Below are 72089 nucleotides of genomic sequence, written 5' to 3' on the forward strand. Positions count from 1 at the left end.
AGAGGTGATGACTACATGTCTTTTTTATTTTGAAATTGAGAGTCTAAATTGTATGCTTTCCATTATAGGGATTTATAGGGATATATATATATATATATATATATATATATATAAATTCATTTCATCATTTCATTTCATATTCATTTCATCATTCATCAACGATAATGGTTTTATATTATCGGATAAAACCAGGAACTGGGAATCATTCAAGCCATTCATTCATCGCGAATTGAAGATCCAACAACTACTACCCAAGATGTATCGCACTGTTTTTCTGCTCGTTGTCACTTGCATGTTGTTTGCGCATTCCAGCGGCTGTACTTTGACGGCTTGTCCATCAAAATGGACTGGCCTCAATGGAAAGTGTTACAGGTAATCATGTTTATTTATTTATGATCTATTCGTGTCTTTCTGCAAACTTGATTATGTGAATATGTTACTGCAATCTGGCAACACGTCGTACTACCAAAATGAGATATATTTGTAACTCTAGCATTTCATATATAGGCCTCAGTTGAGATGTAATCTGTTTATGATGCGTTGTCGTGTTGAGAAGCAGCAGTGAGAGTTGCCAGTCTGCCAAGAATAAATACCACCAATAATATTTTGTTGATGATGATCCAAATCTGCTAAGAAACTGCACATTCAATTCCTTTCTGACTCATGAAAATTGGCTTTAAATAACGAGAAGGCCTATTGTTAGATAATCTGTCACAACGCTGCCAATGATTATGTCATCTTAATTAACTAACCACGATACTGCTCATGTGTGGGGAAGCTACTCACTGAATGCTTTAACTGTAGGCTATGACGAAGATAAAACATTTCAAGATAGGCGATGGATATTTACTACAGTATTATGATAACTTTGGTGGTAAAATCCACTGCAAATCTCATTATCCGATTAAAGGTTTTCGAACCTTTGAGTCTGCAACATTTTCTGCTCCAGCACATGTTTCTGCGTTAGGCTGTGGTCAACTTTTCATGTTTAACTTGAGATGAAAACAACATGGTTGATTTTATAGTAACCTCTGAAATACGGTTGATGTACTTCAACTACGTCAATAAATTGAAATTACCCATTAAAGGGGATATATATTAGTTGGCTTTTCAATACCGTAATTTTTTGAATTGTTCCAACCCCCGCCCCCCCCCCCACCCTCCCACCCTCCCACTAAGGTCCAAAACTGTAATGTACTGCTACTCTGCTACTCTTCAATCCTTTCAAATCACTCGGCGATCCAAATGGAACATTATAATTACAAACATATCTACATTCCATCTCGTATACAGATTGTTTTCTGCTGAACCCAAAAGCTTTGATGCCGCGGAGACAGCCTGTCAAAGTGCGAAACTCGTTGACTGCCAAGGTAATGTTCTTGTCAGTGGTCATCTGGCATCTGTTCACAGCCAAGAAGAACAAAACTTTCTCTTCGATATGGTTCGGGCAGCTTTACCTGTGAGTATTGACAACATTTAACGTAGAAGCAATAGTAACTGATATTGAACTATATCTGAAAACAAAGCGTGATATACGCAACCCCGCGTCTAACGGGTATGGTTCTTACGGCGGTCATATAACTGAACCGTCCATCGGCACAGTGGTGTGTACAAAGAGGTGGGGAAGGAGTGTCATTGCTCATACCTCCACGTCAGTTGGTGGGAGGGGGGTTTTCAGTTGGGGATCTCTTTTACAATTCAAGATTATTTGTAAGCACAAGCTTGCGTTTATACCGAATTATATAGATCTAACTTATAGTCTACTATACCTCAAAATGCACCACTTTACGTATACCCTTTCATATTTTTTTCTTGCGGACGATCCCCAGATTCCCTTCAATGGGAACCCAATTCACCTACTCCAGGGTCGCACTCTCTCTCTCTTGTCCTCCCATTAAGGCCCGTATACTTCTACCTAAATCAGTAGGAAAATCTGCCGCCCCATGCACCTCTGAACTCAATGCGCGCGTCACTGGTTCGGGGTAAACACAGTCACTCAAACCATTGACGATGCTGCTTGATATACTTAAATACCACTACAATGGTAGCTTGACTTGCGTTATTTCAAAATAACATTTCGAAAAAAATGTTTTGTAAAAAAAAAAATGTTTGAAATCTCTTTTTATGCTTATAGGGATGTGTTTAGTACTAATATGAAAACGAACTGGAGGAACAAATGTCGAGAATTGAACAAATTCATAAAATGCTCGCACGGTTTTCTTATACCGTGCCTAAAAAGATGTATCAATATTTTTAAAAGGTGTCTTAGCAACCATCGTTATCTCATTTTGAATTATACTCGATGGGTTGGAAAGAGAAAATGCAGTCCATAACAAAAGTCCCCTTAAAACTAAGTTTTAACTCAACAAGTTTGCCTTACATGAATATACTTTCTACATATATACTATAAGCTAATGGTGATGTGCTATTCTATTGGAGACGGGTGGCCCCTAAGCCCTATAGGACTCTAGGAACCCGGTAGCTAGAGTGATTGTGAGCTTAACAGCACAGTCACCGGGTGGGGTGTAAATGCTTCTCTCTCCTTAAAAGGTATTGCCAGGGTAGGGGTATTGTCTTCCTCCCCCTCCCTCTCCCCCTCCCCATTAGTCTCTTTATTCGCATTACTCTCTTGAAAGCAAAAACAGCGAAATATAAGGTGATCGTCTTGCCCACATTCCCTCACTACTTTCCTGTAGATCTAGATTCTAGATTCTAGTCGATCAGTCCACACACTTATTATTCAGACGATGTGCTATTCTATGCTAGAATTTCTTGAGGTAAAAGTTGGAATGGAATGGAATCTAAGTAACTGAATAAATAAACACTTGTTCATATTGTGAAGATAACGTGCATAGACCAATGGCCAGGTGCACCGACTTGTACACGGTCAAACGCTGAAAATCTTTAAATTATGAAAAGATTCTGAAGCAAGTATACCTTATCCAACGTATTTTTTGTGTGTATGTAGGATATGGACGCTGAGTGTATGTCCAGAGGTTCAATACCGGCAAGGAAGGTCGTAATTCCACTGTAGGCGCTTGTCACTTGACGCTTGACCTCTAGAGTAGAGCAAATATGTCACCAAAAACAGAACTAGTATCGTTCAATACAGGTGACTAACGCCTATAAATATATATATATATATATATATATATATATATATATATATATTTATATATATATATATATATATATATATATTTATATATATATATATATATATATATATATATATATATATATATATATATATATATATATATATATATATATATATATATATATACATATATAAATGAAATAGTAATGAGTTGGAATCAAGAACAGTGAAAAAAACTTCCAGCCTTCGAACCCGGGCCTCCCGCTCTGTACGCGGACACCCTAACCACTAGGCTATGGGAGCTGATTGTTTGTCCAGAGGTTCATATATATATTGTGTATCTATTTTGTATAAAGATTGTGTATAAATATTGTGTATATATATAGTGTATATATAGTGTATAAATAGGATATATAGTGTAAATATAGTGTATATTTACAGTGTATATATACAGTGTATATATAGTGTATATATAGTGTATATATAGTGTATATATAGTGTATATATAGTGTATATATAGTGTATATATATATAAATGTATATGTGTATATATATATATATTTATTTATTTATTTATTTAATTACACTTATTTATTTATGTACACTTATTTATTTATTACATTCTGATTTTATCATTAAACAGCATACAGGCGGTTGGGATCCACAGGTGTACATCGGAATGGAAGTTGGATCCCAAAACAACTTGCAAAGTTGGACCGATGGATCAAACGTTGATTTCACAGGCTGGTTCCCTGGAGAGCCGAACAATGGGCCTAACAGTCGCGCGGCCATAGCATCGGGCTTGCATTCGGCTGGTAAATGGGCAGATGTATTCAGCTACAACAACTTCGCCTATATTTGTCAGCTACCTTGCACTGATTATCAATTTTAATTGATATGTGGAGAAGGAAAAGAAACATGGAATAACAACAATTTGAAGTAGACAAAGTATACTTTGGTAGTGAAACTCGTTACTGTTACAATTAACTTTCTTTTTCTTTTTTCTTCTAATCCTCTTCCCGAAGTCATTTTACTCGGCATACACATTCTTTCCTGCAGGCATAGTAATCTCCATATTTGTGCGTAGTTATTGCTTTTAGACGAAATCTACGGGATTTCATAATTGATGCACATTGACACTTGAACAAAAGCATTTATGTTTTGTTTGTTATGTCATGTTTGTGTTAATTCCTTTAAGCTTTAAAAGCAGTGACTTTGTGGTGGGACGTATGATATGTGAATTAATGCAGTCTGTTAGATGTTCCTTCAGCTGATATTAATAACAGAGACACCCTGTAGCAATAGCCAATTAAAAAAATACAATTGACATTTAACTCGAATGTATTCCATTTCTTAATGAAATATTCTTTTGCGAAGTGGCGACAGATATAATGATCGGTGGTCAGACACAATCATTTCTAACGCCCACCCCTCCCCCACTCTCACATGAACACACCTTAAAATCAAAATCCAATTTTGCAAGGGAAATCAACAGCTAGGTGAATGTCGATATAATTGTCTTAAACGTATATCTGGAATAAATGCATGGTCAAGTGAAGACCTGTAGTGACGGATCACTTTCACAGTAAACGGCGTGGCCTTTCCAACATACTAGCTGAGGGAAGGGGGACGGGGGGGGGTCTTCCCGCCTCTCCCAGTCGCATGGGCCACACAGTAGGACAGTTTACTCCCAGTCTTGTAAAAACGATTACTTTTCCATATGATTAATTCTGATTTATTAAAAATAAAATAAACCTGGTCAACATATCTCATTTTATCATATATAAAACTATATAAATGACTATGGAAAAATCTGGAAATCTTTGACCTTCACCCACATAAAAAAAATAAGTCCTCATATTGCTCCCGAATTCTCTATCCATTTATACAAACAAAGAGTCAGATCAGTGGCTGACAAAAGGAGGAAGGATTGGCTGGGGTCATGGTCACCCTCTATCGTATCTCGGGGAAACCCCCCCCCCCCTCCTACAACCCTCACCACTCTTGAAATCCTATGCACGCCACTGAGCAGCTGTCAAATAAACTGATAAATTACCCTCAATGAGAAACGGTCAACTAAATGATTGTCTACATTTACGTATTAATTGTCTCTTGGTCTTTGTAACTCCCTTAATGAAATTAGGTAAAAACGTTACAACAATGTCGTAAGACAGTGAGGGGGCAGAACTCCGGCGGAATTTTTTTTGAGGCGGGAGGGGGGTTGGGAGTTTAAGTTTTGTAGTGTTACGGTGGCCTAAATGGAACGTTGGAGATTTTAACTTTTCATCTCCAAATTTGGACTTATCTTATCTCCGAAATAGTTTCTCGAAAGTTCAACAATTTTCTCAATATTGCGCTTAATTTTCGGAAAACTGACTTGTTCTTTCGAAATTTCAACTGTTTATCTCAAATTTCTTCTTGAATATTTGGACTTCTTTATCAAAGTTCGATTATTTACTCAAGATTTGGACATCATAATGTCAACTGTTTGTGTTAAAGTGTGACCGTTTTCTTATTTTAAAAGATTATGTGTTGGGACGCACGAAATACTACTAAAAGTGCCAAAGTTTACAAACCAACCGAAGAGCATTCAACCCTCTCACTCTTTCCCTCCACCCACCTCTCTCTCCAGCCTCTCCCTCCACACAATTCTCCCACCCCTCTCTCTCGTTCTCCTATTTTATATTTACTTATATTCTGTCTTGTGCATGATAGGTTTGTGACAACGTTCCAGTTCACAAAAGGTCGCATCGTGTGATATTAATCGAGAAAGAGAAATAAATGTCATGCTGATTATTATCATTTGCAATCTCATCCAAAATGCAGATTATATATATATATATATATATATATATATATATATATATATATATATATATATATATATATATATATATATATAAATATATATATATGTAGGGTGTCCGCATATAAGGCGGGAGGCCCGGGTTCGAATCCAGGTGGAGGCTGGAAGTTTTTTCACTGTTCTGTATTTGGTCATGAAACTCTTAATTGCCACCCAAGAAACATTTGATGTGTTTTAGTAGAGTTGGTGAGACCTTAAATTGTATATTACTTTCTTTTTTTTTCTTCCTAGGAATATAAAATATTCTGTCCTAGTCTGCTTCTTTTCTTGCCACGGATACGTGATTTCAAAGCAGTCAAATGAGACACTTAAGTATTTATTTTTATTTGATTGATTTGACACTGGCAATTTTAAGTCAGGCAGTAAAAGGCATTCCAAAACATTATCTGACGTGACAAAATGCAACAAGTGCACTTGAAAATCAGCAAAAGCCTTGGTATTGCAGCCTTCCTCATAAACAGTGGTGAACTTAAAGGGAAGAGGAATGCAATCCCTACCCCAATATTTGTCTGCCCCACCCCCTCCAAAAAATATTCACGAAATGTCCTTAAACAGAAAATAGCTTTGAGTAGTACTCCCCTTCCCCCCCCCCCCTCCTTCCATACCCCGGCCTAGTAAAGTATTCACCCCTTCCCTTAAAAAATAGAAGACTCTGGTTACGCCCTTGTCCGTAAAAAAAAGGAAAAAATAACGAATAACATTGATTTAATTACTTTTTTTTTATTTTAACCCAATAACAAAATGCCTCATACATAATATCTCACAAAACGACATATTAGTTATGAAAATGTTTGAATTTTTTTACATGACAAAGTATATAGTTACAGAGAGGTTCATAAAAATGATTTCTTCTAAGATAGAGAGTATTTTCGAAGACTAATTTTGTTCTTCTCTTCTTTTTTGTAGCAAATATATACTGAATTTACTTTGTACCAAATATAGAAAACGAGGTTTTCACACTATTTCAGAACAAGCTGAGTCAATTCTAGATAAGGCTCCTTGCTACAGGAAATGTTAAAAAGCTTACAAAAGTATTCATAAATTTTTTTCCAAATTTATCAAGTTGATGTATGAAAGTAACAGAAGTTCAACCTAGAAGAGAACATGTTATACTACTCTGTGTTATTTTTTTCTTTTAGGTTAAACCTCGACTTCATATATCACAAAGAATGAAAAGCTAACAATATGAGAGATACATGGGAGGAGAAATGGTTCTACGGAAACATTTAATAATAGAGTCATTGTTCTATGGAAACATTTAATAATAGAGTCATCGTTCATTAATTTTCACTGATTGGAGCTATGTAAACATACTTATGAATATGAATGACATAAAAATGGAATATATTACAGATAAATGTAATTGATGGCACCTTCTAGTTATTGAAAGAAAACAAATCAGTAGTTTACTTTTTCCTCCTGCCACCCCCCCCCCCTCACTTTTTTTTTGGACAAAAATAGACCTAAATGTCACAGACAAAACTGAAGATCAGAATACTTACTAAAGCACTCTTAACCACCAAAGAAACTTGACACATTTAACCATATATCATACTAATTTGAAATATTTCAATGTACCACCAACTCACACTCCTTTGATACTGTCCACATGAAAAGAAAAGCAAAATAGTAGATTAAGTGAATGGAATCGGGAGGGGAGGAACAGGCAGGGGGAATAACAATTATCTTTGGCATTGGGCACAATATATGATACAAGTCCTAAAAGCAATGCCTATTTGTTTCAATGGATTTCGGAAGAGGGCATGGGAGGGGGGACCTCTATTGACCCCTGGTTTTACATAATACGTTAACCAAATTAATAGAATAATGCAAGATACATGTTTCAATCAATTTATCTCTCAACAATTTTTACTATAATGAACCACAATCACAGCCATTATTCTTTGAAGATCCCAAATAATCAATGTGGGAGGATTAAATATATATAACATTTTGGCATCTTCAAATTTAAAACAAATCTATTAAAATAAGACGATATTGAAAAAAGTCAAATCACTTGAGCTTCATATTTAAAACCCATATACAAAATACAACTGTCAAAAATATGTGAAGAGAATTGACATATCTTAAACATGGTTTCCATACTTCTTTAAATGATTGGTTCAGGTGTTTGACATGTCTATTTTGTATGAAAGAGCAAAAAAAAACAAAAAGAACAGTGAAGAAACTACCATGATAGCATGCTCTGTTAAGGAGATATGACACTTTGAAGATATCAACATTTCTTGAAAATGACTGGTGTAGAAAGACTAACTGTGAGGGTGTGATGTCACATCCTCATTTCCTTAACATGTGTGAATATATTTCTTTAAAAATTATTTACATTTTTTAATACATTTGAAAATAGTATAATCAAAAATTCTTCAGATGTTTAATCTCAAATACTTCCTTTGACAAATATGAGATCTCCTGACATATCTTTTGGTAAAAAGTCATGAAATCTCACAAAATATTTAGGAATAAAAAACAAAGACTTTTCAGGAATGTGAGGATGTGACATCATAGCTAGTCAGATTTCAGCAGTTTCTACACAATGTGATAAAACTTTACACTTGAATATCTCCATAACCGAAAAAGATATTTGAACAGTTTTTTCACCATTGTGTTTCTTTTATTGTCTTCTTTTCTGTGAGGGTATTGTCTTCTTTTCTGTGAGGGTATGACACCTGAACCAATCCTTTAAATGGTGCAAATATACATAGAGGAAACATTATCATTTGAAAAAATATAATGAAAGATTAAGAAAGATAGATAGGAAGCAACTCATCAAAGTCCAAAATGTATTTTTGAAAATTATTTGATGACAGAACATTAAATCTTGCAAATAATTTATCATATTTGAGCTACAGTAGAAAATTAAAATTAAAAGAAAGCTTCATATCCCTCACATGTGCAAGCTACTGATGAAAAAAAAATTAGAAAAAGACAAAAAAAAAAGGGAATTTGGAAAATAAACTGCATAAGATGCAAAGTTACCCTGACAATAATATGAGCTTTTGGAATGAATAATACTATTTTGTATTTATTATAATTATTATTATTATTTTTTACTATACTTTTTCTCTATGATTCGTTGTTTCAGTGTTTAAGCATACTGCAAATATTCACATTAATTCTAATTTCAAGAATAATTGTTATTTTTATCACAATATGCAATCTGACTTCCCTGTGCATCTAAAATCCACATTTAACCTTTGGTTTCCATCCATGCTATCAATAACATTCCTACCAAATACCTCAACTGAAGAAACCACCCTTTATTAGTTGAATACATTTCATACTGCGGTAAATTTCCAGAAGAGTCAAAGCAGAATTACTTTACATCATATTTGTACTAAGACAAAATTTAGAATAAAATTTTAAAAAATATTGAGGTTTAACGATGAATCATAGCAGACGGAATTTCAATTGTGCTACAACCTAACAAGGAATGATGATGCAAAAAAAAAAACAAACAATTTGCAGATTCCATAATTAACAAACATAAAACTTTAACCAACAATCAATATTGAATGCCTATAAAAAAAAACAGGTCTACACATTTCATAGGTTACTGATCGACTTTGCAAAGACTCAAATCGACAAAATTAGCAGAAACACAAACAATTAGAGAAGTTATGATACATGTGTCACCATAAAGGAATTTGGAAGAAAACCTTGAAAAGTTACCAATAGATGCCATTTATTGGACACAATATCACAGGTGGATATTGCCACTACATAATATTGCATGATACAGCAATTCCAACCGGCCCACCCATTAAGTGATCATTTGCAGGCGCGTAGCCAGGAATTTGCCAAGGGAGGGGCGAAACTGTAGATTCGGCATTGCAAACCATCTAACCACCATGGTTGGCGCGAAGCGTACAAGAAAATTTTGGCTAAAACTGCCTCCCAGATCGCTGGAAATGGCACTTCCCAGGCCTTGTAAGTTGCATCTTAGCATTTTCTCTTTTGAAAATACTAGCACTATCATAAAAAATATGCTCAAGGGGGGGGGGGCGGCTGCCCCCTTTACCCCCCTTGGCTACGCGCCTGATCATTTGGCTGTGTTCTACAAGTTTCATTTCTATGGCAGTAATATTTTTCAAGGGACCCGGGTAACCTGATCGTACAAGTCTTCCACTTGTATCATGGCTGATTCAGACAATGATTCGGAGATGTTTCCACCTTGCATATAATGTGTTGTTTGCTGTTATGTTAGAGACCAATAAATGGGACAGATTTATAGCCCAATATCCAAAATCCAATATTCAAAATGACAAAATATATGCTGTACTCTTCTACCTGGCTATATCCATTCATTATAGGTAGACAAGTTTTCACTCAAAATAGTTTTATAAATTAAGTTTACATGTGATGATACTTATGAAATAAAATGTGCTTGTGAAAAATGTACCACAAAATTGATACATTCCTGTAAAATTTCTCTTTGAAAGATTTGACATGTAAAAGGCCCAACGTGCTGTGTACATTAAAGGTACATTAAAAAAAGTCCATAATTCTCAGTATGATATTCACATATTGAAACAAAATTATTCTTTTCTAAATTCCCCACTCCCCACCCACTTTTGTCTATACAAAACATAAACCAGGTTTATGTATAAAATGTAAAATATCAGGTCGGTAGTATATTAGCAAACTGTGGATAGAAATGTTTGAAAATCACTCTTTGTATTAACAAATCCATCATATCAACAAATAAAAAAAAATAACAATCTATACATCAACAGGCTTTATTCCCCCTTTTGTGTTTAAGTATATAAACGATAAGTTTATCCTTACAACGACAAATTTACAAAATGGAATTTTTCACGTTTACTGTTTACTGTGGCTATGACACTTTGTAGAAGAGGTATTTATGTGTAGGAAAAGGCTGTATATCATAAAAAAACAGTATACTCAAGGAATGAATATCTTCTTGTTGTTGTTGTTGTGGCTTTAATTAATCAAGGCACAATCATGTCTTTCTCATTTTGTCTTTTAAATTTTAATCTCCACTAAATGACAACTTTTTTGAATATTATTTGTCTAACAACATTTTCTGATCACATTTGGGACAGATCAATTCAGTTTTAACAATTTCAGAAAGCCTCTTGAGGTTTTCTTAACTATTCAGATCATGTTATAAAACAAATTACTGTCCTTGTTTGTATCGTTAATGCTAAAACTTTAAAAGATGAATTTCAAGGCACAAAAATTAATCTTGATATGTTGTAGACTGGAAAAAGACCACTCCTTTCAGCACATGCTAATATTTCTATAAACCATTTCGAGAAACAATGATCCTTTAAGCAGCTGACATGCATCAGTCAAAGTGACTGGACTATGTAGTCTGATATACAAACCAATAGTCAAAGTGACTGGACTATGTAGTCTAATATACAGACCATCAGTCAAAGTGACTGGACTATGTAGTCTAATATACAGACCATCAGTCAAAGTGACTGGACTATGTAGTCTAATATACAGACCATCAGTCAAAGTGACTGGACTATGTAGTCTAATATACAGACCAATAGTTCAGTTCCTTAGATGCAACACAAGATTCTTTCATGGTGTCGAACGATGCGCGTATAATACGTTATAAATTTGTCAATGACGATCGATGTTGAAGTATCATCCAAGGATGCTCTGTTGCTTATATGAAGATAAAAATATATAAAACAAGTATTTTAGTCTGATTTACTAGAATTAATCAAACAAAATGGATTCACATTAACACCTGCACTGCATGCGGAGCTGACATCATCACAATTTCAGCCTTGAAATTAAAGGAGCGTTCTAGAGATTTAGCATATTTTAAAAAGTGAATGTCTTGAAAACTGGAATAGCTAGAGAAACATTGCTAGCGGTCAAATGTTTCACTTTTCACTGAAATATGAAGAACTAAAATTCTGCCAAAAGTCATACATTAATTCATAATAGTTTAATTCCTGATATCTATAACTTGTAAAAGTTTCACCTATCATGACCTACACAGTCCCCTTTTTTTTTCGCAGTAGATAAGCAGGTTTTTCTTCAATTAGAAGTAATAGGCCCATTCATATATACTACATACAGTTTACCTATCTATATTTAGCCTGATATGATAACATTATTAGTACAAAACTAAATAATTTCACACTTTTTTGGCAATGTAATCCAATATGTTACTTGCGATGTTAGTGTCAGAATCTATCAATTTCTTCTCACTTTCAGTGAAGTCACTATATAAGTGATACTGCCTGAAGATTACTCTCTCTGTTAAAGTTCCCATTTTGAAGAGATCGGTATAAGGTGAAAAACGTACCTTATATACATATATTTTTTTAAATGGAAAAAATATGATGAAAGCCCAGATCATGATTGAAACACTAGAGTTGAGAAGACCACGTCGTTGAGTTTATTCTAATTAAATACTACTTTTTTCCCGTCACTGAAACCACATAGCAGAGATGTATACCGGAAAGAGACCATCACAAACGTACTGGCAGACTCGGTTTTCAATAAATGTCCACTCGTCAGGGTGGATTAAAGCCTTCCGTCCGACGGTGAGAGTTACAAAGAATATCACAGCTGAAACTCATTGCTTCATTGCCTGTGATGGGAAGACAAACAAAATAACGCGAATATACGTAAATGTACGATGGAACATTGACCGGGAAATTTGAGGCAATCGACAAGAGCAAAGAAAGGTATTGGTACGGTAGAAGTGAGATTTGAACTAGTGACAGGCTCAGAGGTTATAAGTCAAGCACTCTAACAGCTGAGCTATTCAGCCCTTTAGTTAATGGCAATCCCTATATAGCCACTTCTTGACTGGGGATGCCAGTGTCATGTCGTGCTATAGTTTATACGATACAACCCAGAAAGCAGCAGGCAGGGAGGGGACCTATTTGCATATCTAAGCACCCTCCAATTTACCAAAGTTTCTTGACAGGTAGGGTACACCCCTCCCCTACATGGGATAACATCTAAACTCCCCCCCCCCCTTGCCCCAAAGTTCCAAAAAGGGTGGTTCGGCCCCCTGTCCACTGCTACACAGTTTCATCACCACTCTGCTCAGAGATTTTGATTTGTTAGGAAGATGGAAAGAGAGGTATAGGCTAGAGTACATGATAACAGTTACATCTGCCAAGTTGTTTTTTGATCAAACAGCTGTAGACGACCTCCACTCAAATGGCCAGTACATCGTCAGGTCTCTGTAACATTACGACTATTGACAATCGTAGCAGCGCGCTGAATTAATTTTAATTAATTTACAAAGCTTGTATGCTAACACTTGGAAGGATGTCAAAGAACACGTTTGAATTTTCATAACAAGCTAGCAATATACCTTCATGCGTAGTTAATGATGTTGAAAATTTGTAAACCGCAGACATATCCACCAATAAGGGTGCTCAAGGCGCATCACAAAATTACCCCGGTCAACGATAACATTTCAAACATAGAGACAACCCCTCTACATGGCAGCAGCTAAACAGTGCCCAACTGACCATTTATTATCACAGGTCCCCATATATACACCTGGATTAAGTGAGAGGCAATGGAGATAAAGTGCCTTGCTCAATCCTGCAATCCTTAGATCACAAGTCCACTGCCTTAACCTCTTGACCGCAGCGCTCTCAGTTAAACAGTTTCTTGAAAGACTGTCGACAGAAATGGAGAGGTGTACTTACGTCTTGAGCTTTTCTGTATGCTTCGACTCTAAGATAACCTAGTCTTGCAGATAACCTGCAAAATGAATATAAATATTCCACTCAGTACGTCCCAAATTTGTACACCTCATATGGTGAATATCTAGCATGTGATATAGGAAAACGCTGGAATTCCCTGAATAGCCAGCTAAACCTCTTTACACAACATTTTATGTTGACACAATAGCCTTTCTTGGACACCCAAATATTTCTATCACTTTGAGTGAGATGATGTTAATGATGGAATTGAAACATATCTAAACCATTAAACTTTAACCTATATAACTTGAAGTGCATGCAAATATCAATTCCAGCAATATACAGTACACAGGTCTGGTTTATTCATTACAAGCTAAAGCTAAAGGCTACAACAAGTGTGTGATATGTTGATGGTACAGTAACATATGCCTTACCCACCCCCCCCATACCCCCATCACCCCCATCCCCCCATCTTCCCCGGACTCACAACCTATAATCACTTTTAACAGATGGCCCTCAGATCAAGGATGGTCCACTCCTCATATAAAGTAAGCAACATAAGTGCGGAGGATACAGGTGAATGACACATTGATGTTAAGTCAATCTATAAACTATCCCCCATCCCCAAGCCCCCACCCCCCCCAACCCGTCAAACAACTCTAGAGGCAGGATGTTTGCCTACAGTACCTACTTTTGTAAACTTATAACAAAGTCTAAACCTGTTACAATGTGTTTCAACAGCTGAGAAGAAAATGGTCTGTTTGAATAAAAATAAATAAAAACTGGAAAGAACACCAAAATTATACTTTAAATGCTGAAGGTGTTAGTGTCTTGTGGACAAATGTTGAGAATCCAGACAAATTCATGAATAAGTGTTACTCTCTCATTTACCTTCTCTCGATATACAAATCTTCAGAGACATATTTAGTTCAACCAATTTCTCTTTATTTTTCTTTATATTGAACAAAACTAGGTGGGTTTGGTAAAATTCTAGACTAAACCAAAAACAGACAGTTGCGTTAAATGTGTTATACAATATAGGCCGATGCCTGCAGAAATGAAATACCATGAAAAAACTGCCCAACCAACTTCATATTCTGAGAATAAAACTGATATAAATATTTAAATTAATATCATGTAAAAAAATTGAAGACAAGTTGCATTTTCTTACATTCTGAAGGTTGTTGGTGCATACTGAGAAATGTAAAACTGGATCAACATTGGAGATTTGGCTATCCAAACTTCAGACAATTGGTTGGCTATTGCAACAAAAGTGAGGTCCACACACCTCTCTGGTGTCTGTAACACTTTCCAGGTGCGTTCCCCCAAGCCATCATAATTTTTGCATGGATCCTGTTGAAAAAAAAATGGGGTCAGAATATGATTACAATAAAGCTTTTACAAACATGGCTAGCAATCGGGTTTTATGTTTTGTGTAAAAAACTTACTAGCCTGGTTAAATACATCTTACCTTGTCTCTTTTACAGGACTGACTTAATTAATCAATTTATATGCAAAAATTGTGAATATTCCTTTTTTTGTTTCATATATTCCTTTTTGCAGAGTGAATATACAATAGTAAGGTTTCTCTTGTGTGTGCGTGCGTGCGTGTGGGTGCATGCATGTATGTTTTGTAAATACCTGTTATTGCACACTGAAGACCTTTCTATTGTCTTACCTTCGTTATACGTTTAAAATCGAGTCTATGAATCCGGCCTATCCTGCACTATATACCAAAAAAGAAAACCCATGGCGTTTTGAATGAGAATGAGTGACTTTGAGGCACAGTTTTGCCACTTTTCATTCATTGTCACAGGTAGTCATAGGTTTTTCATGGGAAAAATTTTGTGGAAATCCCAAAACACAGATTTGACACAAGAATCTGTGACAAGCTATGGCAAGAAATCCATTGTGTGAAAGTTTGTGAACTGACCCTTGGAAAAACACACCGGATGTTTTTAAAAAAAATATTAATATCTTTTCTCTAAGTTGGAATGTCACAGGTTTGCCACAGGTTAGAAACACACACTTTCACACTTAGTTACAGGGTGTCAGAGTTAAGAGGTATTCACAGGGAATATGCTAAAGACAATCACATGAGATTCTTTTAAGCTGACATTGACTCAGACTTTGAATCGTATATAGTCTTTGAAAGAAATACAGTGTTACCTCTTACAGATTTGATTTTGAATAAATGTGGTTCGTAATCATGAAACAACAAGGCTTTGTCGCTAACAGTTTTTGTTTTTTGGTTAATCTCTGTGAAAATGGAGTGATTCTCCACATATAACACAGTGTTAAATATCAAGATATAATAATAAATAGATAAAAAAAAACACCCAACCTGATGAAAGTCCTTTTGCACCGCATTTTCAATAATTCTGGTGGCTACTGGACCAGGGCACACGTTTGTGATTGCAATGTTGTGGTAATATACCTCTGTTCTGAGGGTGTCAAAGTAGCCCTGAGAAGAGAAAGACAACCAAACCATATAATGTGCACAATGTAAAGAATCCATTCACAAGTTACCAATATGACAATCAGGTGCAGATCCATGGCTGAGAGGATGTACAACCCCTCCCCCCCCCACACCCCTGCCCTTTTTTCAAAAAAACTTTTTTTAAAACTAGTTATAGCACAATCTTACGTGTTGACCTACTTAAAGCCCTAATTTATAGCCTAAATATGCCTCAGAATGAACCACTTCATGTCTAAAATGTTCATTTTTGTTTTTGGGGGGTGGGGTGGGGGTGGTGTGAGGGTGGGGGTGGTGTGGGAGTGGGGGTGGGGGAAGACCCACACACCACTGTGGTTGAAGTCGGCTTCAACTAACCCAGAGTCACAACCCCTCCTTTCTAAAATCCTGTATCTGCCCCTGACTATCTTACAAGTTGGGCCAAAGTGAGTATCGTACACTGTCCAGCATTTACCTATCACGGCATAAAACAACAATGCATGAATCTTCAACTACAAAAATATGAAACTTAAAAATGAATTCCAAAGAGTCATCAGTGCTGGCAGCAATTACATACCATTAATTACATGATCCATTAAAAATATTGGTTTGGCAAATTATTATTAATTCCTCATTTTGTCAGCCGCAATTGTATCACACATCTGGTTCAAAATTGCATTAAAATTAATGTGGCTAGAATGAAAACAAATAAATAGAGTGAAGTTAAGAGAAACATCTGTGTATGACATATAGTCACATTTGCCACATGAACAGTAATGTCATTTTGTGGCTTTGTTCATTGTGCAAGTGATGAGCTATGCTTTCTCATCAGTACACACACTAAAAAATTGGAATCCAATCCTGTTGCACTTGAGGAACACTGTGCACCAAATTTACGATCAAAAGGGTTGGACATACAATTTGACCGACAGCAAAAGAATATTACTACTGTATAGTGTCTAGTCTTCCCTGCATAATGAGGTGTAAGCACCCATTTATATCCCCTCATGTTTTCTTTGAGGCGTAAATGCTGAGGTGTCTTGGTACTTTAATAGCACATATATCCAGTTCTTTTTGTCTTTTATGGAAGCTAATACCATTAGTTATTGGTTTTAGAATATCACACTGCTTTGCAATGTACCGGATCATTAAATACATGTACATACTGGTATAATTATCTTTTTGTTTTTTTAATTCCAATTTACTCGAATCGCATTTCTCTGCCGTGATGTGACCTCAGTTCATGAATACAGACTTGTCTACTTTCCCATGAATTGCCTCGCATGACTGACTTTTGACGGTCCCATGTCCTGCATGATCTGGTTTTAGTGGTCATTAAGCATCGAATAATAACAGCTTCCATTTTCTTTCATTGCATCTCAGGTAGTGTCACTATTTTTAGGGGAAGACCCGTTAAGAAATCACATCCTTCATTTGTTTTCATTGCTAATAGACAGAAAGTACATTCTTTATTGCTGCACATCAAGTTTCTCTTTGCATGGTGCTCAATAATATTAGCACTGAAATACTATGCAGACAGTGCCCTTAACATGTTACAGTTACAGAGTTGTTGACAATTGACAGTTCATAATCATGGACGTTAAATATGAATGTAAGAGACTGACTTAGTTCAGCTTGCGGCTTTGATAAGCCAAAGAGGCTTCTTCGCGAGTTCCTGCTCTAAAATATATACAAATACATATAGTCTGTGCATGTACATCACGCCGAGCCGAGCAGTTTCTGTATCAGCTGACATATCACATGACACACAATAACGATTTTGATTAGCTCTTTACATACATACAACATGTAGGCATTCAGACAAATGCTCTGAACATGAAGGTACACAGACAGAGCCCCTAACATGATGGCATACCAACAGTGTGCCCTTAATATACTGGGGCTTGCAGACCACACCCTCTAATAGGGTATGTAGATGGTACCCACTTTATCAAGTCGCAAACTACAGGTAGTGGACTGTCGCATAAAACCCGACTCCGCGAAATATGGAGCTGCAGGTATAATCAGAGGTAACTGCTAAGGTTGGTTTAATAGATCACTTACATTCATCCCAAATTTGGAGGCACTATACGAGGTTGAACAAGGGGCGCAGAGTTTACCGGCCACGCTGCTGATGTTAACGATGTGGCCCTGCTTGTTCTCGATCATGTGAGGTAGGATACATTTAGTGATTGAGATGGAGCCCAGCAGATTAAGGTGAAGAATGAACTGGTCCGTAGAGAGTTCAGCTTCTATGGCTTCCGACCTCTGAGACCTTCCACTGTTATTCACTAAGATATCGATCTGCAACGAAAGACACGATCAAGCCATGTAAACGCTGCAGTTTGACTTGGGCTTATGTCGACCCAGTGTCACTAATAACAAAGCTGTGTAATGAATCTTTGCAAGGATAATCAAGTCATGTAAACGCTGCAGTTTGAATTGGGCTTATGTTGACCCAGTGTCACTAATAACAAAGCAGTGTAATCAATCTTAGCACAGCATTAGATGCCAATTGTCAAGCTATGCGATGTACGTTTATTACAATCATGTCGCAGCTCCTCATTAGCCGGGTATTAACCACATAGTCAGTTGTGTCCCACACATTTAATGTACAACTGCAAATATTTGTACTTTTTTTTTTTTTTTTTTCATTAATCCAGATGGCACGATTCTGGTAGAATGATATAAAACATTATGTTTTATGGCACCTTTGGCTGCCCTTTGAAAGAACTCAAATTTAGTTCCATTGAGAATGATTCCATTAACATAATGACGTTTTCTTTTCATATTTATCAGTTGTGCAATACTTTCTGCAATTTTGACCATGTTTTAAAAAGTTTCATAGTAAAATATTGTCTGTCTTGTCAGTAAACACTGTCAAGCTTTACCACTTGCAAAAATTACAAAAGTCAACTCTCTGAGAGTATGATTGAAATAATATTTCCTCAAAACAAAAAAGCATCCTTAACTTTGAAAAAAAAAAACTTCTACTGTTTCCAAATATGCAATATCCAATATGTTTTGAAAATAAACTTAAAATTTGATAGGTTGTAACAATTCTGGTACATTTTCACTTCACATATGTCGCATGATTATAAGATTACCCTTTTATGTCACTAACCTGGTAAAAAAAACTTATGTCATACTTTATCCATGCAACTCTCATATGCTTTCTAAGTGTTCTTAGGTTAGCTATAAAAGTAAAAAGAAAAATTGCAATTAGAATGACTAAACCAACCCAGCACTGCTAAGACGTGATTTGCAATTTACCACTTCACGAACATTAGTTAAAACAGCTCTGGATGGGCTAAACATTCAACTTTTGACAAAATCTTCTCAACTTTCAGTTTTACCGAAAAAGTCATTTAGGAGGCATAATAATCAAAACACTTCTTTACTTTCTTGAAATGTGCTAAAGCTTTGTCGACGCAGCCTTGATGGGAATCAAAATCAGTCCCGTCCATCGGCATCGTGAAGATATCCTCCGATCGGAGATGGCTTTCTTTCAGACATCTGGTTTTTACTCTCTCCAATTCGCTCTCCCGTCGGGCGGTCAGAATCAGCTTGGCGCCCTGTCGAGGAGAAAGCAAACATGGGTTTATAAATATGTCAAAGGAACAATTTTTCATTGAAAGAATTGTCAAGAGTACTGTCATTTCTCTGCAAATAACCCAAGAAAACACTCTTTAGCAACTTAAGCATAAATTTGCTTATCTGATTTGTGATCTGAAAAGCCTTGTTTATCCTTCACGAAATTTGGGAGGTTTTTGCTCATCAGATAAAGCAACTGTTTGATGGTGCCTTCTTGAGTATGTATACAAAGGTTCTTGTGAAGTGTATCTATGGATGGACAAGGAAACATGTAATTGTGTGGTAATTTTTTTTATTAAAGTTAAATAGGGCCATAGTGGTAGAGAAAACGTTACAAATTAGAAAACAGAATGAAAAATTAAAAGAGTAGATATCTAAAATAGTAATAAATTATATCACTGGAAAGTTGGTTTCAGTATAATGATGAAGAGCATTCATTAGTGGTAAAACCTAGAAAACCTCAAATCAACCTACAGTATAGCAACTGGTAGGACTCAAAACAACAAAGAACATCATATGTGTCCAAGAGTCGAGAATGTACATTCCATCTTCTTTTGCATGAAAATTGTGTTTTTTATGAAGTTTGATATTGACATGGTGTTTCTATTACACCTGAGGGGAGAGACAAAACCTTATCACCCTATTCCTTATCTGGCTGAAAGCTTTTCCAGTGAATCTAAAGAGCTTACAAATAGGTACATCCACAAAAACATAACTACACTGGTTTAGTTGTAACTCTACAGACTGGAATAGTAGGCTTCATATAAAGTGATATAAGTTCTAAATATACAGTACAAGCTCATGTGCCCATAGAGACCACAGACATTTCACATATTTTATTATTAGTTATTGGAACTTGCAGTATAACATGGAAACTGTAGGAAATGTTACAGATTTGCTTTACTGATTATAAATCACATTAATGAGCTCAGGAATATTTTGGCGCATAATATCCTCACCAGTTTTTGTTATGCATTGTTCCATAGTGAACAAGATATATATGCATAATGTGTAGGAGTGTTTGTAGTATGTATATTGTATGACATGGCCTGGGAAGGATAAAGACACACAATACATGATTTGTTCCCACAGATTAACTCATTGTTTGAAAAACATTTTGCAATGGAAAAAGAAACCTTCACTCAGTGTGTAATTTGATTCATAGTCATTTTGGCAATTAGGAAACTGATCATATTTAATTTCAACTTTCACTTCATTGAAATAAATTGTTGAACACGGAAGCTAGGTCTAATAAGTCTGTAATTCTAGCCCGTTGGAAACTAAAGACGTCGCAAACCTTCTTGGCCAGCACCACGGCTAACCCTTCTCCAAGGCCACCAGAGCCTCCCGTTATCCAGACCACTTTATCTTTCAGATGGTCTGCAAATGAATTGATGATGAAATGATATAAACCTTTGAAATCAGTTCTAACATGTATCCTATCAGGTTAGGTTATTATGTTGTATATAAAACACCTTATACTTTATTCACTTTTAAGAATACAAACCAATTCTGTAGTGAGTACTCTAAGTCTACCAGTTCAAGTCTGCAGTGTGAGTACTTTCAGTCCACCAATTCAAGTCTGCAGTGAATACTCTCAGTCTAACAATTCCAGTCTGCAGTGAATGCTCTCAGTCTACCAATTCAAGTCTGTAGTGAGTACTCCCAGTTTACCAATTCAAGTCTGCAGTGAATACTCTCAGTCTACCAAGTCCAGTCTGCAGTGAATGCTCCCAGTTTACCAATTCCAGTCTGCAGTGTGAGTACTCTCAGTCCACCAATTCAAGTCTGCAGTGAATACTCTCAGTCCACCAATTCCAGTCTGCAGTGAATGCTCTCAGTCTACCAGTTCAAGTCTGCAATGTGAGTACTCTCAGTCTACCAATTCAAGTCTGTAGTGAGTACTCTCAGTTTACTAATTCAAGTCTGCAGTGTGAGTACTCTCAGTCCACCAATTCAAGTCTGTAGTGAATACTCTCAGTCTACCATTTCAAGTCTGCAGTGAATACTCTCAGTCCACCAATTCCAGTCTGCAGTGAATGCTCTCAGTCTACCAGTTCAAGTCTGCAATGTGAGTACTCTCAGTCTACCAATTCAAGTCTGTAGTGAGTACTCTCAGTTTACTAATTCAAGTCTGCAGTGTGAGTACTCTCAGTCCACCAATTCAAGTCTGTAGTGAATACTCTCAGTCTACCATTTCAAGTCTGTAGTGAGTACTCTCAGTTTACCAATTCAAGTCTGTAGTGAGTACTCTCAGTTTACTAATTCAAGTCTGCAGTGTGAGTACTCTCAGTCCACCAATTCAAGTCTGCAGTGAATACTCTCAGTCTACCATTTCAAGTCTGTAGTGAGTACTCTCAGTCCACCAATTCAAGTCTGTAGTGAGTACTCTCAGTCCACCAATTCAAGTCTGCAGTGAATGCTCTCAGTCTACCATTTCAAGTCTGTAGTGAGTACTCTCAGTTTACCAATTCAAGTCTGTAGTGACTATACGAGCTTCCATTCTTTTAATTCAAGTCTGCAGTACTGAAGTACTCTGTCTAGTAACACAAGTCTTTAGTGGGTACTTCCAGACTAGCACTTCAAGTAATAGTGTTTTATCTCATTTCCTTGCACAACAGACGATTGCCCGCCAATGTAATTTTCCTTTTCCTTTTGTTTCTTTGGTTATTGTAAGTTAGATCTAATTTCAGTCTCTAAGAAAAATTAGAGTACCACCCGGGAGCAATGCACATTTGACCCCATACCTTTCATCGTCAAATGTACTAACATTGTTCTACATGGGCCCCATATTAACTATTAATGCTTATGTATTAGAATTTTACTACATATTATGCATCTTCACACCCAAACTGACGCAACCAGTTGGTAATTTTAAGTCCAATTACTCAATGCAAATAACAAACTCACACCCCAAATGTTTATACAAATTAATCTAGACTGAAAAGATGTTAGTAACTGCTATCAAAGCGAGATGTTACTGTAGGCCTAGACTAAACTGTAGATCCATAAATTTGTTTTTGAAAAGAACATCCGTCGTTGTTACAGTAAATACCACAATTACGATATTACTGGATAATTTACAAATATTTCATAGTGCTTTGCTGCTGTATGAAACAGATACAGTCGAGACTTGAGAATAAAAAAATTTAAAGGAAGAAGAAAGAAAGAAAGAAAGAAAAGAACACCATAAAAGCCAAATTTAGTTGTATTTTGGCAAAAAATGGATCATTGTCTACAGAGACCTTCAAGACATAATAAAAATATATTTACAAGAGATTTTCAAATGGAAATTATGAGCCTATTAGGTTTATTTTTATAACGGTACCTCCTTTGCTGCCGAACCTCTCGTAGTACATAAGCATGACATCCCCATCGGACAAAAAGATCAGGAAGGCATAACAGATCAGTACCAGCAGGTAAATTAAGGAGATCAGATGCAGAAAGGGGAATAAAACGAGACAAACTAAACCCAGCACCCCTAGGGCAGGAATTTTGTACATCTCCATCCTCTTGCGTGATTGAGAGGCTGAACGTTCTAGATGTCACCTCAAGGACCCTTGTAACAAAAGAAGAAGAAAAAGAAAAGGATGGTATTGAGATATAAAGAGTGTCTGAGTTTTTTGTTAAAATGAATCACAGGACAAACCTTTTTGGAAGTTATTGATATTGGTAATTTACTGACATACAAACATCATCATTACCTGCACTGACATGTACAAACATCATCACAACCAGTGTTATTTTCAAAATTATACCTTACAAAAGTGTAATTATTCGAAACAGCATCAAATGATAAATCGTCGATTCGCATTGTGATTGTACTGTGGAACAAAATTACGTGAAAATTCTGAAAGAAATTTCTGTTGCCTTTGAAAGAATATTTTAATGATGAGAGAAATACTTACTTAATTATAACAACAAACTAATTGTGTTATGAAAACTAGGAACCTGACATACCCTAGGTTTGAGATCGGGGGAGGGGACAGTCTCTGAGTTCTATGTATGTTTGGTGGTGACATTGCGGTATCACAACACCCATGTGAAAATCACAGCTTAACAAACATTATTGCAGCAAGGGGAAAAGAGTGGGGGGGGGGGAGAATTATAGAAAACCTTCCAGTGCTTATTTCTCAAACTAAGATGAAATCAAACAGTATTAGAAAACCTTCTGCAATTTTTTTTTTCAAAATTGGTGTGTTAAATCAATGATTCCACTCAAGCCTAAAAAATTAAATCATATTATCGAATTAAACTTGTTTTCAGTATTGGATATGAAAATTTGGTAATATCAAATTCTAGAACTGCACAGTTTTCTACACAGACAAGCAACAAAAACCGATTCCACAGAACTACAGTTGAAACTGCTATAAAATGAGACAACAAAATTCCTAAGTAAGGGTCACTGGATAAAATCTCTCTGACAATAAATATCTAAATTGTTCTTCCACAAAAGTACGTTTTGATCCAGTGAATTTGAACAATTCCCAGATACTAAGCCTGCTTAAAACTACCTCTGTGACGATTCAATTTATCAAGTAGCCTACGGCCCCATATACTGAATAATCTTTACAGTACAGTAAAGTAGTTTATATACCATCTAAGTATAACATGTATTTTGAGATGAATTTGTCACAATCTTATCTATCACTCCAGCCTCAAAATTCAGGCTGTCTACTGGCTTGATGCTAGTGAATATATGCCAAATGCCAGACAAACAAGTTATGTTTTTGCCAGGAGACATTATATATGAACATAAACACATGATAAATTGCCTAGTAATTGTTTACCACCCCCCACACTCCCCCCCACCCTAAAATGACATGATTTAAATGCCAAAGGGAACTTGATTGTATAGTTAGCAGATTGCTTTTCAGCAATCTTTTGTTAGCAAGTGGTTAGTATGGTGACATACATGATTCTAGGCCTGTAATATTAACTGTAGTTCTCCGTTAATGCAAGCAAAATGGTCAAGCATCTGTCGAAACAATTAGCAAATTGATACTCAGATATTAATATCCATCAATAACATTTTATCCATAACATTTTATAGATTTGCAGAATGATGAAACAATTAACCAACATTAACACTCAATGTGTGGGACACAAAATCCTGATATTGGATTAAATGGTGTAGTCTGTATCACATTTTGTAGAAGCCAGATGATAAGTGTTTTATTATGGTCACACTGGCTATCTCTTACAGTTGCTATGTACAGTAGATGGTAACAGTTTACTAGTTATGTAATATACTCAATTATGTAAGCGTGTACATTTATTTGGTTGGTAATTGTCAGTGCAACAAAAAGCAACAAAGAGTCAAAATCTTTAATCTATTTGAATTTATTGTTGAATTGATACAAATTTTTTTATAAGATATATATATTGCCATATAAAGTATGGATAGCATAAACGGTGAATAATCCTTGATGTCCGCCATGCAGGGATTACAATTAAGGCCAACACCAGCATGAAAGGTGAGCCCTTTGTCAACAGTATGATATTTATCATATAGTTCAAACTTGAATTTTACCCAAATAAAAGAATTCTGTAGAATTCTACACATTTTTCAACTATACACACCTGTATATATCTGTGCTTATACTTTGTCTGTGAATCTGTGCGTATTCCAAGAGCTAGTTTAATTTCCACAGCTATCGCTAGGATATCTGATTCTGTGAACTTAAGGGATAGAAATGAACGAAAAGATACAGGTACTGGTACCAGGGAGTTGTTCCATAACAACTCCCTGCTGGTACTACTTACAAAAACTTTAGATACAAGTGTTTGTCAGAATCCTCTTATTACTTAACCAGAGAAGTCCAATTACATAGCCAAAACAGTTTCAAGGTAGTCAGTATTGGCCCCAAATTAGCTAGAAGTTTTCAAAAAGTACTTTCCTGGAGGTCTTTACCCTCCAATTTGTTCTCAGACACTTTTAATGGACACACACAATGACTGAATGTCCAAGCAGGGAGTTGTCCATAATCTCTGGTCCAAGTGAGGATGATTTAATGGAAGGTTGTAACAAAAACAGTTAAAGAATTTTTGACCAAAGGTGACCATGTATTTAATTTTATCTAGCATATTTGGGCCAATACAGCATACCTTTGAGAAAATTCACCAAAGATAAGAGCCCGAAAAGGACACAAAAACAAAATAACAACTGGATAATTTACTCTTTAAGGACCTCATATATTCCCCTTACATTCTAAGCCAGTAACTCACTCATGCAAGATCTTTCACTACATGGAGAGGGTTTCAAAATGAATTTCTAGAAATCGCTACGACTCGCCTACCTGAGAAATGAGCTCACTTGTTGCACAGGACTCTCACATCAAAACAGCTTACTGCTACAGTTGTATAATTGTGTATGAAGAATCCCCAGCACACTTACCACTGCAAATGTTTGCAGTACTCTATGAATAGTCTAACACAAAAAGCAAAACGTACCTCCCAATAAACTCGCAAATCCAAGCCTTTGACAAAAGTAAACTCTTCAAGGTTAGAGGGTTGGCCGATGTGAATAGAACTAAATGAATACACCTCAGCTCAGGCTCGAAGGAGCGTACACACTATGGCTTTGTAGGATAATCACGAACAAACACAACTTTCAATGCCATGTGGTTGCCTGTGAAGCAAGACATAAACTCCAGCCAGAACAGTACCAGACCATTTCCGCCATGTAGCAACAATTCAATTTCGCATACTGTAATTATGTGCACGAATAAAGTTTCAGATTTTCCTTAAAACACACAAGTGCACCGTAGGCAGTGTTGTTTCCTAGTAAATGGAAAACGTCACATATAATACTGAGAATTCAGGCACAATTGTCATTGAAAGCAGGATGTAGAACAATATCATTGTATTCTTTCACTGTTAACCAACCATAGGAAGTAATCCAATCCTATCATTTGGAATTCACTGTCATTTTCCAGGTCAATGTGTATGTGGCAGTTAGACTGATAGTATACACGTTACATATAAAATAACAATTAAGGTTTAAATTGTGCGTTCTCAGGTTTATATTATATATAACACATATGGTAATACTTGGATGTACCTGCAACCTGTGGAGCCTATTGCATTGAAATCCAAGCTTCCTTTCATTTTATAGGTCCTACTGTATGCATAGTGTCCCATACATAGGCTGTAATGTAGGTCATCCTAGTACTCATCTCAATGTACAGTACGTCGTGAAACTTAAAACCTCCAATAAATATATGTACAGTATATTCATGACATTTTGTCAGATGAAATTAATTTTAACGTCAATGAAATTTCGTGGGACAGAAATTGCCCTCTAATCTCGATTATGCATGGAATTATATAGCAATATGGTACAGATTGTAAACCATAATCCATAGTCTTGTAATGGTCACTAATGTTCCACGAGACAGTCTACTGGTGTGGACCTCCTCAAACTCCCCGAACATGCAAACCTTGTTTAATACGACTGTCACGTAGATGAGATCATAGAATATCAGTGATGTCAGCTATCAATATATAGAGCAACATGCATGGTTGCACTTGACTTCCTCAGAAAGTGCAGGATTTTATCTCTCTCTCTCTCTTTTGTTGTTGATCAAATGAAGGTTCGTTCGTAATGATAAACAATAATAAACAAAATTACATTTATTATTGCTGTTTTGACATTTGTCTGTGTTAGATAACTACCTCAAACTTGGATCATTTAAACTGCAAGGTTTAAGCCAGTGATTTTGAACCCGATTTATAACGTAAAAATCTTCATCTGGGCATTGGATATAGATACTGCAGTATACAATTACATACGCTTTGCGAGCTCTAGCCTACCAAAGTATTCAAACCTTTTTTTACAGTTTAAAGAACAAGCCGAACAACTTACAGGGCTTTCATTTTGCACTATGTATAATAATGATCATAATTTCATCCAGTTTTGCATGTTAATTAACTACTATGAATATTCATGAATTCATGCGCATTTATATGATATTCATGACAGGTCCGCTTCTCTCTGACAACTTAAGCTTAAAACAACAGTATCCATGAGTATATAATACACAAAGTATTAATTTGCTTTACAAAGTTCAATTTTGGGGGGGGGGGGTTTCCATAATAAGCATCTAGTTCAGTTCCATGATGGTTTTTGATTTATAATTATCTTAACGGCACTTTACGGCACTGAATGTGTACACATGTATCTGTACATTGAGATTTTTGCAATTCCATGGTTTCATCGAATGGTTTGACCATGCAAAATATTACTATCAGATACTGTACGCAGGAGAAATGACTCCCAGAATATACAGCTACTATATATGTTTAAATGTGAATGCAGCTGCAGCAAGCATAGACAGTTCCTGGACCTTCAATATACCAGATAATGAGCTATTCATAGCTTTGATGACGACATCTTAACAGAAAGCAGCTGCTTAATACTGAGGTCCCGATCATTCAGTCACTTAACTGATCATGCAGGCTTACAGAAGTTATAATTTCCTGTCTGGAAGTAGGTCTTAAAGTTACACTTTAAATGTGGTCGGTTGCCATATTTGCTTGGTAATTCTGACCGAGTCGTTTTGGTTTAACCACGCGATTGTGGACCCTCGTTTCCAATCGAAGCAATAAACTTACAGTTTGTGTAGGTCTTGAGCTCTGTTACTAGTACCATTACTGGAAAACTGCAATATGATTTCCGTGTGCATATAATTCTGTTACTGTACAACTAGTGAATTATGCATACACACAGTACTTATTCATACAATATCTGTATTTCACAGATTATTGCATGCGTTGCGCTGTGTCGTTCATATTATTGATTTGCTGGTAGTGCAGTTTCTATATATTTATTAATACATGATTGATTTCCTTCCTATTTTACTTCAAAGTGCCTTGTCATTTCTACACTTGAGGTCTACATAGTTTATATACTATTAAACGTGGCAATGATAAACTATATGACACACTTAAAAATTCAACGTATCTTTGTTAGTCATGGATATTCCTAGCAAGGTACCGTAATATTCATATTAATTAAATTAATGGTCATTATTCAGTTCACCCCTGGCTATTAAAAAGCATCATGATACCTATAGCATCTAAAAATTCAACATTTCTTTGTTAGTCATGGATATCCCTAGCAAGGTACAGTAATATTCATATTAATTAAATTAATGGTCGTTATTCAGTCCACCCCTGGCTATAGTAAAGCATAATGATACCTATAGCATCTGGGAGAATAATGTGTTGGGGCCTTGATCAACTAAATTAAGGCAGATTTGTCATCCGGGAGAAATTTGATCGATTTGGTTTTCCCTATTGAAATGGTCTTTTAAATGGTTAAAAAAAAAGGCCAAAAAGGGCATAAATTATAGATATATAGATATAATCCCAATGTGGCATGTGGTTATAAGCCATTGTGCTTAACCCACTTGAACATGTGGGTACAATTTGTAGCTCATTATAGAGTCACTGCCTTCCTGTATTTTGTAATGATAGAGTGTTTACGAGCGGTTTTCATGTATATTGAGCATTTAAAAGGCAATCTTCCCTCCTATCAAGCCACGAAATTGCTTCACATGTACAGCACTTGTTGTAATCCTTTATTGAAGACAAGGTGGTTTTACTATAGCAAGTTCTACAGCAACACAATAAGTACTTGGTTGCCATGTGTCCCAGTAGCAATCTGACTATTTTGTATAGCACTGTACACTGGATATTCAGATCTAGGATAAATTATCCTGTGATATAATGCCCTAAAAAGAATTAACCACAAAATTAAAAAGATGACTGATGCAAGCACCATCAGTATCTCCATCTTAAAAGTAGATTTTAATGAGGTGCACTTCAGGCAAGGCATAAACAAATTTTTCAATAAGAAGCAGCTTTTTGTATTAATATTAAAGCAGCAAATACTGTAAGGATTTCATTCAGAACTTGAATCGCTGTATGGACCATTCACACCAACTGGGGCTGATGTCCAACAGAAATGTTATTGGTTAATCCGTCTCTCAAAATCACAGAGTTTTCAAACACTTAACAAGGACCAGTTAAGGCAATAAGACATTACAATATGAAAATAAAATTGATAATGTTAGTTGGGCCTCCCATCCAAAAGTCATTATTAAAACTTTAGGAGTTTATTATTTCCACAATTAAGGAAGAACAGCTGAGGTCAAATGATAGCATTAGGCCTGAATTCTTTTTGATCATGCTGTTTTGAATATAATTGAAAATAATTATTTGCATATAATACAACACAAATAATGAGAAAATATATATACAACAACTCGGCAATTTTTTTTTTAACATTTGAATATTTTACAAAAGTGGAGGAAACATGACTGAAGAAGCAATTCTTACAAAAGGGGCAAGCCATGTGAGCAAAAGAGAAACAACAAATAAAAGACACATGTACAGAATCTCTCATCCCAACCCCAGCACACCACCCTATTCCCCCCCCCCTCACCAAAAACAAGCCCTCCCCACCACAAAAAAAATGAATGGTATCTAGTATTTTACACAATTATGTAGTTTACGTCTACTTTTGAATTTGAGAAAGAGTGCAGAATGATGGCAATTTCAGTGACAATCAAATGCTATTGCTTTAAAAAGTTGTATATTAAAAATGACCATAAATCAGAGATTTCACTTTAAACGTCAAACACTGAAGCAGGCTGCAGCCAATTGTTACTGGTTGCAGTTGATTGCTTTGCTCCGGGATAAATACAGTTAACTGATATATTAAACTCCAGCTGCACGATGTTCGATTCGGGTCTGTTATTAATAAATCTTCCTTACTCGTATCATTGGTATTAACGTTATAAGTAAGTGATTATGACTGATCTTGCAGGCATCGTCATAAGCCCAGAACTGTATGATAACGAGGAACATGTATAGTGTACAGCGCTACAACGTTAATGCCACATAATCACAAAACTGTGGAGGGGGGGGTGGGGAAGGGGTGCTAGGTTCATTCAAGTCCACTGCATGTATATATCTACACCTTGTTTTCAAAACTTGATGTAACATATGAAAAGTTTTCTCCTGGTGATCCCAAAGTTACTTCCGACATTTGAGTCCTGCTGTGTTTAAAAATTAGAAAATTAAATGTTTCATTGTGCTCAGGAAGAAAGCCTTTTTGGAGGGTGCAAGGTAGTTAAGTTATAAATGAAGCTGGAAAATGACCATTTTGATAATAACCTTTTCTAGCATATTTGGCGCTAAGTACTGATGAAATTAACAGTGTTTTGAATACAGTGTAAGTCAGCAATTTTTTTGTGTACAGTGTATTTTGATATCCGTTTGAATCACTTCAGTCTACACAGATCATACTATAAAACCAAACAGAGATGCCTGAATGACCTTTTACTTTGAAATGTGTAATAAAACTCATTCATATCTTAATACAGTAGTTAGTGTACATACATACATACTACTATACATACATTGTAATACATGCAGCACCTACTGCACAAAGAGATATGTTCAACACCATGCAAAGATATAGGAAGTACAGCAATGCTTAACAATATAAACTGTTTTCCTAATAAAAAGGGATCATTGTTATAAAGGAAGGTGTTACATTCCCTCTGCTGATAGGCATTAATAGTTTCATTTCTTTTCACCATGCACAAACCAACTGACACAGAACAAAGGTATGATATGGGCTACAGTATTTTACTTCGGCTACACTTTTTATAACTATTTTTTTTGGTTATTTCTTGACACATATTACCATGAAGACCTTGTAATCTGTCCATTACATATTTGTCTTCACATATATGACTTTGGTGTTGTAGATAACATATATATTATGCAGTCATATGTACCGCATACAGTACCACGTACTACACTGTTAATAGTATATAATTGAAATTGTAGTGAGTTGGAAAATCAAGAATAGTGAAAAAACTTCCAGCCTCCACCGGAATTCAAACAAGGGCCTCCCGCTTTATATGCGGACACCCTAACCATATATATCAGCTACTTTTAGAACAATTTATATTACTTTAGGACTGCGATGTGATGGGAGACAAGCAACATGATAATGGCCGGGTTTTCTCCTAAACCGCTTATTGTTTGGTTGATGTGAGAGAGCTAGATAGTTAACTCAGCTGGAAAACCCAATTTTAATATCCTTTCAACTCTCAATTAGGAGTCATTCAGAAGCCATATATTAGAACAAGCTGGAATTTCCATTATTCATGCTCTTATTACTGCACACATGACTAGTTCTGTTGCACTTAAAACTCATTCAGAAAAGTGCATAGCCTGGGACTACAAGAACTAAACTTGTTTTTCTTTTGGAATTTTAATGATCAGTATGACCCCCTGCAGCTTGTACACACACATAACGATAGAGGTCATGTCAATGCATGTTAAGGATCACTTTAAGTTTCGGGGAAAATGGATATTTGCTGTCTGAAGGTGTTCTGAGTAAATTGATTGGTTGGTGAAGTTTGAATAACGTCCATACTTTACTTTGTTCAATTGATGTCTTTACATAGCACTTACAACAGGTCAAAAAGTGAATCAATTCATACAGTTTACAAAGTACATGCTGATCATAGACACTGAAAAACTGTGTTTTAATCCTGTTAGATGTTTTACATTGTTGCTATGTGAATTAATGATCGACATCCACTTACACTTCTCAGGGAGAAGGAAGGGTGGAGGGGTGGAGGGGGGAGGGGGGGTGGTAGAGGAGAGAAGATGATGGGAATGGCATAAGAGAGGAGTGTGGACACTAGGCATATAATATCATCAATGTGTTATGGTTTGATTGTTATAATTGAAAGTGCAGTCTCTCTCGTCAATAATAACCTTGTTTTGTACAGTTGCCCTATTCCAATTATATTGTTCTAACTTTTAAAAGTACTGGGATTTTGGAAAGTGTCTCTTATTATTTAATATCTTATCTCACGTTTTGCATATATAAACTTTCCTCTAACCTAGTTGATTTTCTGTTTCACTTCATGTGACCTGCAGTTGTAAGTTCACACATTTCAATTTTTAATTTCTATTGATTATCCTTTTTGGAACCTTAATGTATAAATGAGAAATGATGTGAGAGTGTCATTAATCGCAAACAAACAATATCTAATACAAAATGTTGCAATTCCTGTGAAGCAGTTTGAAGAGCTGTTTACATGTAACACATATTGGGATCATCTCTAGAGGCAAACATAGAAAGAGCTGATACATCCCTTCAAAAACAGTCAGAAATTCATTTACTCATAAAATGTAATCGTGATTGTAATTTACGATTACATGCCCAAGTAATCTTAATCATAATCGATTACTTATTAAGACTTTAAATGTAATCCTAGTCGTTAAATTTGAAGTTATCGTAATGGATTAAAATTTCACGTGTAATCGCCCCTAGTCTGCTTGTAATATTACATTCACAAAGGAATATTGTAATTCATGGGTGAACTATTATTTACTGTTGCCTATAACCTTCCGTCCACTTGCCACACAGGTTCAAAGAAGATTTTAAGAAGATGTCATTAAGTATAAGGTTGAAGCGAGAAGAAAGTCACATTTAATTGTTTTACTTCTAAATACCTGTCTGTGAACAATGGAGGTAAACAACTTTAAAAGAAGGTGTGACCACACCGCAAATAATGTTTACTGCTTAGTAAATATCAATCTTTACCTATGAATACTAATGTACCGTTTTTTCTTCACCTTTTCAGAATGAGAACTTTGTTACCGGCCTGTTTTGGATCTTACATTTTACTTAGAAATACACTTACAATCCTGGGATATGGAGTTTTTTTTTCTAGAATCAGTCACCATTTAGGACAGCTGATCAAACAAGATACCATGTATAATAGAAGTATGTATTAAGTACATTTTACTTTGTTCATCCAACAACTATAAGCTGGATAGCTCAATGCTGCAACTTATAAATGGAACTCCTAATGTTACATTTCTAAAACACAATCTACCACACTATGAAAGCAATTCTTTATCTTAAGTTGGCTGGTTGCCATTTATATGTGTCCTTTAGAATAGCTAAGATCCTAACGGTGCTTACAAAATTCTAACTTAAACAAAACATATAAGAATATATAGCTTAAGAATTTTAGTACTTAAGGCTGACAATTAACACTAGTAATGGGTCAGTAAGCATTTAAGCTTAGTCTTAAAGTTAAACTTTCGACGGACATTTTGTCTATAGTAACTCAAAAAGTACAAAGAAAACTATGTCGTAGCTAGTACTACTACAGTGGTTAGAACTTATTACTAGTAGACCTGCCACAGTTAGCCTATGTTTGGCTAAACCTAACTGAAGTGTAGGCTAGGCGCTAGTAAAGCATTAGTATTACTGTCCGTCTAACTTACAGCTTAAGTTGAAATTTTCGTATTCCCACAGAAAGTACCATAGGCCTAAATAGTAATGCAGTTTCGGCTAGCAACTTCTCTTTAGAGGATAAAATGCCTATGCCTAATTGTCAGGTCTTGAGAACTGCTTAGCGTTGATGCTGGTCCCTAGTTTACACCACTGGACGTAATCATTTGCATGGTCAGAGTGACAGACCTGTAATCATTTACGGTCCAAAACAACTTATTTAACATAGCCTAGCCTACCTGAACTGTTTTAATCTCCGTGAGTAAGACCACCAACTTAGAGTACGCAAGAAGGTGTTTTACCTCCATGGAGTACGAAAGTAGAGTGATATTTTTCTTTCGTGGTAATTATTACCTGTTATTTTGAACGGTTCACACAAGCTTGTTCTCCGCTTTCAGTGATCGTAGTCAACATTGATATCGCCGGGAATGCCTGCCCTGAGGCTTTGACGAGTTGCTGCGACTGGTATTAATATACATGTATAAGGCGGCAGTAGTGTTGTTTACGTTCTGCTGGCGAAAAAAATCCCCAGGTAGCTAAAAAAGGGCCCTGGGTGATTTTTGAAGGTGTGCACACACAATTATCATATCAGTACCCGTGATTTGGTTTGAAATATATTTACTTCCATTTATTGATTAAAGAGGTGGGACACTGAGGTGAGGTCCTTTTTAAAGCTGGTACCATTTATTTAATTACGAATTATGAATAGCCTATCAGACAAACATGACAAAGCTCTGCAAAGGACCGCCGTGTAAAATCATGAACTGACTGCGGGGAAAGGGGTCGGAATAAGCGGAACAATTGCTACTCGTTCATTCATTTGATGAAAACAATTTTTAAGAATAACTTCTGTTCCTGACTTGTATTACTGTCCAAGAAAATTGCTACGAAAGGGAAATAAAGTACGATGTATGTGAAAATCTTCGCAGGCTTCACTTCTAGCTGGGCTTTCCAGTACTGGGCCGACGCACTCAGTCCCGTCCAGCCTGTCCAGGGCGGATATTGGCCTACAGAATGAGAGCGACGGACGTTATAGTTTCATCGCCAAGTTCATGTACCAAAGGCTTCTTCTTTATCGCGAACGAGTGATATAGTTACCAAGGAGGAGGCAAAACGGCGACGCTTGTTTCGAGGCCCGCGGAGACGCCGGTTGGATCCGAAGTCGAGTATAGCATTTTCATGCCCCTGGCCGTCTCTTGATTCCCAGCTATAATGCCCCTAATCAGTAAAATGTATAGCGTAGCAAGCTAGCAACACGAACTAGGCATAAGGGCGTATAGTCAACCTAAAGTGAGCGTAGCTGGTTGGGCTCATATCGTTCCAATAAAAACTGTATATATTTCTCATCTAATTTAATTCGTTCGTTCTATTTGTGCTTTTCACGTTTTCAATATTAGGATTTCCAGAAATGACTTGTTTATAGTTTGCATGAAGCTGTAAAAGTCAATCTATTAACCCTGTGGATATTTGTGAAGCTGAAGGTGCATGAAATGATTATTCATTAAACTCACGTTACAAACAATATATATTTTAATATCGAATTCACTTTAGAAACAATAGCAATTTAAATATATACAAATGTTCATAAACCTCAAACAGTATATGATTTACAGCGGTGATGTAAAAAACGCACAAAAAAAAGCTGTTGATTAGGAGCAACAACAAAATTGTTGGTAATAATTTTCCTGATATTTCCAAAATGACGGTATTTGTATTTTATCTATATATATATTGTACCCTGGACAGTGGGCGCCACTTATTATCCATACAATTCTTGTTAAAAAAAGTTTTACAACACTGAAATAATTCTACAGAAAAAAGCTAAAATCGAAATACTTCCGTGCACTTTTTTCCCGAGACCATTTACAAGGCTATTTACCCTATCAGGGTTCTCAAGCGGGCCCCGTGTCGTATGCTTTAATGTTGTATGTACATGAGCAATGTCGGCTTTGTGAAAGTTAGCATTTTGCCTCCGACTAAGTTCCCTCCCCCCCCCCCCTCCCCTTCCGCCAATACAAAATTCCTTACATGCCATCTCTTGACTATGCTTTATAGACATATCTGCAGTAAACTTACTAGCTAGAACTAATCAGTATCACGGATAGTCTGGGTGTAGGAAATAAATATATATGGAATCTTTTGCTTGCCAGTTCTTTGGAAGACGGATTTTCTTCGTTCTCGATAACCACCGCACCTGTCGAGTACAAAGTCGAAGTTATGTCTTTCTTGATAAATATGAGTCTAATTTGTCGGGATATGAAGAGAAATGCCAACTCACTTCCAAACCACCCCCATCTTGTCTCCCACCCCCCACCCCCACCCCAAGTCGTTGAACCGAATTCACGCCATTGCGTACACAATACAGTGGTACGTCTTGTAATTCAATGTGATGAAACATGCAGAACCAGTTTAATTTAAATCCATGTTGCAATTAGGTGGTTTATTTATATTTTCTCACTGATATGCCACACATTTAGAATGATTGCTCAGCGAGAAGTAAAGCATCATTTGCATGTTGAAACAGGCTTCATGGAGTGAAAACGTGTTTCCTTTTAATTTTTGGCTTTGAGTCCGGTTAAGTGAGATGCAAGGTACATGTGTGAGTGGGAGATGGTATGTTTGTGTGTAGGTGAGGGTGTTTGTAATTGGGGGAGGGAACATGCTACGTGTCTGAGCGAGGGAAGGTGCAGGCCTTGTCACTCACTTGCTGAATCCAGACTTTCCTCATAATATTACACAAGGGCGTAGGAACCGGGGGGCTGGGGGGCACCAGCCCCCCAGTGAAAAATATGGGGGGGGGCGGAAGTATCATTCCGCCTCCCCGCTCCGCAAGTCAGAAAACCCCTTTTTGATTTCCAAATGAGAAAAAAATCTCATTTGGAGCACCAAATTGCATTTAAGGCCAGGTGAAAATGCAAAATTCTTTACAAAATGGAGTGGGAGTTAAAGTGTGCTATATTGCAACAAATTGCATCTGAGGCCACCTGGAAATGCAAAAAAATTCCAAAGGGGAGGGGGACACCCCCTCCCCTTAGACCCCTCCCCCTGGCCGGCCATCAGTCTTAAGCCCCCCCACTCAAAAGTACCTTCCTACGCCACTGATATTACAGCTATACATTTAACTATACAAATCTTGCCAATCTTATGTGTTAATTTGAAAGATTTATTAAAAAGATCGTTCTGATCACACAAGGACAAGCTCTTGAACGAGGCTAATTCAATTGGAAGCAAACGTACGGTAGTTTTGTAACTTACTATCCATGATGAAATAATAATTTCTTCGAGAACGTCTGAGTTTGATATTAAACTTTTCGAACCCAATAATTAGGATGCCATTTATATTAAAACCACGTAAATCATTCTGAAGAAAAATGACTACAAAATAAGAGACAGAAATGACAAAAGGATCCATTTGAACGGAAAATGTATTCATGTCATGTCTATATATGGACATACTCCTCAACCATTGAGCAATTTTAATCACAAAAGATACAAAACACGTGTCAAGGAAAAAGTAGCATTCTCATTAACATTCTCCGTTACTACATTTTCTTTCATATAAAACGAAACAACAATATACAATTCTAATGTTTATATCTCTGGCTATAAATAGAACCGCTGTTTTTACATCTTAAAAGCCTCTATTAAAAATGATGAAACACTGAAAATTGCCAATAATAAGTGCCTACTATAATTAATCTATTATTCCTACTTTATCAAGTGTGTACCCCTGTCGCTTGTCATTGAAATAAAGCTTTGCATGTTTGTGCAATCTTCAAGCCAATCATTTCAAATCAAGTAAAAGACAGTCCATGAGAATCACTTTTGACTTTGTGAGCATAAACGCACTCCAGTCCATTTATCTCTGTCATAGTGAAGAGCTTGCAACTACAGTGAGGGGTCCTGTCTTCCTGCAGGGAACTTGACAATAAATATACACAGAAACCTTAGAACTTAGCTTTTCATATTAAAAGCCAGTGGTGAAGTAACGTCTGCATTTAATCATATCACACATTTAATTATATTCAGTCATTTATTTATACTTTCTTTGAGGTAAACGATATGAATTTGTGGTGCTTTTTTTTCAACACTTTCTTGATACCCTCACTGATCATTTCTTTGTGTATCAGATAACATTCAGTTTGAACCTTGTTTAAAACCGTATAAGAAGCCCAGAATAGTAACAACATTAATGTTTCACTCGTTCTATGAAATCATAAATTTACATAAATAGCGTATATTAATTAGGATATTTGTTGCTGCTGAGAAGTCAGTTGGAAAACATGTCAGCTGCTTTCAGTGTACTTCTATAATTTATGTGATATGATAAAGCATTTCGGCATTTTTGTCTGCTTTCAAGTTAAGAGAAATAGCAAAGAGTTGTATAGCCATCAGTAATACCGTAGAGCCAATCATAGAGCCGACTATAGCATAGAGTCAATTATAGCATACATGCAATTATAGCATAGAGAAATTATAGCATAGACACACTTAGAGTAAGTTGTTTATAGTTTAAAATACTGATATGCTAAGTTAAGCACATATGAGTTTGACTGAGATAAACAAGTCTGAAATGAAAATAAGCACAATGCAATGAGGAGAGAACTTATGCAATTATGTGAAAATGACATGTTCACTCATTAAACAGGGATAGTATCCTTCAAAACTTGCTACTGGTTTTCTACCACTGTGCTAAATGGGTGTTGGTATATTTGACGGTGATGAACCGAGTCAACTCTCGGCAGCAAAATATGGGTTTTAATCTATGACAAAATCTCAAGAGACTGTAACATGCAGAAAACTTATCAACACAACATGTTGACATAGAAACGGAAATTTACTTGAAGAGACACCAACTTTCTCCTACAGGGTAACTGGTAGAACTGAGGATACACCCTGGATAAAGTGAACTGGTCTGCAGCAAATATGTCAGCCTGAAGAAAATGGACTTACTACATTCATGCAGTAAAGATCAATGATCAGATACAGAATAATGCTGCCATTTGATAATTTCAACTATCCCTAGACCTTCTGTAGTTGAGGAAAGTCTGGTTGTGTTGGTGACAACATGGGAACCTGCAATTACTAAATGTTATTATCTCTGCTTACTGACGGTGGTTACAGATAATGTAATGTGTGTCTCTTCCTACACTAAAAACTAATAAGTTGATATTAGATATACTAGCTTTAATACAAACTCAATGTGAGTTTGGTAAATGGCAGTCTACATTTAATTAAAACTAGAGAAAGGGGTCAATAAATATGCAAATGTAGTAGAACTATGCATAACAAAGTTTGTATTACATGTGCAAATAACACTAAAAGGATAGATAAATCAATTTGTATTAATCCATGTACACATTAAGGCATCACTGTGCAATCCAATGGATATGCTAAAGGGGGTCGAGAACTTGTTTGAAATTCAAAAAGTTTTCATATCACATGCCTACATGTCGTAAAGTTTGGCTGAATATTTGACACAGAGGAGTTTGCCATCTGATTTTTTCGCTTTTTTCCTTAACTATAATTTTGTGTTTGGGCATTTCATTTTGCTGATTTTCATACCTCACTTTATAGCATCAAATGTATCCTTGCCTTTTCAATTTCTTGTGGCCATATTCCATATTGAATGAAATTTTTGAAGTCAGCCTCTTGCTACTGAAGGTATACGAGTAAATAGTTGGAGTCATGCATGAAGAGCATTGTATTAAACAACAAATCAACACAACAACAAGTGCAATGGTACTGCATGTGCCCATCTACATATACATACACTAATAAACTTTTAAAAAGGCAGTACAACGGATACATTAAAAATCCATTTCTATGTTACATGAACAACTGAAACTAACATGGATAGGAATAGTGTACAAAAATAAAACAGCTTTCTAGAGCCTTAGACACAGTGCAAGTAAAATAATTTCTACCCAAATAAACAAAAGTGACTTAAATTTCAGAACCCTGAAGATAACATCACTCACATGAAAAAGACAAAATATACATAACAGCTTAGACGATAACAAATAGAAACAAAGAACATATGATGAAATGAAAGGAAAAGTCTTACTGGGACTATCGCACAGCATACATTCCAAAAACAAAATAAAGAGATAAAGGTATCGATATACATGTAAATTAGATTAATAGTTTATACACGACAACCCTGCAAAAGCATTGTTTGAAGAGTGTAAACAAAGTAGCAAAAGTTTGCAAGAAAAGCAACCAAATTGGAAATTCAGATACAGTGAAATAGGACAAAGTGCCATAATCACAAATAAGTCGGTGTTTGATTGGTACACGAAATCCTTCATTGACGAACACAGATCTCACTCAAAATGGATAACGGTTGAAGGTACAGAGTAGTTGGTGGTGTCCTTCAAACGACTATCATATACAGATGATAATGCAATCACAAACAGAGAACGTAACTAGAAAACTTTCATGCTGTTACTAGAAAACTTACATGTGTAACTAATGATTATTTCACTGTTTTGTTGCCTATAAATAAAATACTGAAATCTGTTCATTGCAAAATATCCACCACATCGACAAACGTTTAATTTTTTTTTACACAAACCACTAGCAGAATTACACGACTGAAAGCAAGGTATCGTTGATATATGGTGCATTATTTGACTAAAGATGGAAACTACGTGGTTTAATACAACATCTTTTATATACTCCAGGTGATGAAGTCATTACGACGTTAATCCATTCCGAAATACCGAGGCTACCAAATAGTTTTATGTAATTGACTCTCTTTAATTTGCAAAGTCCAATGAAGATGCCATCGTTATGTCACCTTGTGACAAGTGACAGGTAAAGTGACACGTCACGCATGCAGACCACCTATTAGTCTTTCCTTGAAGTGTTGAGTATGGTCCCAAATTAAAGCCCAAACAGAGAACAAACAAACAAACACAATTGTCTCGATAGATGAAAAAGCAATCTTTCAGCAGACTATATGCACAAAAGTAGTCTACTGGGTTTGCAGCTCTGCAGCAAGAAAATGAACGATTAGATTCTAGGAGTTGGCAGCACGTTTTACAGTTTTGTTATTATTATGATTACCAAGTTCATGACAAATTATGTAGATGAACTGTGTTTGAAAATATTTCTTTTGATTCTTTAAATTAATCCAGGTAGAATGAATGAGTAAACGAGCATGACGTCAGACAGTTGATTGAGATTAAGATGGAACAACCCTGTGCTTAAGCTCAGGGAAAACCCTGTAACTCCAAGATATCTTATTATTAAAAAAAGAAACACACAAAGAGACCCCAAATTCTCTACCGCTAAGATGTACAAACTCTCCCTCATCACGACTTTGACTCCAATAGAGCGTGCCAGCGACAGACTTGTTGCCCGTTCGATGATTGCATCTCATTCCAATGTGCCAGTTCTTCCTCGCTCGTGTTTGAAAGTCCCATCGAGAACCAGCCAATAGCGTTCTTTCTCTTGATGCCCTTCTTGTTGTACACGGTGAACATGAGGGTGACTTCGTTGAGCTGGAACTGGGCGATCTGGAGTCAGGACGGATGGAGCGAGCAAGCAAACAAAGAAAAAGATTTGGTTATTCTGCAGATGATTTTTGATGATGTGTTGCACAAAGATAAAGAGATATAAAGACAATGATCAAATTAAATCTGAAGGAATGATATACCCTTTTAGACTTCTTCTGGATTACAGTCAAAGGACCAATACACACCGGCCATATCACCTAAATATATATGTGTTAGTATGCTATCAATACTATTATGGGAATATGGTGCACGTGAATAATTAAAATAAAATATTAAAATTAACAAAGGCTTAAGATATCCAAAAGACAGTTCTTCTTCAAAGGGGGAAATTTTATTTGCCAGTAGGGCACATTTGCTATTTTGGAAAATAGTGGGGGCACATGCCCCCAGTGTCCCCCCGGCTCCTACCCCCCTGGTCACACGTAGGAAAGAGAGGAGATGGAAAGAATGAACGTTTACGACGACAGGTACCGGAATCTTAAGCAGAATCGGACTATTCCATTGATATATAAAAATAACCTGATGTATGTTCACCTGAAATATAAAGGTCTCCTTAAACGTTGGGTTAGGCTGTCCCCTCCGTACCGATGATTTACTCTTGGACATTTCATATCCACTTGATGACATCACCGCTACCTTCACATAAGAATCTAAAATTTAAACAAAAAAGTATTAGTTGAAAATATGAAATTGCGTGATAGAATACAAAAAACACTCCAAAAGAACAGCTAGTTACTTCAAGCTTATCTTCAGGATATTTTCCAAATGTACACAATTAGGAATGCAGTTACCCTTTTATCCCTTTCATATTAAATATGGTAACTTTGGTCATTGCTGCCTGCCCCTTCTGGTTATCATTTAATGATTATATATACCATCAAAGGCTCTTCCACTTAAAGAGCTTAAACTTATATCAAGTGGCATCCTTTAGTATCAAGTGTGAATGTTTTCTGCTGAACACAACCCTGTACAATTCTTCATTTCCTCAAAATCAGATGACAGGACAGTAAAACTACCCATATATCAGGATTAGGTATCACGCTGAGCTGAACCGTGTTGCCGGCAACTTTCTATGAAAGCTGGCAGTATTTCAATGCAGTAAAATGAAAGGGTAGGGCTGTTTGAAATGAATGGTGGTCATGGGTTCAGGATGCTATTTTGAGATAAAAACTAGGAGGCAAGGAGTAATAAGCTATTCTAGAAGTCAAGAGCTGTCAAAGTAGGTTCCTACGAAAACTGACCGTTGTGAAATTTTGTAGGGACGTTACTTCCATTAAAGGAGACACAAACACAACCATGATCTTTGTTTTAATGAATGGTGATCAAGGGTACAGGATGCTATTTTGAGATAAAACTAGGCGGCAAAGAGTGATAGGCTATAAAAGAAGTCAAGAGCTATCGAAGTAGTTTCCAAGAAAAATGACAGAGAGCTTTGTGAACAACAACTCACCCACCCAAACAGTTAAATTACAAAAGTGAATCTGCTTGGGAGATATTTTAGTTTAAAGTTCATGCCTGGGCACTGTCATTTTGCAAATCTGTATTGCTCATAGTGAAAATAGGATCTGAACACCTTTTACCTTCTCTTGGCTTTCTCCTTTAATATTTTCAATGTAGATTTTTTACAACATTGTTGACATCGGGGGAAAATGGCATAATTTGGTCAAGTTACCAGCTTCAATATTTTAGATTCAGCATTGTATACAAAACCCATTTCAATTACGAAATGAAACATTTGATTAAATAATGGGGGGGGGGGGAATATATATAGCACATTTGGCTGGATTATATCATATTTAGACTCGATTAAGTCTTCAGCTTTGTGTGTGCACTCAGGAACATTAAATCTGTGCTAATGCCATGGTAACTGGAAGAGTAGCTGTTTTTACAGTTATCTTTATCACACAGACTAATAGTGATGGTTGGGTTTGTGTCACTTTTCAAAAAAATCCCTCTTAGTAGGCAGTAAATTATGAGTGTTTGCATTATTTGAAGAAATGAAATGTTGCACATAATTGAGAGAACCCTTGAATAGATTGATTTATGAACAATTGACAGAAAATGGCCTTTTATTAAAATAATTATCTCTCATTAAAAGAAATGACACTTGGGAGTTTTTTTTATTTTTGACAAACTTTCCTTTACCGGATCATGTAATGGCCCGAGCAAATCTTTTCATTTTTGTTTCATGTCACCTCAAAAAGCAGGATTATATAAGCTTCAATATAAAACACTCAATTTAAACAAAATCAGTCTTCTTTTGTAAATGTTATCCTATCCTTAGTAAATTATTAGTTTGTATAATCTTGCTGCTAGTTTGACAAATAATCTTTTCAGAAAACTCCAGAGGTAAAGAGATATTTGGAGTGTGTGTGATCTCCTATGCAGAAAAGTAGGGTGGATGTAGGGGTAGGAAAATGGGTGGGGGGGGGTGGAGTATGCTGAATCTACCTACCTGGAGCCCTGCCAGCCGCAAGCTGCTTGAAGTGACTTCCTTTGATAATATCTACCGCCAATCTGCCCGTTGTTGTGTTATAAGTCAATCCAGTCAGGAGTTCAGGAAGGCCACCGCCATGCTGCAGAGACTGCAGTGAAGATGAGCTTTCACTCTGCGACAGGTCTGAAGTACTGGAATACGGGGTATCATCACCACCCTGGTTGGAAAGAAGAGGAGGAGAAAACGCTTAGATTAGAAACGAATATGAAACCTGGAAAGTTGTTGAACTACAAGTGGTTGTTTGTCACAAAATGTAAACCAGATCCAGAGATTTCTCTATTTTTCTGGAATGGCGTGAGTGTTGTCACAATAAAACATTTACAGAGAGGCTGACCATATTTTGACAATAGTTCTTCAAGAAAATAATTAAGAAACATTTCTAATTTGTTTCTTTCTGTCTAAGAACTTTTCACATTATATGAGACAATAGGACGATGGCAGCCACAAAAAGTGCAAAAGTTAAGACAAAGTATTTGGAAATATTGATCTGAAAATTCTCAAATTTTTTAAAACGCAATGATGAATGGCACCCATTACCAGTTCACTCTGAGGTTTGAGTCTAAGCCTGATGACTTGTTTCTTGGACACGTTCAGTGCCGAGAACTTCACGATCCCTTCCCCGATCAGTCTTTCCTTCCTCATTCGTTCGGCGCCGTACAGACGTATCCGGATGGAAGAGCTCACCAGCTCGTGCGGATAGATCCGGGAAAACCTGAAGAGTTCCTTGAATTCGGGCTTGTCTCCGTCCCTGATCCTCGTCTTGGCCCGTTGTCTCTTGGCGGGGTTCAGCACCAGACGTAGCCTGTAGCTGCCCGCGCCCCCCTTGTCCTTCGGAGGGAGATTGTGGCATTGTATGATGGTTATGTTCATCCGGCGGTTCTCCCCGCTGTACTGGAATGCGACCTCTACTTCCCCGACACTTGGTCCCATTTCCTGGGAAAGTGAAAAGACGAATATGAAAGCCGAATGTACAGACAAGTTGGGCCTACTCCCAAAGAACTTTTGTCGAAGTCACTTAGAGAAATATTTGTACCAGACTTGTCCAAGATGTTGGTGATATCATCTTCGATCAAAAGGGAGCCGGTGGGAATAACATTGTCCAAAAAATTTACATTTAATATATTTTGCTTTTAATTAAATATCCTGCTGTCTGTTCACACATTGTAATTTAATGACGGTTGTTATCCACACAATGAACTCTTACATACATAGTGAACATATATAGTATGAACTTGTAAACAGCTCACCTGTGTATGCAAACCATTATTGTAAAGACATCTCTTTAATGCAGATGACATTCATTTAGAATATTAAGAATTTCTGGTGTTTTTGTGTTTTTGTAATGATCTTTCCTCACTAGTTAGGACTGGGTGTAGTATCAGGTGAACAAAGGTCAAAAAGGTCAAAGGTTAAAAAGGAAAAATAGTTTCTACGAGATGATGTCCCAAACGAAACTGACTTATAAGGGACAATACGGCGTAAAGCACACATTGGTATGATGATCCGACATAGTGTTCTACCCCAACTTTTCAAATCTTCATTGACTTGTGCTGGTTTTAGCTTAAAAATTGTTGTTTTCAAATGATTCACATGGTCTTAACATTCTGGTCATGAAGAAAGGTTCCCATTCAATCGAGAGAGTCTGTTATCTTCATGAATTTGGGACACTACGGCAATATGAACATTGAAATATTGAAGTGGCATAATGCACTGCTGTACCCAAATATATATATTTTATTTTCAAATTGTTGATATTAAAACTTATTTTATGGAAGGTTTATCCATACTGCATGGCCATAACATCCATCTCTCCTGGAAGGATCATCTTTTTCAATGAAGAAAATTACAGCTGAAAGAATGTATCTATTCGTTTTGAGGTTAAGTGTCGCTTTCTAAAAGCAATTTAATGTGCCACATGGTGGATTTAACGGACTGCCAGTGTAACAAAATTGTCAGTTTTTATTTATGCCAGTAGACATTTGGATGACTGTAAATACGTGATATGTTGATTAACAATTGTCAATAGAAAAGTCCGCATGATCTCAGCACCAGATGTAGGCCAATATTACCAGCTTATCATCAGCAAATATTCTTGGGCTGCTCTCATAAGACTCTACAGTAACAGATGTGTGTTGCGATTCAGGAAAATGCCAGTTAGAATAAAGTTGGTTTTAGCCGGTGAATTTTCTTAAGCACTTGTCTCTTTTAGCAAGCTATAGTGGCTAAAATATTAAAATTCCAGGCCTGTTTGTATCTTCTATAAGGAAACAACAAAAAAATTGTTGGAAGATTATGAATACCATAATCATCCGTAAGTTACATTTTCTTTCCTCATACAGGTAAACGATACTGGTTTATTTAATTTCATAAACACTTGACCAACTCTTGTCACTTATTACTTGTACAGAAATGGGATGCAAATAGAGGGTTCGCCATCCCGGCCCATTTCTCTTACCTCTGGTCCAGCAACGCTGCCGTCCCCGCTTATTGCCAATGATTCTGCGGTATCCGTCGGCAACTGACTGTCGTCTAGGACCTCTCCTTCGATTCCCCTCTCCTCCTGGCTGCCGGCCGCTTGGTCCGAATCGGCCGCTGAAGCATCGTCGGACTTCGCAGCTGTAATACAAAAGGAAACAAAACATTCTGTGAAAATAGCGTTATATTGTGATGTATCATTTGTCTGCATGATGTGCAGGGGGAGTAGGAAGCTTCCAAAAAGTGCACAACATAAGAGGGGCACTTTCTCATTCCACAACCACCACTCGTTTAATATGCTATAAACCGATACACACCGGCCATATCACTTAAATATATATGATATGTTCAGGGTTCTGCCCAGGGTGGAATGAGTGCCGGCAGGCTATCTAAGCGGAGTGCCACCATCAGTTGGCGCGGAGCGTACAAGAAAATTTTGGGTTTTGGAAACCCCCCAGATGGCAGGAAACGGCCCTTCCCGAGTATTCTGAGCCACATGTAGATAGCTTTGAAATGAGATCTCATGTCTGGAATTTTTCATAATTAATGAAAAAAGTTAGGACAAATATCTGGAGCACCAGAGTACAGACCAGCCGGTGGTGCCTATTAAGTATACTAGAAAGCAGTAGCAATGCACCGTGCACGTGGCTGACTAGTTCGTGTAGCCGTCACGTATAGTCACTACGAGGCGGAGTGCGCTGGTCGTGCCTAATGCAATATGATGTAAATTCACCCGCTACGAAGGTTAACGGCCGTATGTGTACTAGCTAGCTGGATAGTGCCTGTGTCTCGCGCGATAAAAATAGATATAAATGAAACTATCAAAAGTACGATCGGGAGTTGGAAACGGAAAACAGTCATTGGTCTAGAATGCGGAACTCTGGTAATTTTTACTAAGTATGACACTGTGATGTGTTGGATATTTGAAATTTGAACAGTTATGAACTGGATTTCCCCTAGTCTCAAACAGATTGTTTCTGTACGTTCGACCCTCCGGCTATGGAGCTGTTTTTTGGAGTTCCTATCGAAAATAAGTGAGGGTCGGAAAAGTCACTCAGGCAGATTGTGGCGGTCGGTAATTCAGCGTGCTGGTCGGGCCCGACCGGCGCCGACCGGCAGCGGCAGAACCCTGTATGTTAGTATGCAATCAATACTATTTATTGAGACTGTTTATTGTTAACCGTGCTACAAAAAGATATGGGATGCCATTTTAATAATAGCATGTACAGACTCAAAATAAATAATGGAAATAAAATCTTAAAATTCACAAAGGCTTAAGATATCTAAAAGACAGTTGCTCATCAAAGGGGCACATTTTATTTGCCAGTAGGGCACATTTGCTATTTTGGAAAAAAGTGTGCGGGCACGTGCCCCCAGTGCCCCCTGCAGCTCCTACCCCCCTGATGACGTGGATATTACAATGTTGATGGAGTGATTGCCTTCATCATCAAAAGATCAGTCAAAGGTCAGCTGATCAGCCTTTCCCCCCCCCCTCCCCAAATATGTAAGAAAGAATTTTGACTACCAACTCCAGAGCATTTGTTCCTCTCTTAGATATCAGATTGTCAATTGTTAATGTCTCAGAATGAATTAAAATAGCAAAAGGACATCCAAGAGAGAACCTTTGAATACTTGTAGCATTTTTTAGCATGCTAAATTTGGGTACAGTAATAATGACCTTAAATTAATATGGTATTCTAGGTCCACTATCTCATCGTACTTGTACATGTATGTAACAGACTTGTTGTATATATATACTGTAGCTGGGCGAAAATGCTGTTTGCAATTGTCCATTGCATCATGTATACTATATGGCTTCTGACCTGAAATGTACGTTATTTTATTAGTCGCAAAAATAGGATATAGAACCATAAATACTTAAGATTCTGTATCCTTTGCAGTATATGCCATAGGATTATAAAATTTGCATATATGTAAAGATGCAGGTAGGTTCGTTTGTGCAAACCGAGGCTGGGTTGCTGTAGTACAGTACTGTAAATGACAATGTTATTAATGCGAAGTGTAAGATCAAGTGTGATTCCAACCATGTCTTCCTATGTGATAAGTCAGTTAACCCTCCGAAGGGTTAAAATACATATTTAATGGTGGTAGGGTCGTCGACTCATCTGTGCATATACTAGGTGTGTGTACATGATATAGTGTAGTAGTACATTTAAACATACATGATCAAATTCCAAACCAAGTCTGATATTGTTTGACAAAATTCTGTACATTGTGGTCAATTATTTTGGCTCTGTACATATTTAACGATGATTAAAGGGTGTGAAGACTCGCGCACAAAGAAACATCTCATGCCAGTAATCTGACCTAGTTTCGAATGAGGTGTAACAGAAGTGTTTAATAGACACCACCATCGATCCAAGAAAATACACACACAGCTTGCTACCCTCGGTAAGTAGACACTAGTGTACCAAGTCAATACATACAGCTACGGTCAATACCCACAACACAGTGTACATAGCAGCGTGGACATCTCAGGTTTAAATAAAAGATAACAAGGTATCACGTTTCATTACTGTCTGCATTTTGTAGCGACAAGAAGAAAACTTCACTTGCAAGCAACGGAAAGTTAACTTTTTCAGAGCACGGCACGCGGTTTGGGGCGAGTCTTCAATGCCTTTAAGTGGGTATATGTTCATATTGTCATATTTTTTAAGGGACTGTTTGCATACATGATAACACTGTTAAAGACAATCAAGATTAAAAAATATCAAGTAACATAATTAGGGGAGAAGGATGTCTATATTAATATAACTTTTGTATCCAGTTGCTAAAAGATCATTTCAAACAGAAACATGTAACTCTTCACTGTTGAACACTGATTACACAATCTACAAATAGCTTCTTCATGATTGTGGTTCTTTAAATTTGTTTATTTCCATTCTTCAATGGACTTACTAAACAAAGGGGCAGCAATATAAGTGTGTGTGAAATGTACATAGAAATCCCCACCATTTATATTCATAAGCTTTCTACAGAAAGACCTGTGGGTGTCATAGCAGTTCTGGAACTTGCTTAGAAAATGGAATGCAGTTTAAAGTTAATGATCCATGGAGCAAATATATATAGTGAGGTGTAAACACAAATATAATGCAATTCAGATTCACAGAAAAATAAATGAAGGGATATTTGGCCAGTTGGTATAATGAGGCCTTAGGGTTATCACAAATACTGTACTTTAAATATATATATGCCAGGTTTGTACAGTATGTGGCAAAGAAATCAATCAAAACCTCTCTTTGCTCACTCAATCTTCCTCCACCTTCATTTTACTGCAAAATATCTTGGAAGGTGAGGAGGAGAAATACTAAATACTACTTTCAACAAAACATATTCTTAATTTGTTATCCTGAAACAGCCATTTTGAAGCATTCGTTTGTAAAATCCAAACAATAATTAAAAATTTAAAATTGTCCATCGATAGTGCATTTTCTCACTGTGGTATAGGAATTATTTTGGCAGTGCTATATAGTACAGAAAATGGTGAATTTGATTGGAAATTAGTGACTAATAAAAGTGCAGAAACTATCTACGGATTTTACTGATTATTCTTCAACTGTCTCATTTCTGTCATGACAAGCTTTAACCTTAACCTTTTTTTTTCAATACCAATAAATAAAACTACTTAACTAATAGTGACACATGCAGTTTATATATATGTTTTGTGATCAAACATAAGCATGCTAAAACATAGAGAACATTATAAAGGCAAGCTTATGGTTGCACAGATAATTGTAAAGGTTCTCCTTAACTGGAATGTCTTGTAACATTATCAAGAGAAACTTCCCTCAGAATTATTTATGTTAACATGTGCGCTGTTTTCATTAGACTGCCAGCACAGTGCTGAACCCTGCCATCTAGGTTAAATTTGTAATGTAAGCGCTCCTTGGGTTTCACCCAGTAACCTTCAATTTCCGTTGTTGTTTGTGCGTAATTTGACATTATGTATAGTAGCAGACATCAGTTTAAAGGTTTGCATATCACTTGCATAATTTATGATTTCGCATTAGTTTCTTGTAGTAGTTAGTAAGCCTGCACTTCCTGTTCAGTGATCCCGAACTTGAAGTCTGATACTCGGTACTGGGTCTAATGTGAAAAATGTAGCTAGGATTTCAAACTCAAGTTAATGCTGATTACAGAGCACAATTAGGTCTGATATGTAAATGCTGCCATAATCTGATAGTCTGGAAATACAGAAATAATTGGCAAGTTTTACTCCCAGGCTCACATTTGTCAACATGTCGATTACATAACAGACCCACCCGAGTGGGATTTATGCATATAATTAAACCCACTAATTACTAATTACGGTTTCTTCAATCTTGCTGCAAAATTAAGACAATTCCAACCAAATTGTTAAATTCAAATCTTTTTTGTTGTGTTCACATTTGTACAAACAAATAAAATGATGTAAATTCTAACAAATATTATGTCATGACAATCCAGCTGGCTCAAGCAAATTTCAATATAATCAATACAGTTTGCTGAATAAACCATACATTTTCACAACATATGTCCATATTCCTCTAGAAAGCTTGTTGAAGTTCCATTTTCAAGGAGAATTATCAACCAGAACATAGTCATATGACATGTTGACAAACAATTCAACACTTATAAATTAACATACATGAAGTTGAGTGGAAGTTCTTTTGAATATTACCAAGGGATAAGGATAATTTACAGCTACATCAGACAAACAAAAATAGGAATAAAATAAGACAGTTTGCAATTGCTTTCTTTGAATAGAAAATCATTTGCTTCCTGAGTAAACCTTTATCTAGAGGCTATACAGTAGCAAGTCAGTAAAATAAAATTATACGATCTTAGTCAAACTTCAAGTCCTTCAAAAACTAAGGTTAAGTAGCATTAAGTAGACTATTTATATTTTTTTTCTTTACCTGTTCGCGATTGGACGGGATTCTCTTCTGGCAATAAACCTAAAAATACTAGAACAGCAGTAGGGAAGTCATCACTTTTGCCAGCAACTTCATCCTTATGGGAGGAGGAGGAGGAGGATGGTACCTTACCATTTATGGCACTTCCATTTGGAATTTTCTCCTCCCCCTCCTCCTCCGGTTCCGAAGGAGTCATTCCAGCAGATTTGCGGATGTACGTAGGGGTTATATTGGACCCATGTGAAAACAAATGTAGCCATTGTAGAATCTGGATGCACATCTTCAACAATCTTTATATAAAGGCCTGTCCAACTTTGAAATACCAAAAATGTTCATTCCTCCTCTACAACATTCATATTTCAGCAGCAATTTACTGTATATAGCAACCAATTAATTGCTAGATTGTCATCCCGTGAGCAAAACAACAGAATACAAGAATGTCTATTATATCGAGAATTTGCTTGATTTCGCCGTGCAAATCTTTAGGACATTTGTTGACGAAAAACTGTCAATTAACAAAACCAGGCCAAGTTTACTTTTTTCAAGAGGGTTTGTAAGTAATCTCTGTCCAGGCAGCCATGAGAACGTTTCCTGTGTATGATGTAATTATAAAGCCGATAACATACTGCATGTTACTGTACACATGCCATTATTACTTGTTGTTCTGTTATAGTTAACAGTGCTGAATACTAAGAGAAGAACATTACGACAAAAATGTTCCCTGACTTCTGAGAGCTTGAGGAGGATTAAGGAAGATCATATCGTTAATCTAGTAGTCCTCATTCAACATCTCAGAGTCCTGATCCACAGACAAATTACTGAAGTATAGTATCCATGGCAACAAGCTTGAATATAATTCTCTCCATCTGTTTAGGAATTCATCGGGGCCCTCACCAGCCACCCGTCTCAGAGTTATTTTAGATCACGCTCTTAAACCGGTGGCTAAAATGCCCAAAGTTTCCTCAAAAATTTGTACATGTATACACAATGATTCAAAATGGCTTCAAAGTTGTTGGGTATTGTCAAATATGACACACCCGGTAAAAAAATAATATTTTGTTCACAGCTCTCCTTAAAAGCTCCGATGTATGAAAATATTCAATTAAATATCACACTATATTGTATTAAGCTGAGGTCTGGCCTACTCCTGGTACCCACAATGAACCTCCACAAGGAACACCACTCTGCTTCACCATAAGCAATTGTTTATACCATACATATGAATCCTTGTTGCGCCAAATCCTTTCATTGTCAAAAACTCTCCGGAGAAGAAAAAAAAAATGAACAAATGCAAAGTGACTTTAGTCCTTTACTGAGCAGGCATTTAAAATAGCATACAGTATTGATATACTTTTACTGCATGCTAACTCTTCTTGTTTTTTACAGGCTGCTATTATTTTCACAGATATACGATCCAACATGCACTGCTCTATACTGCCGACAATCTAGAAGAAGTAACCCTCAATTTCAATCTGGCAGGCCATGGTTTAGTGATTTTTATGAATAGTCAACCAGATGGTTGCTGAAGCATTCAGGGTACTAGGTTGTACAGTGTGGCTTACCACCATCCTTGAACTAAAACTAGTTGCTTGCATCAAATGGCTATATATAACTTTCTATCAATATGACTCGGTATAATTTCTAGAAGAGTCGGTGACAGAGACGTGCCTACAGCAGTTATTTACGGCACTTTCTTTGTGTCATATTATTAGCACTAATCTCATATTTTAGCTCTATTACATATTAACAGGAAGGGAAGGATTTGGAAGGATTAAAATTTAAAAATAACCTTAAGTATATACTAGAATACAAATATTACTATTTTTTTTAATCATCAATTTCATGATGAATAGCTCTGATTACATGAATTGAGAGTAATTAACCATGGCAATACTTCTACAATCATCACTTTTACATGTAGTATTTCAAGTTAATTGTAATCAAAGGGCTATTTAATGATGGTTTCTTTATGTAGAATTTGTACAGTGATAGAACCCCCCCCCCTCCCCCACCCCAAAGAAAAAGTACAGCAGGAAAAGTGCCTACTAAAGCAACTAAGGGTATCTGAAATGATCTAAAATCAGTTATAACCATACAATGGACAATAACATGTCATGATTACACACTCTATGCAGCATCCTGGCCACAAACTTTTCCCACTAGATCCGTTTGTCACGCAACCAACTCTTAACTCGGCCTCTCCAAGCCCTGCTCTTCTCCACTCCATCCTCCTCCCTCCCCCTCTCAGTCCATAAATTTATCAATTTTTTTATCAAATTTATAAATTTATCCACAGTCATGCACCTATTTGCCACAAGTCCCCTTCCTTATTTCAAAACCAAGAACACTAATTCAGTGCATTTGAAATGCAAGTGGGTATGATCTTCAAATGTGCCAACTTAACTTTGGAAATTGCTCATGCGAATGACACTAAATCTATTATGCTTTTCATTCTGTTCTTATTCGAAGGGCAAGCCTTTATTAACTTCAAATTGGACATTTTAGCAGTTGGCTTTTTGTGTCAAAAAACACATAAAAAAAAAAACAACTTGAAATTGAACTCTTAAGGGGTTAGGTGCAGTGCTCATCACACTACATCAGATATAGTTGGTATATTGGGTTGAAATATAGCTGTAGGTCCAAATATATAAAATTTTCATACCAATAAAATCTTACCCGAGATGTCAACTAAATGTGGCATTTCTTCACTACAATCATCAAGGTTGGTACTAATTCTGTTTAAACCTTTCTTGATTCACAGACGACTGTTGCTTACATGGCCCATCTTGCCCTCTCAAAATAACAAACACACACTGTCAGGTGTTTCTTACTATTGTCCATCCTATTGACCCGACATAATAACAATTAAAGATTCAAAGGGTTTCTCACACTCGGCTGATAATAGTTTCTGTTATCATTTATATGAAGTTGAGACGTTTTCCTCCCATCTCTTCGATAATTCCACTAAAATAATTGCCAAATAATTTTTTTTAAATGGTTGTTAATGACCACTTTTTTATATCAAATAATTTGTAATGTATCACCTTTTTTATAGCTGTTTATTTGACATTTGGTGAATCTATTTACAGACTCAGTAATGATTAGTACAGTTTTATATGTAACACCTGGGATGCAAGCCTTCTATATGATACTGTACAGTATAATACACACTCACACAGATAAGAACAGCACTGATCAAAATCAATCAATCAATAACCAGGGATCAATATTTTTGAACCCTCTGGACAATAAAATCTCATCCGATTTGAGGAAGAGTTTACTCTAAATAGTCACCGCCTGTGTGTTTAGGTATATTCACACAGTTATAAGCTGAAAGCAACCCACTTATGCAGTAATCTGCATTATATGGCTTGCCAATGACGATCACTGTTGGTTGTCCCTGTCTGGTCAACCAATTAGACAAATTCTTTCGATTTTATCCAAAACGACAAAGCTGGTTGTCAACAAAACTAACATACTGAAAGAAATCTATGACTAATTCTAGATGTGTTACAATTTATCGTTCTGACTTACTGTTTACTCATACGTGGAGCTACTGTCTGATATACATTGCCATGGTAACATTGCAAAATATTTTGTTTCTTGGTAAATTCCAACGTTCTGCCTCCTGTTTCAGCACTTTCTAAAGCTGCTCACAGCTGTTACAACCCCAAGGTCAGTGTTTAAACAGTGGGTAATATCAAAGTAAAATGCGGAGGGGAGGAGAGGGGAGAGAGGGTGGGTGGGGAAGGCATTACACTATCTGAAACCTGCCATATAAAGGACGGAGATTAAGTAGATGGTTTGACGTTGTAATCAAAGCAACGACGACAAAAGAATGCAGAAAAAACTCTGCATAAATTGGAAATGAAATTAGCCCTGTTAATCGATTCTTGAATTGTTAAGCGAGTTGCTATGAAAATGTGATCGCACAATGGCCACCGACAATTAAAGTTGTGTTGTCATGTGATAAAAAAAAAATATATGCCTCTCCATCATTTAGAAAGCAACAGCGATTATACCTCCGTCAAAATCCGTCTGACAAGACACATCAGAAAAGCTCGCACGGAGGAAAGAGATGCGAGATGGTCTTGATATATTATGAACTCTCACGACACCAGGACCATCGTCGGACTCGGACTCGTCCGAGGATATGATGTAGTATTCATCGTTATCCAACGACTCTGATTTGTCTGTCTTGACGCGATCCCCGATGCAAGAATTACCGCAAAGAAACAGATCAGCAAAACTGCCCATGTTACTGTTTGTGCTCAAGGTGCAAAAAATACAAAATCTGACAGCTAGGGGAACTTTATAAGACGAGTGGGTTCAAGATGGCTCCTTTGTAAATTCATAGCTTTTGCAAAACCCATAAAAAGAGACCTTTGTGTTTCTTGTACGGCCAGCAGTTTGTACTCTTTTGAGTGTCGAAGATGGTATTTCCTTCGACAACTCTGTTTACTCTAGCTGTATGAAACACAATGGAATATACCACTGTCTCAAAGGTGTTGTAGCATGGTCTCAAGACAATCTGACAACAGAGAACCGATATATAAAGGCCAATATCACAATAATGTTTCTATCTAAGAAAGTTTATGTTTTACTGGGTCTCGTCAATATCTCTTGAACGTGGCTGCTTTGTACTGAGTGAATCTTGGGGAGGGGGGGTACTAGGGTCCACTAGCAACTTCTTCCAAACTGTTCCATTAATTTTAATAACTAGCAACTCAAAATCCCCATTTAATTCCATTAACTATGTTCTGTAATTACAAATGCAACAGATCCAGATAGAAACTCTCAGAACTGGGACTAAAACAAAACTGAAAAATACATCACTTCACTTCTGTCAATGAATCCAACAACCAAAGGCAATCAAAATAGCTAGATCAAAAAGAGACAAGAAAAAAAAGGTGAACCATTCTTGTCAATGTTATACCTCAGGCCACCATCATCAAAGAAATCCATTCCTTAAGGAAAAAGTCAACTGGAAGCAACTATTTTATCAAATTTCCACTTGATTCAAGACCAGAAGTTGATCCTTTTACTGTAGTTTTAAACACTAAATACAGCAATAGAGGCCAGGTGTACTATTTTTGGATGATTATACCTTTCTGCACAGAGGTAATGTTTCCATAAATTTAGTCAAAATGGCCATACAAAACTGCACAAGTTTATATCCGCCACAGAAAAATATATGCTGGGCATATGAAACATGGTACTGTTAAATCGTGATATGAATATATATATATATATATATACATATATTACACCTAGTTATAACCTGCAAATGTAAGAGTTGATCAGATAAACGTCTTGTTAGCATCGACTCTTTTCGGTTACACAATAGGTTAACACGCACACCCATCTGCTCTATAGGAGCTAGGTTCCTCATGCAGACAACCAATAAGGATGTACAAGGGTTTAGTTCGTAGTCTAATCAGAGGATTTTTAACCATTCAAAGCTTCTGCCAGCAACAAAGATCTCAACCTTAGCATTTTTCTACTTGCCTTGGAAGGATGCTGGTTGCATCAACAACATGAAATTTTGCATCCACATGGTAGAGCAAACTGTTAGATATTTGCATATATACACAGGTGTCAATATGCAGATGATTTTTCTTTTCTCGTTCTTGCATCTGCGGACCTCAAACTAGCATGTCACAGCTGGTAGTAAACAGAAGAACTCTTAATTATTAGGTTAGGAATTTACATTAATTTAAATTTCTAGCTGTCTCGCGCTGTGAAGGAAGGGAGAGGGAGAGGGATGACATTGGAAGAGGTATACTGGGGTGGGGAGGGGGGTGTGGGAAGGACTGGAGGAACTCCTGAAAATGTTCTTGCCCCATTTAAATTTTTCAGGTATCATGCAAGAAAGAGTAGAGGCAAAAACAACTGCCTGATGATGATAACTGCAATAAAGTTGCATAGTTTGTGTATATTGCATTTAGATCTCCTCCCCCATCCCCTAAACCTCAAATTTCATACTTTCCCAGATCAAGCCTAATTACTATTGGATGCAAAAATCACCTACTGTTAACGATGCTAACACCAATATAAATCATTCCTAAACTTTTGAAAACTGACAGGGATAGACCTTCTGGTCACTAATTAGATGGCTTATATGTTTCCTACCATCATCGGAGAAGGCGCTTCCCTCGACATCTTCTTCGTCTTCGTATTCTTCTTCTTCCTCGTAATATTCCTCGTCCTCGTAATACTCCTCGTCCCCGGTGTAGACATCGTCATCGTAGTAATCGTCTTCGTCGTAGTAATTTTCGTCATCTTCGTGAATGGTCTCAAGGTTTGTCTCCACGGCAGATCCGTGGCTTCCATAGCTGGCCCGCAGGTTTCTCTTGGATACTCCGCTGGGGCCGGGCTGGTCTCTCTCATCATTGTCATCATCTTCATACTCTTCGCTATCGTCAGTTTTGAAAGCACCCATGATATTCGACAGCTGTCCCATGAAAAATCTCCCGGCTCCTAACGAGGACTCACCATCCTCCTCCTTATCATCGTCACCGTTGGAAAGGAATTTCTTCTCTAAATCAATGTTTCTTATTTTGCTTATTAAGGATAACATCCCACCTTCCTCCGAGCTGCTGCCTAGACTGTCTTCTCCGCCTTTGACAAGCTCATCCTTCTCCTCCGCCTCCTCCTCGTCGTAAATTTCGTCTTCGTAATAGTCGTCCCTTTCGTCTTCGTAATAACCATCCTCTTCGTCGTAATATTCATCGTCGTCGTAACCGTCCCCGTAATCGCTGCCCCCGTTTCCTCCCTCTAATAGTTCGGTACCTTCGTCTTTACCTTCATCGTTACCGCCACTGACCTCTTTTATTTTAGCTCTGAAGTCTGTCTCGAGATTCCTGAATTTTTCGATCAGAGAGGAGACTTTGAATTCCTCCTCCGGTTCGACGCTGTCCTCGTCCTTCTCCTCCTCGTTTGTGACCAGCTGTTCTTTCACGCTCTGCACCGTGTTGTCCACTTTCTGTAAAAGTTTCCCAAAGTAACCATTCGATGAATCCATGACGGATTATTTTTCAAATAGTTCCAGACCTCTAAAACCGAGAGGAAAAAACCTCACACACAACGAGGTAAAGGAGTAAAACCGCCTCTGATGGAAACATCCGGTTTCACTAGTATTAACCCTACCGTTAAAACTGCGTTGGCATCGACACTCCAGACAATTCTTCTAAACTCGAATCAAATGTCCCACCTTGAAAAAAGCTCATAATCTGATGCATCCATTGTCTTTAGTTCATGTAGCATGCAAATCTATGCCACGTTAAACAGAGCAAAAAGAAGGAAAAAAACTTCGGAAGCTCAAAACTGTATGCACCAATGTCCAAAGAGAAAACAAGCACCCGAGTGTATGTACTGCAGATGCTTGGCAGAAAACAAAAACAGGCCTGATGTAATATCTAAATCATTACATTTCATACTGATTGGTGTTTTTCTCTGAAAAGTACGTCAAAACTAAAATATGAGCACGCGATAGCAGTAGCTACACTGTACGAATACAAGGGCATTGCGGTGGAAACAATACAGACTTGTCAATATCTATTGTTCTCCGATGAAATGCTGTGTTTCACTTCACCTACAACATGTGTGTACATCATACAGACACAGCAGTGACTGGAATATGAAAATGTTGGGTGTTGTCTCTATAGGTCACACCTGTTGTGAATCTAATTTTTAAATGCAATGACCTTTAACATAGAGATATATGATTATTCAGATCATTTCACACTGTCCATCAATAAAAAGATATATATAAAGAAACCAACGGCTAAATTTGCATTTCACTTTGTGGACACAGTTCTATACATGCAATTGTTATTTTATCTAATAGATGGAAGCTGCACCACTGATGCATGAGGAGATACCAGGAAATAGCGAGTTCAATATTATACTTTCTCAGATAATTAGGTAAATAATTGTTGTGAACACCAATGAAATTCTAGTAGATAGAGCTTTGCACAATTTTAGAAGTAAATTATGTGCAACCTTAGATTTTACAAATTTAATTAACCTGATAAATTGGTAACATTCAATTTGCCAAGGAAATGGCAAAATGCCTCAACACTAACAGCTAAATTTGCATTTCAATTTGTGGACACAGTTCTATAATGCAATTGTTATTTTATTTAATAGATGGAAGCTGTACCACTGATGCATGAGGAGATACCAGGAAATTGCAAGTTCAAAACTATACTTTCTCAGAAAATTAGGTAAATAATTGTTGTGAACACCACTGAAATTCTAGTTGATAGAGCTTTGCACAATTTTAGAAGTAAATTATGTGCGACCATAATTGTATCAAATTTAATTAACCTGATAAATTGGTAACATTCAATTCGCCAAAGAAATGGCAGAATGGCTCAAGTCTGGAGGCAGAATGTTAATATATTCAGGAGGAAAATAATATTTCTAAAAAAAAAAAATTTCATTTTAATGAATTATCTAATATAAACAAACCACGACAGGTTAGCAATCATTCCAAACGTATTAGGTTACTAGGATAAATCAACAAGCAGATAATAATGGGTATATAAAGCTTGTGAAGACCAGTGTTACCTCACAGGCCACCTGCTGTGATCGGCTGCCCGGAAAAAAGGGTTTTAGCCAGTCAAACTAGGTTTTCTTAATATTATTGTTTATTATTCACCAGGAAAATAAGATTTCTAAAACAAAACTTCACTTTGATGAATTGCTAAATACAAAGAAGTATGACAGGTTAGCTAACATTCCAAATGTATCAGGTTTACTAGGATGAATCAACAATCAGATACTAATGGGAAAGTAAAGCTATTGACTACCATTTACCATCAGGCGCGTAGCCAGGGGGGCAAAGGGGGTGACTGCCCCCCCCTTGAGCATACTTTTGTTGTATGTTTTTATGATATCGCTAGTAATTTCAAGCTTAGATGCAACTTACAAGGCCTGGGAAGTGCCATTTCCAGCAATCTGGGAGGCATTTTCAGCCAAAATTTTCATTTACGCGTAGCGCCAACTCATGCTGGCGCTATGCTTATAAGATAGTTTTCAATGCAGAATCTACGGCTCTGATAATTTGCCTACAGGTTTGCCCCTCCCTTGGCAAATTCCTGACTATGCGCCTGTTTTCCATTATGACATCACAGGCCACCTTCTGAGAGCCACTGCCTGGAAAGAGGGTTTAAGCAAGTCAAAGTAGGCTTTCTTAATATTACTTGCTTATTCACCAGGAAAATAATATTTCTACATAATAAAAAATTTAAAAAAATCATTTTGATGAATTTTTAAATACAAAGAATCATGAAAGGTAAGCAAACAAATGTTTCCAGGTTTTCTAGGATGAATGATCGAACAAGCAGATTGTAAAAGGAAAGTAAAGCATTTGAAGACCAATTTTGCCATTATGACATCCCAGACCAGCCACTGTGGTCCACTGCCTTGAAGAGTACAGAGTTTTAGCCAGTCAAACTAGGTTACATACAATCAACCATGCCTTGAGTTATATATACAAGATGTTGGCAGGGGGGGTGGGGGTTTAACTACCAGTGTAGACTGTTGTTTTTCTTTCCCACATAAGTGTCACACATTGTCTACCACCCTAAAATTAACATATTCAAATAAGAGGGCAGCGTTAACAATATAGCAATAATCATTACTTGAGCTGCAGTCCTTCTCTATAGCTCTTACCCAAAGAAGGCCAAAGCACCACAAAAACATGTGTCTATTTAATAATTACAGATCAGATCAGACTAAACTCTGATGGAGGTCCTACTACAATAGAAGGAATATTTTTAATCAAACTTAAATGCCGAAAAGCCACCCAAAAATATTAATATATGTTCCGCCTCAGAGAATTTCTGTTTGGTACTTTTACGTGACTTTTGACCTTAATTCAGGGTTTTCTCCACCTCACCTTGTAGTAAACTTTCAAAGGTCAGTTATAAAACAAGGGTAATGATGAGACTGTGTATAGACACAATATCAAGGACAAAAAAACCATATATACATGTAAAAGTACAGTGTTGCAAAATCTATGAAGGCAATGAAAGTAAATGCTGGAGTGCTCCACAAAAACGATATATGCTCATCTTTGTCAATTCAAGACAAGGAACACACTTAACATGCTGGATGCATAGATCCACACATGCATGCAAGGCCAGGGACGTAGCCAAGGGGGAGCAATGGGAGGGATAGCTCTCCCCTCCCCCAACCCCTTTGAGTATCCCTTAAAATAAATTTTAACTAAAAGCAAGAAATATCATTAAAGCCCTCTACTCAGGTTGAAGGAAGCTAAGCGACCCATCCTCAATCTTTCCCCTGAAAGTTTTTCTGCTACGTACGGTGGCTTAATAGGGACATAGGAAAGGAAATAAAGTTCCCTCAAATCTCAAAATTTTGACTTTTTAGCTCAAAATTTTGACATTTTATCTCAAAATTGTGGACTTTTTTATCTCAAAAATGCAACGTGGGAGGCATTTTGGGCAAAATTTTCTTTGTATGTCATTGCGATCTGTTTAGTGTAATAATGCTCCCTTTGTGAGAAGTGCCACTTTTAAATTTCTGCTCCCCTCCCCCCCCCCCCCTTTCAAATTTCTGGCTACGTCCCTGTGCATGGCAAGTGGTATATGCAGTAGTATTAACCAGGCGAGTACTCAGGGCTAAGCCCCTAACAGAGAAGCACACAGAACAATGCTTAAAAGTGAAAGATGCTTGATTTCCATCATTAAGTACACCATAATTAGTCAGAGGCAACGCTTTCTAGCTGTCACACGTCTGAGTTCTGTTGTCGTGACACACATATAGTCTGGAGATGAGTACAGGTACAAGTACCACCTGATGGTAAATATCCAGGGCCAGGTAGACCCAACTGGGTTAACGAGCTAGCCCCTTTAAGAAGTCACCACTGACAATACTGAAGGTGACAGAGGACGATATATATACTTTTTTAAGAAAAGTCACCCAGGAAAGAACCTGGTCACGAAAACCAAACTATCGAACGATTGATCCGCTCTCAACCCCAGTAACCTTGATCAGGGCTGTGACTGTGTGATCATCTTCAGGTGTGCATCACCATTCCCCTCGAAAGGGAACAGATACTACACATGATCTTAGCCAAAGGCCAAAAGACAGAGGACGATATATGCAGGTTAACAACTTAAGTCATAAGGGTAAAATGTTTCTGAAACTTTTCTAGGAAGGTCTGCAATTTCCTGTCTGGCTATCGAGACTTACTGAGATAATAAGCCTTTAAAGCTCTAAACGATAAATCCCCACTGTCCATGAGTCACTTTTATAGGCTTGAGAGCACATATTGTTGTCATGTACTAAGCTATACCAGTAGTGTGTTATTTGGAGGAGGAAATGTAGTCTACCTATTGTCACCATTGTGCATTGCATTCCAGATCTATGTTACTCAGCTGAGCATATACCACAAGACAAGAGCCTCATTTTGTGCTTTCTGAGTTCTTGTCTGCAATAAGTCAATCCTGCTACCATTGGTTAATATTCAATAACAAAATACTTTAGCTCTTTAAGCTACTTCAGCTAGTAGAAATACTTTTAGCTCCTCTTTCGGCGATTATGAGTTAAATCTGTCCCCTAGCCTAACCCGAAGAATTTCAATGCAGTAAGTCAATCCTACTAGCATTAGCAAACATAAATAACAGAATACTTTTGTCATTTTAAGCTCCTCTTTTGATTCAGACTTAAAATTTGTCCCGGTTTAACCCCAAGAAATTTCAATACAGAGTTTATTGCTGCACAGCCATGAATTGGACTGTTATATCAGTTCACATACTACATTTATAACAATGCCTACATATACAAGCCTTTGATTGACTAAATTATTTACCAATTATACACATGTGTGAAAAGATACCATCCCAAAGAGCTGATTAGTACTCACGAGATGAAGTGAGTTGATCTGTTCCATCAACTAATTGGAGGTCCTGCAGACTCGGTACAACCGATGACGATTCGGTACCCTCACTTTCTGCCGGTTCCAAAAACGTGGGAAGCTCAGGACCACTCTGAAAAAACTCTGTCAACATACTTGTGATTTTTTCCTCCGGTAACCTACGTGACAGAGTGTACAGATTCCCATCAATGACCCTCTGAAATGTATGAAGTTTGCTCATCGGCCAGGAAGTGGGGCGATTCCTTACCTTGAGACCGATATTCACGGTCTGAGTGGATTTGCACTTCGATGTCGACTTCTCATAATATTTGCGAACTTGGAGGATGTTCTCCAGGGCTATCTGAACTTGTCTGGTGGGGATCAGGTTTGATTTCTGTGGGTTACCAAGGTACTTGCCTTTATGGCTACCCCTTGATGGAAAGTCTCTCCTAAATGTCTGAGTGGAAACATTCCTCTGGACTTCGTTGACTATCCCTAACGTATCTGTGACGACGATCCTGATGTCCATCTCACGAGGGTCGACTTCGTCTGTAGCTGAAATGTGGTTCCGACCTTTCGAATGAATTTTCTGTAACTTCGTACCAGATGTTCTGCTTGGACTTCCCCTGTGATTCCATGTCGGTGAATATCTGTACATTGACCCTCTGGTGGAGCTTGGTCCCTGCGAGTTGTTGTGGTTTGGTGACCCTCCGTCCCACTGCTCTTTGCTGAGTGTCTCCGCGATATGATTTCCAGCAGTCTTACTTGATATCTTGTACACCTTTCCATCAAAGACCCCGACCTGATACGGTCGTCTGTTCAGCCAACCCCCACGAGCATCCTTCCTTTTCGTATTTTTCAAACTGACTCTGAAGGGGCCAAATTTTGATTTCTTTACCTTGTTATGGATACCAATATTGAACATGAGAAGGTCTTTCCTAAGCCTCTCTCTAAGTTCTTCCATGGACAGTTCGTCATCGCCAGAAGGTGAGAAGCTACCGTTATCTTCACCAGTTTTGGCACTCCTATTAGCTTCCGTCTTTCTCAGCAGTCGAAGATAGAGGGCCCTTCCTCCTCTCACACTTCCTGCAGGTTGAGACCTCCGGGGTGGCTTTGGAGGTGCCCGTTTCCCTGTACTGCTACGTGAGCTGTAACTCTGTGCAATTGGGGAATTTCTCAACAGTTTAACATTGTCAGAGTCATGATCAACGTCTGATGATGAACCTTCAGATTTTGAAGACCTACCAAAATTTGTGATCTTCTGGAGCATCTTATCGTCTGCTTGGGACCTCAAGGAACCAACTTCCTCATATGGATGATCAGGAAGGAGAGGACCATGTGATGAAGATCTCTTTCTCCTTGCATCTGATTGTTCCTGTGATGAGTCACCAATTGCCTCACTCTGATGATGAACAACTGCGGTGGTAGTAAAAGTTGATTTTCCATGCTCGACGGCACTACCAACGTCATTCCTATCTAGATTCAAAGAACCTCCTTGGTTTCTTGAAGATTGTGCCTCGACAGCACTACCAACGTCATTCCTATCTAGAATCAAAGAATTTCGTTGCTTTCTGAAAGATTGTGCATTTGTTTCACTCTTTGTTCCATTTGCATATAACTTATTAGCACTCGACTTAAACTCTGAACCTTCATTAGTATGGTGGGCCATTGTATCGGTGTTATCCTTAATACTGTTTGAGGTCATACTGCCATGAAACCGATCACAAGGCGACGGACCAGCCGTGCGTAGCCCTTCATGGCCCCCATTTGTTCCCCTTTGCTTTGCCCCATGTCCTATAGTAACCCCTCTACCTTTACCATGTCTCTTTGCATCTAAATTGCTGTCGTTTCCTAAGTGAGTCCTCTCATCTGAAAATGTATTTCTTTTCCTGAACTCTTGCTGAATCAAAGTTTGAAATGAACCTGGCAAATTTACCTGGGGTGACTCTTGTTTCTTTCTCTCCATCTCAAAAGGCGGTCTTGCTGCTATCTGTCTTTCTAACTTCACATTCCTCCTTGTGTCATCAAGGTTGTCATATTTCATATCGTTCGAGACACCAGTTCTTTTCCCCTTATCCGTGCGATTTGTGTCAGAGTGATTATATTTGCTGGGTTCACCGTTGCCCTTAGAAATAGCTGCCGATGCAAACTCAACTTGCCTTGTCTCTCCTTCCTCCAACGACTTCTTCATGTTGGTTCCCTCGTCACTCTTCCTCACCACAGGAATGGATGTTGCCTCTTCCACACTTTGTTCTTTACCGACGATACTTGTTTGCTTATTTGACTTGTCTTGAGGTTGATGTAATGTTGCCTTTCTGTCAGTGGATTGAACTATGCCCTTAGGTTCCTCCCTTTGGGAATTACTGTGCAAAGTATCATCTTCAGCGATGTGTTCTTGTGAATCTTGGCCACCATTTTCTCGATTCATAGAGAACCTTCCATTGAAGGTCGTTTCCTCTTGGACAGGCACCACTTGATTTTCCATCTTTCTCTCCCAAATTCAATCAAAACTCTTCACAACTGCATTTGCAACTTTCACAACCATTTGGTTATCACCTGTCTGTGAGAGCCAGACATTCCCAAACATCCATCTTTCAAAGTTGAAAGACCAAAACTCATACATGTTACAAAAGATGCAGAGAGAACAACTCCCCAAAAATATGCTTCCCCATTAAAAAGAGTTACATGCCAAAAGAAGTAAGCAGTTTACAATGATCCAATTGCCAATATCTGATCCAATGATCCATTATCTGGTGGGGTGTAGTCCTCCAATCTTCCTCGGACTATCGATATCTATTAATCCATAATTGGATACTTCAGCGATGATTAATACATGGCTGCCGTTGGAAATGTTCCTCACGGCGATAATTAAAGTACACATTATCGTATACGTACATGGCATATGATGAATACCATGACAAACAGACAATTATAGCCATGGAAACTTTTAATCGGTGATCATGAGAAAGAATGGCCTTGGTGATTTAATTGATTTCTAAGAGCTGTCAGATTTGGCATCTCAGCAAAGGACAGCTTATATCAATGTTGATACAGTCGTCATAATAGAGGCTTCCTACGTAAAAACCTGAATGGAAATCATTAAATGATCAAAATGTGCTACTGCACTAAATACCGACTGTTCTGGAGGGTCAAAGGATATAACAGGGGATAATGAGAAACATCAGAATTCTCAGAAAAGACAAAAAAAAATTTTAAATAATATTACAATACATCTTCTCAGAAAGAAAATTTGTCCAGTCAAAGGATATAACAGGGGATGAGAAACATGAGAATTCTCAGAAAAGACAATTTTTTTATTGTTTTATCATATTACAATACATCTTCTCAGAAAGAAAAGTTGTCCAAGCAAAGGATATAACAGGGGATGAGAAACATGAGAATTCTCAGAAAAAACAATTTTTTAAATTTTTTTTCTATAATATTACAATACATCTTCTCTGAAAGAAAAGTTGTCCAGTCATTTAATCATGTACCTAGAATACACATTGATCATTCACACTTTCTGGAAACTGTATACACTAGTAACACTACTAAGTTGTAATTTGTGTAACTCCGAAAAAGACATGTTCTATTTTCACATAGTTAGATGCTGTCTCGATGTAGCTACTAAATGGACATATCGGTGATCAAAACAACATGGCTGCCACTAATATACAGCTTATTATCTGCGATACAAACAAAAACAAATTGAAACGTGATACTTCTATATGTCATTGACAAATTGCACAAAAGTGTGGTTTCCACTCAGGATACCCCTGTTCTGTTCCTCACCCCTCCCTCTCTTAATTCCCATTCTTCTTGTCTACCGTGATATTTACTGTGAGCCAGAAACTATACATGTTGTTGACAGAAATTTTAGACCGTACTTAATTACGGTACGTATCTGACTGGTAATAACTCTATAGCAGTGAAAGGTATTATTGTTGAGCGGCCCCTAGTTCAAAAAATAAACAAAATCTTTTTACAGTGGAGACAAAGGAACTAGATACCCAAATACCAAATTCAACCAGGCGTAACTAACAGGAAAGCGACTGATGGTTAGAACGATAATTTAGTGAAGGCTGCGTTGTCGCGAGGTGAACTTGAATAAACCATAAAATATTATATAAGTTATTCCAGTCCACAACTTACTCCAATATACAAAACTATTGCAAGTCATTTGTAGTGTAATGGCCAAATCAGAATATTTAGCTTACAGCCTGGAAACTTCATAAGTACCAAACATGGTATATAGGCCTATGGAAGTGTCTTATATTCTGAAAGTGTCCGGTGACAAAGTACCTAGGGGGAAAAGTTAGCTTTCAGAAATTAAAAATGGATCGGAGTACATATGAAAGGGAGGCAGTTGGAATGCACCTCAGAGACAATGGTTGCGGACAAATGTCCTCCACACCTCGACCATATGGATAGGCTATTCAATAATACTAGCAATCCAGTCCAAAGCATACACCTATAATATAGGTGTACTAAATGGTTGCTTACATATAGTCAAAGTAGGCCTTTAGCATTTGCTGTTACCTACCAGTAAATTACAAACAATGGGGAAACCATTATATATTTATGTTCATTAAAACTCTTTCAGTGGTCCTTTATCTGACAAAGAGCACCAACTGTTCGAGTTTTAGAGTCACAGCAAAAATTAAAACTATGTGAACATACAAGAATATCAATTTCCCTGATCAGTATAATATTGTAAAGTATTTTGCTTTTGGAATACAGAATAATTGACACTGTCATTATTGTGTACATGCTTCTAGTAGCATGGTTCTCCATGCTGATCCATTAATCCTGATTCCTGCTTTATAAGCTCTTATTACATGTTGAAAGCTCTTATTACATGATGAAAGCTCTTATTACATGATGAAAGCTCTCATTACATGATGAAAGCTCTTATTACATGATGAAAGCTCTTATTACATGATCAAAGCTCTCATTACATGATGAAAGCTCTCATTACATGATGAAAGCTCTTATTACATGATCAAAGCTCTCAAGGAGCGGTATTTGAGGGGTAGTTGTTGATAATCCTAATATTGAACCATTTTGGTCTCTGATTAGTCAAGAATTCTTTACTTTGACCAGACTGGTTTTTCCCTCCTTTGTCAGCTACGGACTGGTAAAAGGCTGAATGGTTCAAAAGCATGAGCTTAGTGTAAGGGCAAAGACAGTCTTTATTTTTTTCAACCATGCTCAGTCTGCAAATCAGTCTGATAGATATGTGTCTGTTTGTGTTGTCACAAACGGTGTGGAAGGGATGGCCAGAGGGCAGAACGTATAAATGGGGAAGCAACTGACATGATTCCAACCAATGCATCAATGCATGGAACAATACAAATCAGAACACAAGAACAGATTTTTGAAATTTTTAAGTCAAGGTAGAATTGAAAAGGAATATATACAACAATGATCCTTTGAGATTAGCAGATCATAAGACCAAAAATATCTTTCTGATTGTTGACAGCAAGCAGGATAAAACTTAGACTAAAAGTGAATCCTCTTGTGACATAAGACTCTAAGCAGAGAATTTCTTACTTACAAATTACTTGGTGTGTGTCTCATAGATACAAAAAAATAATTGATTTTTACTGCAAATATCAGATCTATCTTTAATACCATAGTAAATCTAATAAGAAGCAAAAGGCAACACAGCACTGCAAACACGGAAAACCTGATTGGAAGGAAGGGTAGTCAAGGAGAGAGACCATTATAGGACACTAGGAAGGATTCGTAATATCTTGAAATCAAAGAAAACCTTGAAGAACTGCACAAAAATCGGAAAAGGAGAATGGGGTGGTGAGGTTGCCAGAGTGTGATAGGACAGGTAGGAAGAAACAGATCATAGGAGTCGGGATTTTAACATCGTTTTAAAGGAATTAAAATGACAATGAAAATCCACAGCACGGTGCAAAATCTGGGAGAAAATTGGCAAATTGTGGCTTTCTCTGAGAGAGAATATTGTTCAAAGTAGACATTGCGGAAGTGGAGTTAGATACGTCACCACAGAATGCAAAACTTGTTGACACCAGTCGAATGGTCTTACCTTCTGTAGTATTCGCTTTACCCTCTTCCTCCTCCTCCTCTCCCTCCACTTTGCCTCTTTCCTTTCCCTCAATTTTAATCCCATCAATCCCATTTACAAATTCCCTTTTCATCAGAGGTTCGTCCTCATTGTCAAACAAGTCATCGTTACAATAATCTTCCAGAGATTCAAACTGGGGAATCTCCAACTGAATGTCAATTGGAGGAACCTCTCGCATGTTTGGGAATGGAGGGAGGGAGCCCTCGCTGTCAGAGGGTGCCAGCATTTCATCCTCGTCGATGTAATTAACATCGTGGACGATGTAACCGTCCTCATTCATCTCCCCTCCGTCGTGTTCCAATTCCTCTGTTTTTTTGTGGTAGGCATGCAGTAATCATAATGACAAATAATTATCACCTCCATGTTCGTTAATAAAAAAATGTTCAAACATGCAGAGTTAAGCCACCAACACATTCAAATATTTAATGAACTCAAAGGCGACGTTGCTTCGGCATCCACTTTGACACAGATACAACAGCTTTCAAAGAGAGCAGTTATGTTGGCTTTTGTAAGGTGTTTGAAAAATTTGTTTGCCATAGATGTGTAAATATACTTAAAAATTCTGTGTACTTAACCTGAAATGTTTCCTTTTGTGTTGAGCCAAGTTGACAAACTTGCTCGTACTATGGCAATGGCTTTGTGGTGAAATGGCAGGTTTATATTCAGTTTTGAAGGCAGATCTGAACTTTTCACCTTATAAAATACTACCCTTCGTGTGTGAAGAACTTGCGACACAACTTTGGACTAATATAGCAATTTGACCATTTTGTTTAATATTTTGTGATACATTGTGATACTGGAAAAATTATTCCACCGGGTTTATATTGTAATGGAACCATTTATGTGGGTCTCAAAAGCATGTTACAGAGATCGCAAAAACGTCAAATCGCAAAAACATAGCGAATAACAAAATTTCTATACATATCTTGCAAAATAAATCTGCAATTTGGATTGGAATGTAACATATTTAACGTCTGACCAAAACATTTAATAATTACACAAAATTTAGCCCTTAATTATTAAAGAGATCTATGCTATAATAACTCCTTTCAACATGTTCTATTGCACACTTTCAAATGTTAGATAACAGCTCAAACCTTTTAAACCTTGATACAGAATGTATTGCTTGTGTATGCTATTCAGCATATATATATAAATATGTACCTGAACAGCAGAACCTCTCATATTTCAAGTAGCCAAATAATAATTGCAAGGCATGGCGAGGCTTTGTTGTGAATGCTACACAAGTTAGTGCATTTTAAATAAATCTTCTTAAAATCTTGCTTTATTGAACACTCATAACAAAATCACAGCATAACTTACCTGCCGATGTATAAGAATTTCACTTAGACCTATTCTAAAAAGTACATCTCAGCATCTAGCGATTGACCATAGCAAACAAGGACATATTCGATAGTCTTGTTTTGAATATGTAGAAGTCACAGAAAATATTGAGGAAAGTCATTTCAGAATTATTAGAACATGCAAGGGGGACGGGTCATGAAGTCAAAGGATGGGTCTATTTGTTATGGTTTCCCTGCAGCTTTAAGATCTCTACTATTCCCCACTAATTAAGATCTTTCAAAAACATCAATGATTGTTAAAGATTAATTATGTCAGCAGATGAAACAACTGTAGGGAACTACCACATACAAGTTTGGAAAGGGGGGGGAAAATCCTGACAAGAGGGACAAGTCAGTCACACAAATAAAGTGTCCCATGATCCATCTTTGATTATAGCATGTATGAAATGGCACTAGCAGCTCCATATGAGTGCAGTTTAAGGGTTTTATAGAATCTACCGTAAATAATATACCCTGGGTGCACAGATTAAATGCAGAATAAAACACCCAATCCCCATTTTTTCCTCAAACATTTTCTAGCGTAAACATACTATCTATGTGAAACGGAGCTAGCAGCTCCATACAACTGCAATATAAGTGTTAATGGAATTTCATGAAAGACAAAGATGAACAGGTTACATGTGCACTACAATAAAATGAGGTTTGTAGGAGGACAATACTAGTAATTAGTTAATGTCATTAAAGCACAACAGCAGATCTACAACTAACTACATCCCCTTTTTAGCACTTTGTATTTAAACCAGCAGGCATTCGTTTGTTTTGCTTGCAAACAGAAATTGCATGCATTTCATCTTTTCTACTTTCAAATAATGTTTCAAACATTACATCTACAAGCAACTGAAAGATTTTGAAACCATTTTGCTTGGTTTTGGAAGTTAATTTTCTTACACTACAATGAAACTTTCTCTTCTAAAACTTTTTTTTTTCCATGCTTAATGCTATATAATTAATTGCATGTTTAAAAGCTGTATTTTGCATTGGTAGAAACTGTTCATAGTATTTTTGAAGTGTTATGACAATCAGTGAGCTAACTACACTAGTAATATGAAGTATTCATAAAATATTGTCAGCAAAAATTTAGGTCACAAAAACTTTGCTCTCCTTTGTAAACCTCGGAAATAAATGAAAATTTGTTGTCATTCCTGATACATGGTTTGTAGAATGACACACTTAATTAAAGTAACTAAACCTGACTGTGACAAAATTACTATGGTCATTGAGAGAGATATGGTATAGCCCCCTCTATTTGCTTTGACTTGCAGGGTATCGATAACTGTTGTTTGTTTTAC

General features: G+C 37.0%; 3 protein-coding genes across 6 annotated transcripts; 1 reads left to right on the forward strand and 2 right to left on the reverse strand.

Annotated features, from left to right (window-relative positions):
- The first annotated feature begins 206 nt into the window (after positions 1-206).
- LOC139971437 (lectin 1-like) lies at positions 207-5012 on the forward strand. The gene is made up of 3 exons (XM_071977911.1): positions 207-372; positions 1294-1459; positions 3744-5012. Exons 1-3 carry the CDS (start codon positions 257-259, stop codon positions 3990-3992), a joined length of 531 nt encoding a protein of 176 aa, XP_071834012.1. The 5' UTR covers positions 207-256; the 3' UTR covers positions 3993-5012.
- Positions 5013-6854: 1842 nt separating this feature from the next.
- LOC139970968 (dehydrogenase/reductase SDR family member 7-like) lies at positions 6855-34537 on the reverse strand. Of its 4 annotated transcripts, none has more exons than XM_071977065.1 (9): positions 34390-34537; positions 23023-23253; positions 20992-21074; positions 19502-19675; positions 18165-18404; positions 15990-16109; positions 14817-14998; positions 13649-13703; positions 6855-12567 (listed from the first exon to the last, which is right to left on the reverse strand). In XM_071977065.1, the coding sequence occupies exons 2-9, from the start codon at positions 23201-23203 to the stop codon at positions 12553-12555; spliced, it is 1050 nt and encodes a 349-aa protein (XP_071833166.1). In that variant the 5' UTR covers positions 23204-23253; positions 34390-34537; the 3' UTR covers positions 6855-12552. The 4 variants fall into 4 exon arrangements, with proteins under 4 accessions (XP_071833166.1, XP_071833169.1, XP_071833167.1 ...); XM_071977068.1 differs by lacking the exon at positions 34390-34537 and adding an exon at positions 34275-34383; XM_071977066.1 differs by lacking the exon at positions 34390-34537 and adding an exon at positions 26148-26472.
- A 2905-nt stretch (positions 34538-37442) lies between these two features.
- Positions 37443-58602, reverse strand: LOC139970970 (synaptotagmin-14-like). Its single transcript, XM_071977075.1, has 6 exons — positions 57579-58602; positions 46511-46671; positions 44593-44988; positions 44014-44212; positions 42093-42208; positions 37443-41558 (listed from the first exon to the last, which is right to left on the reverse strand). Exons 1-6 carry the CDS (start codon positions 58468-58470, stop codon positions 41355-41357), a joined length of 1968 nt encoding a protein of 655 aa, XP_071833176.1. The 5' UTR covers positions 58471-58602; the 3' UTR covers positions 37443-41354.
- Positions 58603-72089: the final 13487 nt, after the last annotated feature.

Source organism: Apostichopus japonicus, chromosome 8 (assembly GCF_037975245.1).
Source record: "Apostichopus japonicus isolate 1M-3 chromosome 8, ASM3797524v1, whole genome shotgun sequence".
Lineage (NCBI taxonomy): Eukaryota > Metazoa > Echinodermata > Holothuroidea > Aspidochirotida > Stichopodidae > Apostichopus > Apostichopus japonicus.

Bases quoted from the DNA above. Each gene is read 5' to 3' on its own strand.
- LOC139970968 (XM_071977065.1), bottom strand. From the start codon at position 23,203: ATGGAGATGTACAAAATTCCTGCCCTAGGGGTGCTGGGTTTAGTTTGT. The intron at 19,676-20,991 runs GTTTGCGACGTC...TCTCCTCGACAG, and splicing joins CCGTGGTGCTGGCCAAGAAG to GGCGCCAAGCTGATTCTGAC. The intron at 16,110-18,164 runs GTAAGTGATCTA...TTCTCTTCTCAG, and splicing joins CCTCCAAATTTGGGATGAAT to GGCTACTTTGACACCCTCAG.
- LOC139970970 (XM_071977075.1), bottom strand. From the start codon at position 58,470: ATGGATTCATCGAATGGTTACTTTGGGAAACTTTTACAGAAAGTGGAC. The intron at 46,672-57,578 runs GTAGGAAACATA...TTTGTATTACAG, and splicing joins AAGCGCCTTCTCCGATGATG to CTGCGAAGTCCGACGATGCT. The intron at 44,213-44,592 runs GTAATGGGTGCC...CTTTCCAACCAG, and splicing joins TCAAACCTCAGAGTGAACTG to GGTGGTGATGATACCCCGTA.
- LOC139971437 (XM_071977911.1), top strand. From the start codon at position 257: ATGTATCGCACTGTTTTTCTGCTCGTTGTCACTTGCATGTTGTTTGCG. The intron at 373-1,293 runs GTAATCATGTTT...TCTCGTATACAG, and splicing joins CTCAATGGAAAGTGTTACAG to ATTGTTTTCTGCTGAACCCA. The intron at 1,460-3,743 runs GTGAGTATTGAC...ATCATTAAACAG, and splicing joins TGGTTCGGGCAGCTTTACCT to CATACAGGCGGTTGGGATCC.